The sequence below is a fragment of the Nicotiana tabacum genome, chromosome 7 (assembly GCF_000715075.1).
Source record: "Nicotiana tabacum cultivar K326 chromosome 7, ASM71507v2, whole genome shotgun sequence".
NCBI lineage: Eukaryota > Viridiplantae > Streptophyta > Magnoliopsida > Solanales > Solanaceae > Nicotiana > Nicotiana tabacum.
Genome location: NC_134086.1, coordinates 133,904,952 through 133,977,040, shown reverse-complemented (window position 1 = coordinate 133,977,040; position 72,089 = coordinate 133,904,952). Strand labels below are relative to the sequence as shown.

Below are 72,089 nucleotides of genomic sequence, written 5' to 3'. Positions count from 1 at the left end.
CCCTAATGTATCCTTAATTCAAGTCTGTTTTTGTTGTTTTCAAAAATCTGTTGTCTACCCTTTTGTTCTCTTTTCATATCAAACAATGTTAATAGTGTGGAGTCTTTATTTTGTTTGTCCTTTTTCAAATAAGTAGCTTGTAATAGCATATTTTGGTAATAAAATGCAAAATTGTGTCTTTATTTTTACTTATGGCAGAACTACGCCCGGTCTGATTCATGCGGGGATATGATACGTAGGCAATCTACATAAGATTCGACCACCACTAAAAGATAAAAAAAAGGGGAAAGTGAATAAATAAAGGGCATAAGCCGGAATGACGCATGCAATTGAAGCAAAAACATGTTAGAAATGGTTAAACTGCCTAGGAACATTGCATTCCCCGATGTGAAATTGCACTATATGTTAAGCTCTAACACTAACAAGTTTGTTGTTTATACCAGAGAAAGAGATTTCAAAACAGTTAGCTCGTTAGAACTTTCTGGCAGATTACCATTACCACACAAGATCAAAAGGGCCCATTCCGGAAAGTATGTCTGGTTCGGACAAAAGTGTTGAGGAGGAAAAGAGGAGATGCAAATGATGAAGGAGGAAATGGACAGGTTGAGACAAGAGATTGCTGGGATGCACCTAGCCTGGGCTAAGGGACAAACACCACCAATGCTTCCCCCTACTCCTACCCTTTCACCAGCTCGGACTCCGGAGCACCCTTCCACTTGTCCATCAGCGAGCTTCCTTATTACCCAATACTATCAGGGGTAAACTTCCTATAATCCCCAAGCCTCACCACCCAAACAAAACCCTCCTCCACCAGCTGTTCCTGTTTTCGTGGCACCTCTGCCTGCCACATTGTAAAAATACCTGATGAACCAGTGTTTCAGGTTCAAGACAATCAATAATATCCTCCTAAACTCACCTTCAAAGCACCCGAGCCATACACTTACACCCCTCACCTTCAGTTCCCTACAGAAACTGAGAGGCCAGCTAAGAATCCGGAGCAGGATGAAGTGCTCCATAAAATGAAAAACCTGGAGCAATCCTTCAGGAATATGCATGAATTGGGCAGCCAAGTTAGTGTGGCCTACAAAGATCTGTGTCCCTTCCCCGATGTTCAATTGCCGGCAGGTTTTAAGATGCCAAAGTTTGATCTATATGAGGGGCATGGTGATCCCATGGCGCATCTACGAGGTTTCTGTAGTAAGATGAGAGGGGCAGGTGGAAAGGATGAGTTGCTGATTGCTTATTTCGGTCAAAGTTTAAGCGGGTCCGCATTAGAATGGTACATGAGGCAGGATCCTAGCAGGTGGTATACCTGGGACGATCTAGAACAAGCATTTGCAGGTCATTTCCAGTATAACCTTGAGATCGTCCTCGACCGTCTCACACTGTTAAAACTTGAGAAAAAGCCCGGAGAGAGCTTCAGGGAATTCGGATTCCGTTGGAGAGAACAAGCCGCAAGAGTCGATCCACCAATGAGGGAAGGCGAAATGGTGGACTACTTCTTACAAACTTTGGAGCCAACTTACTTTGGTCACCTGGTGACGTAAGTTGGTAAATCTTTCAATGAAGTAGTAAAAATGGGCGGCATGGTTGAAGAGGGACTCAGGTCCAACAAGATAATGAGTTATTCGGCGATCAAGACCACAACTCAGGCTATCCAAAGCGGCATGGGAGGTGCATTTGGGAAAAAGAAGAGAGAGGAGGTCGCAACAGTTGAAGCAGGTACTTGGTCCAAATCAAGAGGTCCAGCCCCTCGCTATCAAACCAGACCCCATTACCCAAACTATCCACACAATCCATACAACCCTCCACAACTATATTATCCACCACAAGAGCCCCCTTTCTCTGTTCATCACGCCCACACTTACACCCAGCCTCTGGCTCGTACGCAATGGCGTGAGATGGCTCCTCAACATACATATCCACCTCCACAAAACACATATCCATCTCCACAAAACACATATCCACCACCGAGAGCATACAGGAATCCTTCAGGGCCAAGCTTCCGAGGAAATCAGGATTTCAGGAATGAAAGGATGCAGAAGCCGAGAACATTCACTCCATTAGGAGAAACCTATACTACTCTGTTCCACAAGTTGAGACAGATAGGCTTAATAAATCCTGTTGAACCCAAATTACCAAATCCCCTTCCCAGAAATCTGGACCATTCAGTAAGCTGTGAATATTGTTCAGGAGCTCTCGGGCATGATACTGAGAAGTGTTGGAAGTTGAAGACTGCCATACAAGATCTTATTGACACAAATAGGATCGAGGTTCAGGCACCAGAGGCACCCAAAATCAATGAAAACCCGTTACCAGTGCACCATGAGGCCCACATGATCGAACTAGTGTACGAAGGAGGGAAACTTAAAACACCCTCACAAATGGTAATGATGATTCGTGCCAGTCCAAATGAAAATTCGACCAGTGGAAAGGCAGTGGTGCAGTTGGGAAAGGTAGATGACAAGCCATTTGTGGTAGTAGGGAAAGGTTGTCTGTTGCTGCAAAGAAGCCAGAGTCAGCCAAGGCAGTACTGCAGGGAGTATCAAGCACACCAGTGTTGGTGGTAAAGGGGGTCCACATAGAACCAGTTGTTATCAGGCCAGTCATGCAGTTGCCGATAACAAGTGAGAAAGTTGTGCCATGGAGCTATAGTCAAGTGACAGTGATGCATAAGGGGAAGGAGGTAGTGGAAGAAGTATGTGAAACTCAGGGACTAACTCGTTCGGGAAGGTGTTTTGTTCCCGCAAAATTGAGAAGGGTCAATCCTGTAACAATAAAGAAGCCAGTAACGGAGGAAGAAGCAGAGGAGTTTTTAAAGAAGATGAAGGCACAGGACTACTCAATTATAGAGCAGTTGAGGAAGACCCCGGCCCAGATTTTGTTGTTATCTTTGTTAATCTATTCAAGCAATCATTGTCAGGCCTTAATGAAGATTCTGAACGAAGCCTATGTCCCGGACAAGCTCTCAGTGAACCATTTGGAGAAAATAGCGCACAAAATCTTCGAAGTAAACCGAGTAACATTCTCTGATGATGAGTTACCGGTAGAGGGTACTGAACACAACAGAGCACTCTACCTGACGGTAAAATGTAAAGAATCGGTGGTCACTCGAGCCCTAATTGATAATGGGTCAAGTGCCAATATTTGTCCTTTGGCCACTCTGAACAAACTAAAGGTTGCTGATGATAGGATCCATAAGAACAGAATCTGCGTCCGAGGTTTTGATGGGGGCGGTACTGACACAGTGGGTGATATCATACTGGAATTAACCATTGGTCTAGTCGAGTTCACCATGGAATTCAAGTGATAGATGTGGCGGTGTCGTACAATCTTTTGTTGGGATGACCCTGGATCCACGCAGCTAAAACAGTGCCTTCTACACTGCATCAAATGGTAAAATTTGAATGGGATAGACAAGAGATTGTGGTACACAGGGATGACAGCACCCATGCCGTCAGTGATGCTATTGTGCCCTTCATACAAACCGACGATGACAAGGGCCCATGGGTTTATCAGGTTTTCGACACAGTCTCAGTAGACAAAATTCCTGAGGGTGGGGGCCTTCCACTTCCCAGAATCACAGCTGCAACCTTCATGATAGCCTCAGAGATGTTGAACATCGGGTTTGTACCAGGGAAAGGTCTGGGGATTGATCTGCAAGGAATGATCCAACTAGTTTCCTTGCCTAAGAACTTGGATATTTTTGGGTTGGGATTCAAACCTACCGCAGCAGATGTAAAACGAGCCCGCAAATTGAAGAAAAGAGTCTGGGTCCTTCCTAAGCCAATCCCACGCCTGTCTAAATCATTTGTCAAAGCAGGGTGCACAAAGTTGCCAGTCCCGAAAGTTCTTGGACCCTTGATAGGGCCAGATGGAGATTTAAATGAGGGCTTTGAAAGAATGTTCGCAGATGTCAACATGATAGAAGCTGGAGAGGGTTCCAGTAAGGCAGACATACAGTTTGTGGGTCCTAAGGCCAAGGTCAACAATTGGATAGCTACTCCTCTTCCTACTTGGAGGGAGTTCTGCTAGTTGGCTCTGATTTTCCTTCTTGTTTTCTGGATTATTCCAGGGTTGTAATCCAGATTCCTTTTTATTGTGTTCAATAAAGTGTGAAACCTTGTTATCCCATAATTCAATAAAACGAAAAGTTTCTTCTTTATTTCTTATTTTATATGTTATTTTTAATTTTGTTTCCTTCATTTCTTTTTCTGAACAGTTCTTTTCATACTGGTTCTAACGACATGGCATGCACAACGGATCTTCAACCTAGTCTAAAAGATCAATCTAATTCCGAACTAACTATACAAAAGGTCGATTATGATAATGAATCGGAATACGATGAGGATGAAGCCTTCGAGGATATAAACATGGAGTTAAGCCAGTTTGAAGAAAAATCCGAGCCCAACTTAAATGACACAGAAGCCATCAATTTAGGGGATGTCGGCGATATCAGTGAAACTAAAATAAGCATCCACATTGCACCAAATATCAGGGAGGATTTGATCAAAACACTTATTGAGTTCAAAGATGTTTTTGCATGGTCATATGATGACATGCCAGGGTTAAGCACAGATTTAGTGGTTCATAAATTGCCCACTGACCTGGCATGCCCTCCCGTCAAGCAGAAATTGAGGAAGTTCAAAACGGAAATGAGTGTGAAGATTAAAGAGGAAGTAACCAAGCAGCTGCAAGCAAAGGTTATTCGTGTCACTCGATATCTTGATTGGTTAGCTAATGTAGTGCCGGTGCCAAAGAAAGATGGGAAGATCAGGGTGTGTATCGATTACCGCAATCTGAATAGGGCAAGCCCAAATGATAACTTTCCATTACCCAACATCCATATCTTGATCGATAATTGTGCCGGACGTAAAATCGGGTCTTTTTTGGATTGTTATGCTGGGTATCATCAGATTCTGATGGATGAAGAAGATGCGGAAAAGACGGCTTTCATTATGCCGTGGGGGACTTATTGCTACTGGGTAATGCCATTTGGTTTGAAGAATGTTGGGGCAACGTACATGAGAGCAATGACCACTGTGTTTCATGACATGATCCACAAAGAGATTGAGGTGTACGTGGACGATGTGATCATAAAGTCCAAGCATCATGAAGACCACGTAGCAGACTTAAGGAAGTTTTTCCAAAGGCTTCGAAGGTATGATATTAAGCTCAACCCGACCAAATGTGCATTTGGTGTTCCATCTGGAAAGCTGTTGGGATTCATCGTCAATCGGCGAGGTATTGAACTGGACTCGTCAAAGATCAAATCTATCCAAGATTTGCCACCGTCGAAGAACAAGACAGAAGTAATGAGTCTGTTGGGAAGGTTGAATTACATCAGCAGATTTATTGCACAACTCACAGCAACCTGTGAACCCATCTTTTGGCTATTGAAGAAGGATGCCGCGGTAGAATGGACGGCGGAATGCCAGGAGGAATTTGACCAGATCAAAGAATATTTATCAAATCCACCTGTATTGGTTCCACCTGAGCCAGGGAGACCGTTAATTCTTTATCTAACGGTCTTGGAGAATTCGTTTGGCTGCGTGTTGGGGCAACACGACATTAGAGGAAGAAAAGAGCAAGCCATTTATTATCTCAACAAGAAGTTTACAGTATATGAGGTTAAGTACACTCAACTCGAGAAGACATGTTGCGCCCTAACTTGGGTGGCCCAGAAATTGAAGCATTATTTGTCCTCATATACCACTTATCTCATTTCCCGGTTGGATCCACTAAAGTATATTTTCCAGAAGCCTATGCCCACAGGGAGGTTGGCGAAATGGAAAATATTACTCACGGAGTTTGATATCGTCTATGTGACGAGGACAGCCATGAAGGCCCAAGCGTTGGCAGATCACTTGGTTGAGAATCCTGTTGATGAAGAATACGATCCGTTGAGGATGTATTTTCCTGACGAGGAAGTAGTGCATATAGATGAGTTGGAATTACCTGAAGAACTAGGTTGGAAGCTTTTCTTTGATGGAGCCGCAAATGCAAAGGGTGTTGGAATAGGAGCGATACTTATTTCTGAAACAGGACGTCATTATCCTATTACAGCTCAGCTGCGTTTCTATTGTACCAACAACATGGCTGAGTATGAGGCATGCATTTTGGGTCTGCGACTAGCTGCAGACATGGATGTCCAGGACGTTTTGGTCTTGGGAGACTCGGACCTCCTGGTGCATCAGATTCAGGGTGAATGGGAAACACGGGATTTGAAACTCATACCATATCGACAATGTTTGCACGATCTGAGCAAGCGATTTCGATCAGTGGAGTTTAGACACATCCCGAGAGTTCAGAATGAGGTTGCTGATGCATTGGCCACTTTAGCATCGATGTTGTACCACCCAAACAAAATTCATGTTGACCCATTGTACATCCAGGTTCGTGATCAGCATGCTTATTGCAACATGATAGAGGAAGAAGTGGATGGCGAGCCATGGTTTTATGACGTCAAGGAGTACCTCAAGATGGGGATATACCCAGAACAGGCCACCGGAGATCAAAAAAGAGCCATTCGGTGATTGTCAAATGGATTCTTCCTCAGTGGAGGAGTGTTGTACAAAAAAACCCCAGATTTGGGATTGTTGAGATATATAGATGTCAGTCAAGCCACGACAGTTATGACAGAGGTACATGCTGGAGTTCGTGGGCCACATATGAGCGGATATGTATTGGCGAAGAAGATTCTTCGAGAAGGGTATTATTGGCTCACTATGGAGCGTGATTGTATCAGTTTCGTGCGGAAATGTCATCAATGTCAGGTACACGTAGACCTAATTCATTCTCTGCCGACAGAATTGCATACAATGTCAGCGCCATGGCCATTTGTTGCATAGGGCATGGATGTCATTGGACCTATTGAGTCGACAGCTATCAACGGTCATAGGTTCATTCTGGTGACCATCGACTATTTCACTAAGTGGGTTGAAGCTAAAACTTTCAAATCGGTAACCAAGAAGGCAGTGGTAGATTTTGTTCATTCCCATATCATCTGTAGATTTGGGGTCCCAAAAGTGATCATTACGGATAATGGAGCTAATCTTAATAGAAATTTGATGAAAGAGGTATGTCAACAGTTTAAGATTGCACACCGCAATTCCACCCTATATCGTCCCAAGGCGAATGGAGCAGTTGAAGCAGCCAACAAGAACATCAAGAAGATACTAAGGAAGATGGTAGAAGGGTCCAGACAATGGCATGCAAAATTACCATTTGCATTGATGGGCTATCGCACTATGTTCGGACTTCAATAGGTGCAACTCCTTATTTGTTGGTATATGGAACTGAAGCAGTAATACCGGCAGAAGTTGAAATTCCATCCCTTCGGATTGTCGCTGAGGCTGAGATTGATGATGACGAGTGGGTCAAAACCCGTTTGGAACAGTTAAACTTGATTGATGAAAAGAGATTGACAGTTGTGTGTCATGGCTAGTTATATCAAAAGAGGATGGCGAGAGCCTACAATAAGAAGGTGTGCCCCAGAAAATTTGAGGTGGGGCAGCAGGTGTTGAAACGGATCTTGCCACATCAGGCCGAAGCGAAAGGCAAGTTCGCCCCGAAATGGCAAGGACCGTTCATTATAACCAGGGTGTTGTCCAATGGCGCTTTATGTTTAACAAATATCGATGGGAAATGCGTCGACATGGCTATCAATTCTGATGCAGTAAAAAGATATTATGTATGATTTCTTTTGATTGAAATTGTTTGTTTGTAATTGGCATTTATCGGAGAATAAAATGACAGAGACAATTCTTTCTTCTATCCAAACACTTTAACTTTTGCTTCCCCTTTTTTGAGCCTTATTCATTCTTTCATATCCCTCTTTTGGAATCAGTAATTAGAATAATAAAAAAAAAGAGAAAAACAATGATAATAAAGACAAAAGAAAAGTCACAAGAAAAACAAAGGAATTGGGAACTACGTTTGACCTGATTCCTCAAAAAAGGATACGTAGGCACCTCACGGCTCGGTCATAGTGTAACAAAAAATAAAAATCCCCCAAGCAAGAAAACTGGGGCAAAAGTTATGTTTTAAAGTTTCAAAAGAGGTTTGATTCCAAGAGTTGTAATGTTTCATCCATCAAAATTATTTTTGAATTTTTGATAGTTTTTTCCTTTTAGCCAAACACGAAAACCCATATTGATGCCCAAAAAAGACCTCCCGATCAGTATCCGAGAAGTGCAAAGTCAGGCAAACGGAAGTCGGAGATAACCCTCCCGATCCCCAGAAAAGAAGAGGATCATAAACTAGAAATGAATTGATAGCCGAAAGAATCCCCGACAGAGAGAGTCATATCGGCAGCACTCCAATCCCCAGCTGAAAAATAAAATAAAATGAGAGAGTCTTATCGGTGAAAACCTTCACAGGCACCATAAGGCGACGGAAGTTGAGAGAAATAAAATGAGAGAGTCTTATCGGTGAAAACCTTCACATGCACCATAAGGCGACGGGAGTTGAGAGAAATGAGAGAGTCTTATTAGTGAAAACCCCTCGAAGGGCACTATGAGGCGACAAGGCAAGATTGGCGGAAAAGATCCGCGGTTGGCAAAGAGTTGAGTGTTTTATTTATCCCCGGCAGGATGAGGCTATCCGAAAGATTGATTGATACAAATAGATTGGGTTGATTAATCCGGAATGCACGACATGATCGTTGGGATCGTTTATATCTTTCAGATAAGTTATTTTCATTCTTTTTCCCCAGCATTTGTTCAGAAAGACTTCTTCTTTTTTCTATTTTTTGAAATCATCACTTTTTCATTTCTTGGTTTAAAGACTTTACCTCCCCAGCAGTTTGTTTTTGAAAAGGATTTTCAGAGCTTACAATAGGACAAGCCAAAGATAAGGCGACAAAGCAAAAAGAAGTTGGTCGCAATACCAAATGATGAATGAGTCTAGATACCAAGAGGACCAAATTTCCAGGGGACGTTGGAGAAAAAATGGAAAAGCAACAGTTAAGAGGTTATGAGGATCCCCAGCAGATTTGCGAGATACAGGAACAACTCCGACAGATTCTCGACCAAGTTCCACAATGGTCGGACAACACAGAGCGGGGAAGGAAGAGAAAAGAAAAAAACCATCCCCAGCAAATTTTGTAGCAAAGCAGGGAAAAGAAAAAGGGAAAAACCATCCCCAGCAGAAGTGGCACGACCACTCACCACGTTTTAAAGCAGGGAAAGGAAATACTATTGACCACAGGAAGACAGGGTCACAAAGAGGATTATTAAACTGGGGCAGAAAATTTTCTCTCATTACGAAAATTTTCTTGAAATCAGATAGCCATTTGGGAAAGAGAGAAGATAACACAAGTTTTGAAGAAAATAAAATCCCCAGCAGTATACAAGAAGGGAGATACAAGTTTTAAAAGAAGAACAATCTTGGAAGAAGCAAGATAACCCAAAGTTGTAAAAGCAATGACCTTTGAATCAATATCATCCCCACCATTGTTAAAAGGAGGAGGATAATTCCCCAGCAGTGTTATTCCCGGCAGGTTTCAGGGAAGTGGAAGCACTAAGCTTTAAAGGAAATAGTCTTTGAAGAAGGAAAATGACATATTTGTGAAATAAAATATCGGTGTTATTCCCAGCAATTTTCAGAGGAACAAAACACCAGTTTGGAAGGAAGTAGTTGTTGAAGTCAGGAGCCCGCCTGGAGAATGGAGGTGTTACATTTAAGTTGTTGTTGAAGTCAGGAACCCGCCTGGAGAATGGAGGCCAAATTATTTTTGAGAAAATTGAAGAAGTCAGGAGCCCGCCTGGAGAATGGAGGCTGATTTATTTTCAAAGTTGCTATGGAAGTCAGGAGTCCGCCTGAAGAATGGAGGTGTTACAAAGTTGTTGAAGTCAGGAGCCCGCCTGTAGAACGGAGGTTGTTATATTTTTAAGTGGTTGAAGTCAGGAGCCCGCATTTAGAACGGAGGTTGTTTATTTTAAATGGTTGAAGTCAGGAGCCCGCCTGTAGAACGGAGGTTGTTTATTTTAAGTGGTTGAAGTCAGGAGCCCGCCTGTAGAATGGAGGTTGTTAATTCAAGTTGTTGAAGTCAGGAGCCCGCCTGGAGAATGGAGGTGTTAAAATTTAAGAAGTTGTTGAAGTCAGGAGCCCGCCTGTAGAACGGAGGTTGTTATATTTTTAAGTTGAAGAAGTCAGGAGCCTGCCTGGAGAATGGAGGCTGAATTATCTTTGAGAAAATTGAAGAAGTCAGGAGCCCGCCTGGAGAATGGAGGTGTTAAAATTTTGAGGAAGTTGTTGAAGTCAGGAGCCCGCCTGGACAACGGAGGCTAAATTATTTTGAGGAATTTGTTGAAGTCAGGAGCCCTCCTGGAGAATGGAGGCTGAATTACATTTTAAGTTGTTGCTGAAATCAGGAGCCCGCCTGGAGAATGGAGGTGTTACATTTAAGAAGTTGTTGAAGTCAGGAGCCCGCTTGGAGAATGGAAGCTGAATTATTTTGAGGAAGTTGTTGAAGTCAGGAGCCCGCCTGCAGAACAGAGGAATACATTTCAAGATCAAACAGAAGTCAGTAATGAGGAGGGGTACAACAAAAATCCCCAGCATAACAAGCTTTAATGTAGGAAGCAGTGTCCCCAGCAGACAGAACGGAATAATAAAACTTGTGCTCAGAAAGGCAAAAGGCCAGTGTCATCCCCAGCAGTTTTTAAAAGAAAAGCACCAGAGGAAACACAAGCCGACAAGAAAGCAAGGCAACAAGAACGTGGCTGAAGATCTAGATAAGATTTTGTAATTCATAGACTATAGTTTAGTCTAGCTTCTTGTTTTCTTTCAGCATGGTGTAATAAGGAGATCGGTAAGCAGTAGCAACAGCATGCAGCAGCAGTAACAACCAAATTATAGTTCCATGGTAGTCCTAGCTACCCAAAACTTCCCGAACTACATTAACCTGATTCCCTTTTAGCCAGGGATATGTAAGAAACCTTCGAAGCAAAGGTTCAGTTAAACCTTTTCAAAAAAATGCTTCACACGGAGTATTCCAACGGGCAAAAATCGCTCGTATCCGCTCACTTTATCTTTGCACGAAAACTCTTTGTGTTTTCGGACAAAGAGGGGCAGCTGTGAGCACGTGATTTTTTCTTCCCGAAAACTACTCCAAAAGAAATCGGAATAAAAAAAAATTCTCTTGGTGTACAATTTTTAGGATTTGTGTGGCAGTTTTTGATAATTATTTGTGTTTTTGTCCGTAAATGTCTACCTTGTTAAATTGAAAAATACAAAAATACATGTTGCGTGCATATTTAGGATTTAATTATGCATTTAGGAATTAATTAAACCGTCATTTGGCTCTAAAAGGAAAATCACAAAAAATAATATACATGCGTTTTATTCTATTTGTTGTCATTTTGTGATTTTATTTTAAAGTTTTAATTTGTGTGTTAATTATTGTAAGTTTCAATTAATATTTGTGTAGTTTTTTTTTTTTTTGATTTTACAAATTAATTAGGGATTGTGTTCAAATTAGAAAATTAAAGAAGGAAAAGGAAAAGGGTTAAAAAAATGTGAAGAAATTCGGACTGGGCCAGTTTTAAAAGAAAGTCAGGCCCAAAATCACACCCCATGTCCAGGTGCAATCCAACCCGTCTCCAGCCTCTATCAAACGACGCTTTTTCAAGCGTCTCAATCTGGACCGTTGATCTCAGATGATCAAAGGTCCCAAAGCTGTGACCGAACCCGACCCCTGACCCATTACCCGGTTAAGCCCGACCCCCCCTGTTCAAACTAAATGACATCGTGTGGTTTAACCCCCTTGATCTTGGCCGTTGATCTTAATTGATCTAACGGCTAGGATCGAAATAACCCCTCCGTATATAAAGGCCAAATCCTTACCCCACCCCCACCCCCCAAGCCAAAACACCCCATCTCACCTTCGTCTCTAACCTTTAGAGACCAGATGACCCTCCGCCCCTTACCACCGTTGACCACCCACCGGAAATCGCCTCACGGCGGTTCCGGTGGTCCAAACAACCCCAAAATTACACCATAGCTTCCCCACGACATCCCCTTTCCAGATCTGGTGTTAGTTTCCTTCAAATCATCACCAATCTTCTCGAATCTTCAATCGAAGAGTTCGTCTGAAACTCCACTTATTCCGATGACCACCAAATTAACACCACAGCATCCCCTGACCACCCTCATCATGGATCTGTTAACCTTTTACTTCGAATCATCCTACAACTTCTCGAATCTTCAATCGAAGATTCGAGCAAAACCTAAACCTAACCCAACCTACCCCAAAATCATACCAGTTACTCCCTTGACCTTACTCGTAACCAAACCAAGCTTGGTTTGGTTCAAATCTGCCTAGAAATGTTCAAACCCTAAATCCGAAAAAAACGGAACCCTAAAATTCCAAATCATGGAATCTGTCTGATTAAATAAAGGGCTGGGGTCTAATAGACCTTAATCGAGGTATGCTCAATTGAGAATACTTCGATTAAAGTCTGTTCGACCTCAAAGAGGTCAAATCCAGTTCAAGACTGGGACATTTTTGTCTTTAAGATTCAGAGGTATTTTTCCTTTCTTTCTTTTTTGTTCATGTATTCTATGTGTATCTCGTTGCCTGTTTTAGTAATTTGTGTGATTTTTCTACTTTTCTTTTAATTAATTCTGTTTCATCTTCAATAGACCTTTTTATTTGGTCCAATTCTGGCATTGCTTCTGTTTGTTGTAATTGTTGTGATGTTACAATGTGTGTAATCGATTCGACTAAGTTCGTCGATTAGTTGTTTTATTATAAACCCTTGTTCCTGTTAATGCTGATTGAAACTGTCTGATTATCTATTTTCAGATTGATTGTTATCATTTGTTGTAGGTAATTAGTTAATTAGTTTTCGTCGATTAATTCGTTCTTGTTTGTTAAATCAATAAGTTCGTCAAATGTTGTTGTGTATGTTTGATCTGTGGACACTTAGTTTCAGGGCATTGTCATTAGGCTGACAATGAACCTGCATTCATGTTACCTGCATTCATGTGCATATTGATTTAATGTTTCAATTTCAGTTTAAATGATTCTATTAAGTTCTGTAAATTCAGTTCAGTTTGTTTCAATTGGGATTCGACCTTAGTCATTTAGCTATCAATAAGTTTGGTTATAGCTGTTAGTCAGATTTAGTTTTCAAATCTTTGTTAGCTGGAACAAATTGCAGAATTAAAAGTTTTAATACAGTTGCTAGGCAGTAATATTAAGGGGTTTCAGGGATGATTTAGGAATAAAATAGTTAGGATTATATTTTAGTGTTAGTGCTTTGTTATTGGTGTATTAATTAATACACTAATGGGGAACCAAAGGGAGTGGAGGGGCTGATAATAAGGAAAAGTTTTCCTTAGTGGGATTTAAAGTGAAAAATGAGATTTTAGTGGGAAAAAAATCTGATTTGAATAAGGAAAAGGGCTAGGCACTAAGTTTGAAAGGGGGTTTGGCTATATAAAAAGGAGATTGAGGACTGAATTTCAGAGGGAAGGAATTGAGAGCTAAAAGAAAAAAAAAACTTTTTTTTTGAACTTCTGAAAATCAGAATCAGTTTGGCTTAAGTGTTTGATAAAAAGTTCAAAGTGCCTCTTTCTTGGAGGGTTTAAAAAATAGAAATCAAAGTTTGTTGTCCTATTGCACTTTTGGTTCTATTGTTCTATTTGTGATTGTTGGTTTGTTTCTGGGATTTCATTGAGGTTCCAAGTAGTTTTCCGAGTTTGTTATTTCTGGTCTGTACTGTTTAGTTGCTGTTGTTTCTGGTATATCTGTGTTGCTGCCTTGTATTTCTGAAACTACAACTGGATTTCTGAGTTTATTGTTGGGTTTTAAATCTCCTGGTTGTTGGTTGTTGTTGTTGTTGTTGCTGCACTATTACTGCCCTGCTGCTCTCTCACCTTCCTTTTCTTTTATTTCAATACCAGGTACACTTTCGAATCAATACTGATGTGGCTGTGAGATGTGAAAGTAAAAAATGAAATGCTAGGGTGTTTTGATGAATTACTGATGTATTTATAGTTTAATAAGATATGTGTATTTGTATAGTCTAGTTTTATATCTCAGTTGGAATGTATGACGTAGTCTTGTATTTAACAGGAACTGTTTGGTTTTCAAACTATAGTTTATGGTCGCCAGCTACAAATTCCATGTAGTTAAACGTGTAATTTGTAGATTGAACAAAATCAGTTAAGGGATTAATTGCCATATTTCATCTTTAGCTTTCTTGGGTATTTGAGGCAGATTTTAAATAGGCAGTGTTTGATTCCGTTAGGCAGCATATAGGCCAATATTTGAATCAATGTTGATAACATTTATTAACCTTTAATCCCAACAGTTTAAACCAATTCTAGGAATGTTAATTTAAATTAATTTGGAGAATGGTTAGTTTTGAACACCTTGACAATTTTGTACGCATTTCGTAATTTCAGCTTTTGTAGTTGACTTATAAAATAAGACATGAAATAATTTCCTTTTACGCAAGTTTGATTGCATTTTTCCCGTTGCGTTTGCTTTAATCCGATGAATAAGTGATAGCTTTATCAAGCATGTAATTAACTAGGATTATTTTCTTTTATTTTTAGAGACAAACTCAAATAGCGAAATGTAGACCCTTTAGGATTGCTCTTTAAAAATAAATGAGACATCCTCGCCAAATAAAACGCAAGCTGCGAGGCCCTCAATAAATGGTTAATATTTAATTAGACTTCGGATAGGCCATTTCAGCAAGACTTCACGGCCTTCTCAAAAAATATAATGTGCTAGCCGCTTTAGGTGTACCTTTTAATAATTTACTTTCTTAAACACGGGTGTGCATTGATGTGACCCAAATCCAAATCTCAACGAAGTCAAAATGTGTCAACAACCACGGGTGCATTGATTGCGACGTGGTTCGAAACGCATTTTCACGACGTTGCAATTCTATTAAAAATAATAATAAAAGCAGTTTAAAGTTGATAAAAGCACATAAATTATAATATGTATTAAAATCAGATATCTAGCCATTACAATAGTTTAAGCGACCGTGCTAGAACCACGGGATTTGGGGGTGCCTAACACCTTCCCTCGGGTCAACAGAATTTCTTACTTAGAATTTCTGGTACGCAGACTTCATTTGGAAAGTCGAATATTTTCCTCGATTCGGGATTCAATCGGTGACTTGGGATACCATAAATCTCCCAAGTGGCGACTCTGAATTAAATAAATAAATCTCGTTTCGATTGTCCTTTAATTGAAAAAACTCCCTTATACCCTTATGGGGTAGGAAAAAGGAGGTGTGACAGGGAGCATAATAAAAGGGTGTGGGAAGGGTTTTACTTTCTTGCATCAAAAAGGGTAAAAAAAAATCATGCCTTAGGACTTTAATTTTTCTCACTAGATACCATGTCTATAGGTTTAACGTTCAATTCAGCCACCTAGATACCATGTCTATACGCTTAACGCTTAATCATCTTGCAAATCCCTAGAAATCCTGCCTATAGGACTTAATGTTATGTAATCAGTCGCATATAGAAACCATGCCTATAGGAAGTGCATTTGTGTTAGGCAAACCATAGGGTAATCAAACAATCACTCTTTATCGTTCAATAACAGGTCTAAAAAAAATCAAATATGGATATCATGCCTATAGGGGTTCTTCTTAAAACTCGCCTAATTTGTTTTTAGTAGCGATGATATGACAACTGGTCTTCAACGTTTTAATGTCATATTTTCAATGAACTCTTATAAATCTGTACGCTTTTAAACTTTTTCAAATCTGCACCTTTCTTCTAAAACAGTTCTTTTAAATCTTCTGCCTAAATGTTTTTACTCAGTCCCTGAAACTATCTTTCAAAAACGGTCCTGCAACTCGTTCTTCTTTTTAAAGTATTCTCTCTTTGAAACTCTTTCACAACTCTCCTGTGTTTTACTCAAAACAGTCCGCTAATTTCAAATTTGTTTCTGAACTTGCTGCAGTCTTTTTCTTCTTTAACTCTTCTGCATTAGGCCATTCTTTTCTGAAATTAGTACTTTCTGAATAACTCGTTTAGAATGCCTTAATCTCTTACAATTGTATCTGAGTTGACTAATGCAGACTTTCTGTCTAAATGTATGTGTTGAACCAGTCTGCTCGCTGCTTAATTTTTAACTTAAGACCAAATCAGTATATGCTAAGACATGCTAAACTAAGTGTTGTCTGATTTAAGGGGTTTATTTGAGCCTTGTTTGCTTGTTTACTCATCCCTTTATTTGATATTTGTTTTGAATGTCGAAACTAGAATTTTATCCTTTAAACTTCATAAAGGCCCCATACCTTTCTTCCCTCTTAGGATTAGAAGTCCTAATACCCCGGGACTGATAGGTCGGGACGGGTATTAGCATGCAATAAGTAAACGAGACTAAACGCGTTTTAACACCTTAACGGGGTGGGAAGGGTAGAATATGGATATGATGACCGGTGCGCTAATATCTCGTGTGAGAATGATTGCTGGGTATTGCACCAAGGTGATCCATATTGTATTTAAACCTAGGATCTTTTTCTTTATTTATACGATGTGATGTATTCTTAGAAGTAATGTTTTCTTCAATCAATCTTTTCTTTCCAAAATCACTTATGTCTTTTTTCTCTCTTTTCTTTCAAAACTTTCAATTTATTTGTATTCCTTATATGCAAGCATTGTCTGTTACTTCTACTCTTCTTAAAGTCACAACTAAGTACGAATGGGAACCACACTAGTGGATCTTGAGGGGTGTCTAACACCTTCCCCTCGGGATAATTTCTAGCCCTTACCCTAATCTCTGGTCTCTTCATCTCAAAACCCTTCTTAAAGTGTCCTAATGCACTATAATCATTAGGTGACGACTCTTCAAATTTCATAACCCGATTCCTCAAAAGGGAATAAGAGTTGTTTTGCCCATAATGTCGTAAACCCGATTTCGCCTTCTTTTAGGAGGGAAAAAGGGGGCGTCGACACCTTTAATATTTAAAATGTCATGCATATGCATATAAATGCCATACCATGCATGGGTATATGCATTCATAAAAGCATCAAGCCTTTAAGGGCATCCCATCATATCATCTCGGCCACTGTGGGCAAATAATCAACGTATACTAGCTGATCAGGTGGTGACGCGTATATAACGTCATAACCTTTTTCATATTCCATATACATATATACACGTATATAACGTCATCTGGTCATGGGTCGATGTACATGAATGCAATGCATGAGAAGTAAGTCAATAAAATATCTTGGAATGTCATAAAACCATTATGCCTTTGAGTAATATCATAAAGTAAACTTTTTTTTTAACTTACGTATTTTTATGAGACCCATGAATAGATGATTGAATAATATGACACATGGGGAATCAAGAACACAAGCATCTCTAGTATTTCTACGAATAGAGTCATTTATGGAAATTGCGCATTTGCTCATGTTTGTGCCGTGTAGATCATCCCAAAAGAAAGAACGGATAGCCTTAATATACCTGAGCTGATTCTCTTGACAATCCCTTTAATATACATCAATTGCAACAAATCACGTAACGGCGAGATCGGAGTAGGGAAAAATTCGCATGATATTCTTGAGAAAGATTGTACTATGCTTTCTTAGAATTGCTTCTCAGGCATAATTGGATCTTGTACGAAGTTTTCTGAAGCTCACCCATCATTTAACGAATATGACCATCTTCAATCTTGAGGATTCAAAGAAGTCTTTTATTGTGCTAATAACCCAACGTTGCGGGTTAGTAATTAAAGTGGCAAGAATGCCATAACTTCCTTCATTTTCTCCAAGTTATATTATTATCTAAGAGACCAAGCAATGGAAAAAACCAAGAATTCCATACGTGTTTTGTAAGAACTTTGAAAGAAATCACGTTGCTAACTTTTCAAAAGCTCACATCTGATTATATTGAAACTATGAGAAGGGAAGTGTCTTGCAATTAATCATGTTAGGTTGCCACCTATCTAAAATGACTAAGAGTCATTGTCTAAAAAGTGGCTTGCTGCCACATTTTACTTTAGTCTTTATCCAAAGACTTCAGTTAATCCACCACTAATTACTAATTAACTAGGTAATGTCCCATTACCTAATAATTAACCAATTACCCACATAATTAAGAATTATTTTCACTTACTTAAAATACTACTCACTTTTCACATACCTTATATACCTTACTATCATGGTCATGTGGTACCTTATATGGCACTAGTCCATAAATACCAGGTATTTTAGCTCGGGCCGTATTTTATCCAAAATATCAAACTTCGACGAAATTTATTTTCTTCGATTTGCTTACCTCTCACCTTCACGAATTTACTGATCACTTGATTGAAATAGCATAATGTTTATAATCTCAAAATAATCTCATTCCTGAACTTTACGTCGATTAATTTACGACGAAACTTTAACTTACGAAAATGTGGGATATAACACCATTCCCCCCTTTGGAACATTCGTCCCCGAACATTGACTGATGTACTTATCATTTTTATAACCTATGTCTTCCGAATACTTTAGTACTCTCCTTGCCATCTAGGCAACTATTTTGTGAATAAATCCAAAGGCCAGGGCATTCCCCCCTTTAGGCCTCTTTCTTACAACATGACTTGTGGTCTGAATTTCCAATCTCGTAATTGTTGCTACCTTTTGTCATGCAGCCTGTACGACTATGACCTTGTAAGTGTGCCTATGCGAATCTTCTCTCTTTTTTTCATTCAGCTTTTTGCCAATCTGTAGGCCTCACTTTGTAAACATATACAGAGCTTGATAAGATGTCCCTCTGGGCATCTATGAGTATACTAAAGTTGTTCGATGGGTACTTTGTTGAACTTTCGAATATCGTTATACCTTATTTCATAGGTCCGTTTATCTATCCGTATGAATTTATTGTCATAACTCTCACTTTGATTTATCGTTACTGAGGTCTGCCACCAAACTCCAGGTTACTCTCGAGCTTATCCTATATGTATAAATCTAAGTCCTTTAATGCTTCCTCACTACTGTTCATCTTAAGAATGGTGGCCTAATCCCATCTCATACTTTGTGACTTTTGTTCATCTATTGTTGATTCACCTTAATATTGATCTACAATTTACCACTGATAACTTAAAATTTCTTATGTAATATATTGTCACTAGGCTCACGTCTTATTGGGGAAACATCTGAAGTGATTAAACTAATCCACCTAGGGGCGATACTATACTCCAATAACCATATTTCATAGCATTCTAATGTGATTCTTCTTACGAGGGTATATTAATCCTGTACAATCATTAAATCGTTACTCAATCGAAGGCCCAAACGTCATCTTTTATCTATCACAATTACACCATTATTCTATTACCAGGCAACATTCCATCTCTTTTAAATTCTTCTAGTCTTAGACTCCCTAGAGTATTTCAGTCTATACTGAACTTTCTATAATTCTTGTTCTCATGGGCTTAATCCCGAGGACTTATCCCTTCTCGTTACCTTCTCACTTGCCATTTCTTATCCTTACTCCTATCTTCCTAAAACCTTGTCGCTTTACCATACATTAGCTTGCGACCTATACATATCTATTTATACTACTCGCAACCTTCCTTCAACTTGCTTGTACCATATATTTCCTTGTGTTATTCTGGAACATCAAGTGATACATCGCATCGTGTCTAACTCTTCTTTACTCTCTTAACTAGTCCTCTCGATACCTAGAAACCATAGGATGGATCATATGCCATTGACGACGACGCTATCATTCCTGGATACTGAATCCCAGCACTTCAAGTCTTCTATCCGAAGTATGGACTATTCACAATCTTCTGCACTTGAGTATCTCGTACGTTGTTCACCTTTACCTTACTTGCCTTAAAATCTCGCATCACATCTTTTATTTATTTCACGACCTCCCTTCCACATAGGTATAATTTACATCTGCAACTTGAATCTCTATTATAATACTTGCACCTCTAGTACATATACAATCCGGTAGGAGCTTAATACTACTTTTTATGAGCATGGTACTCTTCTAACTGGCTTTCTCGTAGAGCCGTTATAGAATATGGTTGTTGTACCATCTCTCTTTTACCTCTGATATTAAGAGTGATTCTGCTATGTTCTCAATCACAATGTCCATAATTTTTTGGGTCCAATAATCAAACTCCGGATTTACTTAGTTGATGTAACTCTTTAGTTTCCTCTTTCCTCTAATCAACCTTTATGTAGGCTTAAGCTATCTTCTGATCTATGGCTCATGGTATTAGTTATTACTTTAGCCCTTTATGGACGCTATGGAATATCCATGATACAATCTTCTAACAATTTAATCCTTGGTCTATGACCTGGGCTCAATTATGTCTTTTAACTTATATCGAAATCTTCTACGGCTGTATGATTGTCAACACATATGCTGCATAGATAATACTTCGAACTCTTAAGTGTGTTCATAACGTAACTAACTCTGGATCATTGATCGAATAATTCCTTTCATTCCTTCTCAGCTTTCTTTAACATAAGCTATTACTTTTCCTGGTCTTTCTGCCCCTTTGTTGCGTGCATACTTAGCTTATCTTAGTTCCCACACATGTCAGAGTTTTCGTGCAACTCATATGATCTCGAATATTACTTTTGATTTTACTTCCTGTTCATTAGCCACGGTAGGTGTCGCTTTCTTTTGGAGTGCTTACAATGTTATTGTGAGACTGTTGTTACATGACCATTTCCTCTTTAGGTCACTATGCATAGGTTGAAGCCTTCTTCCTTATTTCCTCAACTAGTCTTTCGTTGTAGTACTTAGGGAGGACCACCTGATTCTTGCAAGGCTTTCCTTGAATTAACTACTGACTACTCGTTGGCCCATTCTCGTATCAGTATTCTGCGTAATCCTTCTTGGGTTATTTCTTTTATCCTAACTTACCTCTCACACTAGCTCACTATTTATCAAAAACATCTCGGGCCGGAACCCTTACTTTCTCTCTTTGACGTCTCGTCAACATAATGTTCTAGAATCGTAGCATATTAGTAGGATTTGAATAAGTGCAATCTCATCCCTCTATTATTTTTATCACACTCTTCCTTTACCATTCCATAGTTACTAGAACCACTTAATCCTGACTTAATGCCACATCACTCCATATTCCCCCCTTTATGGGAGTACTAAGAGTTGGAGTCACGGGGATCTACCTATAGATGTTCTACCTTTTCAGCTTTGGCGTCTTTTCATATTATCGATGACCCTTACTTACTTTGCAGTAATCCTTCTGTACCAAGGATAACAAAATTCCGTACTCGCGAAGGTGACACTTAGTATAACTGACACATATAGTCCCTTAAGCTTAACTTTGCTCACATTGTTTGTTTTGGGGAAGCGTTTTCCTAAATTACCATTCTCTGAACTTCTCATGAATCTTCTTCTGTTGTCCATTCTATTATTGCCAGAACAAAATCTGAAATTCTCACGATACCGACTATTATCAAATCACTCAATACCTAATTCATGTTCAGCTTATCTGTTCACTAGTCCATACTGATTTCTATTATTTTGAGGTCTAATTTTTTCTTTTGGTAATCATGTTAGAGTCACGAACTTATTTTTCAAAATGAGAATATGACTTTATGGCCTATGGTCTTTTGTTGTCTCAAGGCTTGTCACCTCTCATCTTTTCCTTCACTTGACTATAGACTCTGTAATACTGTCATCTTTTTTATCTACCGTTGTCATCCATGTATCATATATTGCTCATAATGCTTCATTGAATTTCTTCTTATTTTCCCCTAGCATTTATGTCTATCACTTTATTCTAGAAACTTTAACAAGACATTCTTTTTCTTTTAACTCCTCTTTGCTCCATCCAGTGGCTCTTCGGGTTGCTCAACGTTCTCGCTTTACTAGGGACGGGAGCCACACTAAGGTAATATTCATCCCTTCAAGGCTTCCAGTGCCTATCTTTGTAGTACTCATATCTAGCTATACTATTTTAGAGTGCACCATCTGGGTGTCTCACAAGGAGATATATTAGCACATTTTCTATATCCTTCGGAAATGTTAACTAACGCAAACAATCCATTCACCATTTTGGGTTACTCTAACCCCAGCCGGAACCTGATATCCCGTCCTTCCCGTAAACTACACTTGTTAGCCCCCATAGGGCATAACTGAAATGGGTGTGGCCAATTGTACATACCTCTGTTACTGTTGAAGGTAACTCAAAATGCTCACTTCTCTCTTCCAGAATTGTAGATAATGTTCATCTTTACTAACTGGGTACCTCGTACCCTTTTTCACATTGCTTCTTTTACTTGTTGAAATTTGTATCTATCTTCTAAATCTCTCATTGCCTTAAGGCTCCTTATCAAGAAGCTTGCACGTCTTAGTACCCACATGTTCTGCTGGAGATCTTACATTTACTCATCATAAGCATGATACAAAATCGAGTTCCTCTGACTCAATCCTTTCACAACCATATTCAATACCTTACCAACCATCTTTCTAGATGTCGGTATCGATGTATTACGAATATAATAGAATTTAGGAATTTGAATTTCTACGACTGAGCTCTACCACACGATCTAGAGTAAGAAGAAAGAGTGACAATCCTAAATGCCTTGTATCCTCCTGCTTATAAGTGTGGTGCATGACACACCTATAAACAAGACTCTTCTAGACATGGCTTGTAGACTCCTTAGGACAGAACTGCTCTGATACCACTTTTGTCACGACCCAAATCGATAGGCCGCAACGGCCACCCAGTACCTTACTCAACCGAGTACCTATGTAACGTATCTTTCGTGTCATATTATCATAGGTAAATGAGCCAGAAAGGCTATTGTGGGATAAGTAGAGTAAAACATAGGGAAATACTCGACATTGGACGATCCAACATGTAATCCAAACTTATACATATGACGTATGGGGCAATAAGGCTGGCATGATCCTGTATATACTCAAAATATAGGCCGACAAGGCCATACAGGAATCTGTATACATGACATTTGTCTACAAGCCTCTAAGAATACATAATATCATAAAGGTCGGGACAGAGCCTCGCCATATCAATCAATGCATGTACTAATCATACTGACCAAATAAGCAACTTCATGGCAAATGAAGCGCACCAATATCTTCTGCTGAGCTGATAGCCTACTTGGAGGACTCTCGACCTGTCTATCAGGACCTGCGGGCATGAAACGCAACATCCCCAGGCAAAAGGGACGTTAGTACAAATAATGTACCGAGTATGTAAGGGATAAAAATCATTAAATAATAGACATGAGAGAAACGTGGAGTAAAAGACTCAATATGTATGTCTGAATAGCTCTGTAAATCCTTTAATATTTAAAATGTCATGCATATGCGTATAAATGCCATACCACGCATGGGTATATACGTTCATAACATCATCAAGACTCTGAGGGAATCTCATCATATCATCTCGGCCACTGTGGGCAAATCATCAACATATAGCAGCTGATCAGGTGGTGGTGTGTATATAACGCCGAAATCTTTTTCCATATCCCATATACATATATATACACATATAAGCGTATATAACGCCATCTGGCCATGGGTCGATGTACATGAATGCAATGCATGAGAAGTACGTTAATAAAATCTCTTGAAATATCATAAAACCATTATGCCTTTGAGTAATATCATAAAGTAAACTTTTTTTTCAACTAACGTATTTTTCTGAGACCCATAAACAAATGATTGAATAATATGACATATGGGGAATTAAGAACATAAACATCTCTAGTATTTCTACGAATAGAGTCATTTATGGAAATTGCGCATTTGCTCATTTCGTTTGTGTCATGCAATTATGCCAAAAGAAAGAAGGAATAGCCTTAACATACCTTAGCTGATTCTCTTGACAATCCCTTTTATATATGTCCATTGTAACAAATCACGTAACGACGAGATCGGAGTAGGAAAAAATTCGCATGATATTCTTGAGAAAGATTGTACCGTGCTTTCTTAGAATTACATCTCACGCATAATCGGATCTTGTACAAAGTTTGCTGAAGCTCACCCGTCATTTAACGAATATGACCATCTTCAATCTTGAGATTTTAAAGAAGTCTTTTGTTGTGCTAATCACCAAACATTGCGGGTCAATATTAAAGTGGCAAGAATGCCATAACTTCCTTCATTTTCTCCAAGTTATATTATTATTTAAGAGACCAAACAATGGAAACAACCAAGAATTCCATATGTGTTTTTGTAGGAATTTGGTAAGAACTTTGAAAGAAATCACGTTGCTAACTTTACAAAAGCTCACATCTGATTGTATTGAAACTATGAGAAGGGAAGTGCCTTGTAATTAATCATGTTAGGTTGCCACCTATCTAAAATGACTAAGAGTCATTGTCTAAGAAGTGGCTTGCTGCCATGTTTTACTTTAGTCTTTATCCAAAGACTTCAATTAATTCACTACTAATTATTAATTAACTAGGTAATGCACCATTACCTAATAATTAACCAATTATCCACATAATTAAGAATTATTTTCACTTACTTAAAATACTACTCACTTTTCACATACTTTATACACCTTACTATCATGGTCATGTAGTAATTTGTATGGCACTAGTCCATAAATACCGAGTATTTTAGCTTGGGCCGTATTTTATCAAAAATGTCAAACTTCGACGAAATTCAATTTCTTCGATTTGCTTACCTCTCACCTTCACGAATTTACTGATCACTTGTTTGAAATAGTATAATGCTTGTAATGTCAAAATAATCTCATTCTCGAACTTTACGTCGATTAACTTACGACGAAACTTTAACTTACAAAAATGCGGGCTATAACAAAAGCGATTTGACCCTGTGGATAACTTCTTGGGGCAACTCGGGCTCGATCCTACTCGGTGGGTGATTCTGATTTTGGAGCTGGGCTATCGCTGCCTGTTGAGCTTGCAACATTTCGAAGATCACCCGCAGGCTGATCCCGCCATCTTCGCCACCATGTATGCTTTGAGCGGCTGATCAAACATCCCCACGGACGCTGCCCTTGGGATCGACGGCCAAATTTGCGTTGACGGCTATATGTGAGCTGACGTTCGATTGGATATACAGCTGAAACTCCATCAAGGCCAATTGGGGGTACGTCGTTCCCTAGTGCTATGTTATCATTTTTCACCGTTTTGGCCGAAATCATTGTCAACGTGTAGGGATGTTGATTGCGAGTTCGACATTTTGGTCCTGGAATCAAAGATACTCCAAAGAACAAGTGTAAAATAGTGTGTGTTATGAAAGTTTGTACCAGGTAATCACTATTACCTTTAGCCCCGTGATAGACGCCCAAATTCTTTACCCTTAAAATCGGATAACAATTGAATTTATACGCGGTTTTAAGGATACTTGATATAACTTGATACAAATTATGAAAACAGATTAATATTGAAATTGATGATAAGAGAATAAACGTAAACCACACAAATTGAACAGTCTTGACCTTTGAGTTTGATCACCCTCGAACCAAGAAATGCCTCAACTGATGTAAGAAAAGAATAACAAGATGATAAGAGCTAGAAATAACAGTGTATTGCTTTTTGTTGCGTATTACAATGTCTTTTACAAATGATCAAACCTCCCTTTATATAGTAGGGGAGTCATACTCTTGATACAATTCTATAAAAGGTAATCAATCTCGTGATTTGCTAATTGATCAGCCTTTCCTTGATACGTGCCGAGATTTCCGCTGTGTTCTCCAACCGATCCCGGATATTTCGGCCTTCCGTTATTTGGGTCGACAAAGTTCCCTCGATCTTGTTCTGTCCTGGAGTCACGAGCTCAACGATTTAACTTCGCACCTTGGTGCGATATAACCCGAGCTCGAGCTTTGACCTTCACGTTTTAACCTCGGCTAGTCATATAATGGACGAACCCGATTTCGACAGTGACGTGATAATCTCTCAGCAGCTATTTATTTCTTGATTCGTAATCGGGGTAATGACTTTTTCTTGGGGAAGAACATTAAACTTTTATTCATTAGACATTCACGACTGCTTTAAAGATTTGAGTTACAACGTTTTGGACAAAGTTGTTATCTCGATTCTCGGTTGCCAATTTAAAAACAAAAAGTTCAATTGCCACAGGGAAATTTTGAATCTAGTTGAGAAGTTATCGGACAAAAGAAAACTACATTTAATAGGTGTTGATGACACTGGTTTTAGTTGGAACATCAGCTATATGGACGCTAACCAAACCTGGTCAAAGAATGGTAAGAAGTCTGCCTTTTGGTCACCTGAGATAGGTTCAGAGATGATATAAAAAAACTTGAACAATGGACAATTTATCTTGCAATGCAGTGGTGGAAGGAGGAGGAGGGAGGGGTAAAATGGGTTTGGGGTGAGGTGACATGTCATGTGTCCACCTCACCTACATGTTAGTGTCACATGGTATTGAGCGTCCACCTTGGACAACTTTAATGGAAGAGGGGCATATTTGATCTACTTCTATAATATTAGGGGTATCTTCAAACTGATATTATAACGAAGGGTAAAGTTTATTCTTTTCGCATAGTAAAGGGACAAATTTAACCCTTTCCCCAAAAACAAAAGAAAACATATCCTATAAAATTCTGCAGATTTTGTGAAAAAATGGCTAAATCAAATAAATAAATTTCCCTACAAATAAAAATTACGAAGAAGTTTCCCAAACGGGCACGAAGAGGAAACTAGGAAGTCCCTTTTGGCAAGCCAAGGTCAAAGGAGTCGCGTAGCGAAGACGGACCCCATCACCAATTCCAGTCCACCTTTAGGATATGTCACGTGGAAAATGTAAACAACGCAAAAAACCAAAATCATTTTCCAACCGAGATCAACTACTTAACTATTTATTGGCAAGTTTTTATCACGTAATATATAATTACAAATAAGTAATTTTTTGCAAAATAAATATTTTAATTTAATAAATAAACAGATAATAATTTATTACGACAGGGTAAAATTGTATAACTAGTATAAAATGCATTTATATTGTAAACACATAGGAGCTAAATTTTTTAGTTTTATTATTATTATATATTTTTTAATATGAGCTAAAATCATTTTTAATATATCATGTATTACACATCCCAAGAAGACCCATCCTCGACCCCACACACACCCACCGTGTAATCACACTTTGGGTTAATTCATAGTATTTCATAACGCAGGAAACCAAATTCGCGTACAAAGCCGCCTACTTTTCTCCCTTTAAGACAATGACTTATTAGATGTTGGAATTTCCGCGTTTGTTAAATGATCCGTGCTCAAGTAGTAGTACTATAAAGTTGGGTTTTTGATAATTGTGATGCGGTAAATAGAATTCTTGATTATATAGTTGAAGGAAGAGAGAGAAAGAGAGATGTCAGGTGATCTGGAATCCATATCAGAGGCGACTTCTGGAGCCATAGGAGCTCTAGTTAGCACTACTATCTTGTACCCTCTTGATACCTGTAAAGCTAAGTACCAAGCTGAGGTTCAAGCTCATGGTCTCCGTAAATACAGGTTCTCTTGATTTCTTCACCCGATTACTTCCTATGTCTCTGATCATCTGATCATGGAATTCTCTCTTTTTTCCTTTTTTGGATTCTTTTGTTGTTTGATCACCTTTTTGGTTGTTTTTTCTGAATGGGCAGATTCTTTGTTTTTTTTCCCTCTTTTTCTACAACGCTTTTTTTTGAATTAAAGGAGTATGAATTTTTTTGTGAAGGGGTGGGACTGGATCAATGGGAATCCTTGATTGGTAATCAAAGTTTGGATCTTTAAAAGGGACTTATGAATCAGATTCGTGTTTTAGTTTTAGTTAACGGGTCAATTGAAATTCATGTGGCCAAATCTAGTACTCAAGAGTAAAAGTGAATTTCGATTATGGTAAAGCTGCCATTGCTTAATTACATATTATCCTTTATTAAGAGTTTGTTCTTCAAATTATCTTGTTATATTCTTGCCTTTTGGCTGAAAAAGGCTTTCTTTCTGCAGCATTTCTCTTTCACGAAGAAAAAGAGAGTTTCCAGTATTTGAGTTTTACAGAGAAATAAATGGATGATTCAGGATTTCCTAAGTTATCAGAGTTAATGTAAAAAAATGACTTGTTCCTTTTCTTAAAATTTGTAACATTATTTACTGCATCTCAGAGGGTAGGATAGTGAGAAATCATCTGTAAGAAATGACTTCTTAGAAGAGAAAAAGAGAGAAATTTCTGTAAGAACTGTGTCGTCTCAACTCTCAAGACTAAGGGCTTGAGTAAAAGGACAAGTCCATTGCAAAGCTTCAGTTTACCTGGTTATCTAAGCAAATATTTCAAATACAGATATGAATATTTGTCTGCTTTTTTTTCTTCTGAAGAATTGCATTGATAAGAGTCGGTCTTCATTTTCTCTTGACGAGTAAGAGTCAGTGGTCCGTGTTCATAATGTGAGAGATTGGTTGTGCTGTTGGCACTATTTACATTAACCTTATTAGTCATAATTACATATGTTGCATATCTTTTGTTGATCCCAGGATCCTTAAAAGATTTTACTGTTCTTCTAATGTTGTATTCTCTTGTGAAACTTGTTTGGAATGGTGAGGAATTGTGGTATTGCCTTCATATAGGTTTCTCGACTTTAGAATTTCCAGGCAAGAAGATTTGGTCATTATTGTACAAAAAGCAGTGTGACTATGATGCTTGATCTACAGAAGTCCAATCCAAACCAATCTTTCGTTAGCCAGATTAAGAAAATTTTCCAATATCTGGTAGGCCAAACAATGCAGGAGCTTTCTATTGCATATTCTGCTTATATTAGAAGGATTAACAGGTTGCTATACCTCCTCCTGTTCAGGGTCACTAGAGAGGCTTTTATAGGTTGTAGACCATTACTTTGAACTGTAAAATAAAGGTTAATTTAATTTATTTATTTTTGTGTGTGTGGGGTGGTCGTCATCTCTTTTATTTTACAACCTTTAGTATGAGGATTAAAATATCCTGTATATTTTCGTGCAAATGAAGTGCATGGTATAGACTTGGAGCTTTTGGTCCGGTCCCTTTGCCTCATGTAATAACACTATTCCTCAGGGTATCAGCATTATCACTTTGTCAAAGATAAAACTTTTAACACTATTTCTCAGGGTGTCAGCATTATCACTTTGTCAAAGATAAATATTTTGGGTTAGAGATTATCTACTTGAACAATTTATTTATTAATATGGATGAGAAAATCGCCATTGAGCTTAAAACCTCAGAACTTTTTAATTTTGTTTTTCTCTGATTGATTGATAAGTTAACTTGCGAGTCTAATGTACTGAGTCCTGCCTAAAGGGACACGGTTGAATCCCTGATTACGTACTCAAAATGATGTTGTCAACCAACTGATGTTTCATTCTCTTGGTGGCAAGGAAGAAATCTTTTCCTAATTTTATATGATGGACCACTCCTTTAAAGGCTTGGATTTTATAATGAAGTCTAGTACGAGATGCTCTTAGCTTCTTTAACAGTGTCCCCTTTTTCAATTATTTATCTCATGAAAGTGAGCACATCTGAAATTCGCACACCGCACATCCATTGATATTTGATATATAGTTTCTTCTCCGGTACCTCGTCCATATGTATGTTAGAACTTCGAGTACTATACTTTTTCTGACGTTAAATTTGTCGCTGATTCATTTTCTCCTTCTGCAGGAATCTCTCTGATGTTTTGCTGGAGGCAATATCAAGGGGTAAGGTACTGTCACTGTACCAAGGTCTGGGAACCAAGAACTTGCAATCTTTCATTGCCCAGTTTGTATATTTCTATGGATATAGCTACTTTAAGAGACTCTATTTGGAGAGAAGTGGTGCCAAATCCATTGGAACAAGAGCCAATCTGATAATTGCAGCTGCAGCTGGCGCTTGTACGGCCCTAGCAACTCAGGTAAGCAGTTCGTAAATCGCCTTCAAGTTGATTAGTTTCTTGTTAAAGATTTAATGGAAAAAGAAAAAGAGTAGTGTTGAAGCTCTACCTTTTTTTTCGTCACGTGTATGTTGTGAGGAAGTAGGACCTACAAGTGAGCTTGAGGCTTATTATTATGAACAAGTGCAAATGCTTCTTGAGGGACAAGCAAGCTTGGTGTCTGTTTAATATGGCTAACAGTAATGCTGATCTGTTTTTTTTTCCCAAATGGGAAGGAACTAAGAAGAAATTGTTGGGACATTGAAACTAGTTTTGTGTAGTGCACATTTTACTCCTCCTATTCGTAGTGCTGGCACATAGACCGGTAAAATATTAGTGGAGCAACTTTCCAGGTTGCTTGCTCATTACTGCTGCTGTATGCAAAAGAATTAGTGCAACTCTCTCAATTTTAGATTGTTTCCATCTAAACACTAAATATCTCTGATGTCTAATCCATGGTCATGGTATGATATAAACTCATGACTTATGGTAAGGGTTTTCTGTGCGATAGAATTTAAAAATGGAAGACTGTAGGTGCAAGAGCCAAAAACTCATTGCTCAATGTCGATAGCTCTTTTTCCACTTCTTTATCATCAGAATTGCATGGATATTCGCTAGCCAAAAGCATACTATATAATATAATCTCATGTAACCGAGAATCACGTTGCTCAATTGGATTCTGATGCTAAGTTATTTGATATTCTTCTGTAGCCACTAGATACTGCTTCCTCAAGGATGCAGACAAGTGCCTTTGGTAAATCGAAAGGCCTCTGGAAAACACTTACAGAAGGTAGTTGGAGTGAAGCATTTGATGGCCTTGGAATTTCTTTACTGTTGACATCCAACCCTGCCATTCAGGTATTTAATATTCTTTAGAATTAATTTCTTGTTAATTGAATAAGTAACTATAGTTGAATTAGTTTATACAAATTTGATTGGATTACTTGAAACGCTGTTAATTCAAGTAATGTCAATATATGTGAAGCACAGTTTTTTTTTTCAACTAAGTAATGTTGGGATTTGATAAAATAGATGTTTATGTGATGCAGTATACAGTTTTTGATCAACTTAAACAACACTTGCTGAAAGGTAAGGAGAAGACGACAGAAAAAGATGCATCGCCTGTTGTACTTTCTGCATTCTCAGCTTTTGCATTAGGTGCGCTGTCAAAGAGCATAGCCACAGTTCTAACCTATCCAGCCATCAGGTGAATCTCTTTTGTATTTTATCATGGATTCGCGTCATTTCAAATCCAATGTAAGCCTTTTAACATGAACCTGAAATCAGGTGTAAGGTCATGATTCAAGCAGCGGACGACGAGGATAAGAAGGCTGAACCAAAATCAAGTAAGACAATCAGTGGTGTCATATGCTCTATCTGGAAGAAAGAAGGTATCTTGGGTTTCTTCAAGGGATTACATGCTCAAATCCTCAAAACAGTGTTAAGTTCAGCATTGCTTCTAATGATAAAGGAAAAGATCTCCGCCTCAACTTGGGTCCTCATACTTGCACTTAGGAGAATTCTACTAATCAGGCAGAGAAGGCTAAAAAGTACATAAATCGTTTACTTGTGATCAACTGTGCTGAAGTATCTGCGGATAATGGCTTTGATGAGAAATCAGAAGAAAGATTGTTGCAATCGAAGTATTTAGCTTCAACGGTGGAGAAGATTCATTATTAACCAGTATTCAGGTCCAGAGCATACAACAAATGTGATTACAAGCAGCAAGATCTCGAGCAAATGATTGAATTTAAGACAATATGATGATAGTTTTCAGACTTATTAGAAGAGAATAATCTGACAAGAAACATTTGTTTATTCAATAATGTAGGAGAGAAACAATCAACATTTGATTTTCTTATTCCCTATTTAGTTGGTTTCTCAATATGAACTTGGATCTGTTGTTTAAACTGAATGAACTAATTCCTCAAAGTTCATCGTGGTATACAAGGGGATAATTTTATATTATTTTTTTTTCCTTTTTTAAAACTCGTGGATATATGAGGATGAAAAACTGTAGTTGGTTTTATGGAAAACTAGTCATTTCCGTTTTGAAAAATACAATCACAAGTTTACGAAATTCTATATGCGTGTACTTAATCTTCAAATTAATCAAAGAAAAACTCAAAACATTTTATTTTCCAAACAAAACTGACTTTCAAAGGAGAGTTTGTTTAAGACTCTTTTAATTTGTTAAACAAAAATTTACCCATATACATTTCATCAATAAAACCAGCTCTAGATAATATATTATAGCTTTTGCATGTTTTTCCATCAAAACTCTTACAACATTCTATTTATTTTTGAAACTTCCCAGTTCTCCATATTGTTTTCCACAAAAAAAAAAAAAAAAAAAAAAAAAAAAAAGGGAGTGTTATAAATGAGATGAATGCATGTGAGTGAGATGAATACATTTGTATGTCCATTTAACGTACTTTGTATTCATGTATTCAATTAAGAAGTACATTAACTTATAACTAGTGAATGAATTTGTACCATTATAAATAGGGAACTTTTGACCCTATGAAAGATATACCAAGAAAAGAAATAACAAAATATTCTCCCTCATATTTATTTTATCTCAATTAATATATTATGCTATTTTGCTCTCATTTCTTAATACGTTATTAGCACGAGGTTCTAACCAACTGAGGTTATCTGCTTCATCCGAATTTTATCTTCTTCCTAAAAGAGGTAGTCAGTTTCTTTTCCGATTTAGGTATACATTCCTATGTTTATAATGTTTCTATTAGGATCTTCTTTAACATGCAATTTAATTTCCATATGCATAACTTGTTTTGAATATGATTATAATAATTGCATTGGTATGAAAACAATAAGTTTCAGTTAAATTGTTATTTCATTATATAAACTACTACGAAGAAGTTTAATCATACACATAAATAAATAAGTATTAAAATTGAATTAAAATAATTAGACTAATTAAGGCCACATCCAAATATTCTAACAGAATATGCATTTAGAAGAAATTCTTGTAAAATTTTCAAAAGGTTTAAATGTGCATTCAATAAATTTATCACCTAAGTGTACAAACTAATTAATGACTTTAAAATTAACAACTTAACTATTAGATGTATCGTATTGAATGTTGAAACTTGTCAGAATTGATATCATCTAGTTTTATACCTACTTAGCTTATTGAAACGTATTCTAAGTAGAACAAAATTATAATAGTACATATTACTTCAACTTATTTATTCTATGAAAATATAGTTACATGTCTAAAGTTTTTGTGGATAATATTAAACACTAATTTATCATCGCACTGCACATAATTATTTGTTTGATAAATATACATATAGAATATTAATATACAATTATGTACTGCACTGAATTTTTCATTGATAATAATTCTTGTCATTCTAATTCACTTATTTCTATGATAGTTTTCACTATGTCGAATTTGTCAAAGCTTGAATTTATGGCACTTGACATCTCTGGAAATAACTATTTACCATGAGTACTTGATGCTGAAATTCACCTTGACGCTAAAGGTCATGGTGAGGAAATGAAGCATCAAGTCAGGATAAGGCGAAAGACATAATTTTCCTTCGCCATCATCTCGATGAAGGGTTAAAAAGTGAATATTTAACCTTGAAAGATCCATTTCAATTATGGACTAGTTTAAAGAAACGATATGACCACCTAAAGGCCATGGTATTGCCAAGAGCTCGTCGTGAGTGGATGCACTTAAGGCTACAAGATTATAAGACCATAAGTGAATATAATTCTGTTGTATATAGAATAATTTCCCAACTAAAATGATGTGGGGAACCTATGAATGATGAGGACATGCTGGAAAAGACTCTTTCCAGTTTTCATGCCTCAAATATGGTGTTACAGCAGCAATACCATGAAAAGGGATTTAAGAAATATTCTGAGTTAATTTCATGTCTTTTGGTGGCTGAACAATATAATGCCCTTTTAATGAAAAATCATGAAGCTCGCCCCACTGGATCAGCTCCATTTCCAGAAGCGAATCTGGGAATGATTGATCCAAAGTCTGAAAAAAGATAAAATAATTATCGTGGTCGTATAAATATACGTGAGCGTGGCAAGTGGCGAAATAATAATCGCCATGGTTGTGATCATTATAAACAAGAGAACAATAAGGGTTCTCAGAGTAATCCTTCAAAAGGCAAAGGTAATGTTTGTCACCGAAGTGGTATAAAAAGTTATTGGGCACGAATTTGTCGTACACCTGAACATTTTGTCAAACTTTATCAAGCATCTATAAAAGGGAAACAAAATAAAGTTGAGACTTACTTGACTTTTCAAAATGATGTTGAGGCGGGCCCTATGAATAATCATGATAAAGTTGATGCAAACCTTGCTTATAAAAATGATATTTTTGAAAGTCTTGCAAATATTACTCATTTAGAAGCTAGAGACTTCTTTGAGCATCATAACTGAAGACTTATTATTGGGAAAAATTATAAGAATAAATGTATTTCTTTTTATGAAGTTCATATTTTGAATAAAACTTTTTATGTTGTTGGTATTTAATTTCATAAATATAGTTTCTTTTGTTCTTAAAATTTTCAATATTACTTATGATGTATTTTTTTCTTCTTGAAAAATATGAAAACTTCCCAGTCTTCAGTTGGCTGTATGAATAATAAAGGAGAAATATGTCTTCTAGTAGTGCTACAACGCACACCATATAAAAGATAAGAGATATTTCTCTTATTAATTATGAAAGAAGCCAATATAATTAGAATATTTGGTAGTACAAAATTAATTGAGGGCTCTAGAAGAGTCACTGTATTACTACCAGGAGGAACTATATTGGTTGTTAATGATGCATTATATTGTAGTAGGTCTCAAAGAAACTTGTTGAGTTTCAAAGATATTCGCCAAAATGACTATCATATTGAGACTACCAATAAAGGGAAGGTTGAATACCTTTATATTACTACAATAAAAGCGGAAAAGAAGTATGTGTTTCTCGCATTTTCCTCCGGATTATACTACACTAATAGTGTAGTTGAATCACATGTCATAGTAAACAAGAAATTTACTAATGATTTTATTATTTGGCATGACCGGTTGGGTCATCCCGGTTATAATATGATGCGCAAAATAATTGAGAATTCACATGGTCATTCATTGAAGAACCAGAAGATTCTTCAAACTAAAGAATTCTCTTGTGCTGCATGTTCTCAAGGAAAACTGATTATTAGACCATCAGTAATTAAAGTTGGAGTTGAATCTCCTGCATTTTTGGAACGTATACAGGGTGATATATGTGGGTCCATACACCCTCCATGTGGACCATTTAGATATTATAGTTTTGATAGATGCATCTACAAGATGGTCACATGTGTGCTTGTTATCAACCCGCAATTTGACCTTTGCGAGGTTACTAGCTCAATTAATAAGATTAAGAACACAGTTTCCAGATTATGCAATTAAGACACTTCGTCTTGATAATGCTGGTGAATTTATGTCCTAGGCCTTTAATGATTATTGCATATCAACTAGGATAGCAATTGAGCATCCAGTTGCTCATGTTCATACTCAAAATGGTCTAGCAGAATCACTGATCAAACATCTCCAATTAATTGCTAGACCAATGCTTATGAGAACAAAACTTCCCATTTCAGCGTGGGGCCATGCTATTTTGCATGGAGCAGCTCTTGTGTGGATCAGACCTACAAGTTATCACAAAGTCTCCCCAATACAATTGGCTCTTGGTCAGGAGCCAAATATTTCCCATCTTAGAATATTTGGATGTGCAGTATATGTTCCAATTGCTCCACCACAACGCACAAAGATGGGACTGCAAAGAAGATTGGGGATATATGTTGGGTATGAATCTCCTTCTATTATTGTTTAACCAAAAAATAAATTTCAGTCAAAGCTAGAATTTAGAAGAGCGCGGGTTACTGATAATCAATAGAATATGTAGAAGAGAGTAATTTGGAGTAACCAGAATGTAATCAGGAGAAAAACAAGTGAATCAAAGTATATTTCAATTGTGTCGTTTTCTTACAAGTGACTAGATACCTCCCTTTTATAGGTATCTTGAAGATATGTGTTTCCTTCAAATCATAATGAGGCTATTATGAATAATTAAAGACATTGAATGCTACGTTACACAATCATTGTAATCGATACAAATTCTCTAACGTATCCGGTATTTAATGCCTATCGAATTCCGTATCTGCGCTCTTTATTATGGTCAGATCCGTTTCTTTTGATAAATGATCTAAATAGGTACGGGCGTTGAATCCTTCAAATATCCTCCCGTACCTCTTCCTTTGCCTTTGACTCGTTTCTATTGCTGCCCGTGCCTCTTGACTAATTATAATTCTTTGACTATTTGATCAGTCCACGTGTCTCAACATATATAAATTCAATTTTCCCAATACATATAGTCCCCCCACTTTCCATTTATTCATCAATTGAATATTTGGGAAGTGGATTTCATTAAAACAAGAATTTTTGTCACCATTAATGCTATGACAAAATTGACGCTTCAATTGTCACTTCCATTTAATATTTCATGCACGTGTCAATTTTCCATTGGCCCTGCAATTTTGCAGCCTTTTTCAAGGTTTTTACGGTTCCACTATTTACGAAGTGCCAGTTATCATAATTATGATCTTTCCACCTCTGCACTTTTACCTTTGGCGGTTGCTTATCGGTATAAATATATATTTTTTCCTTTGTCTTTTATCACATAAAGCTTATTGAACACTTATTTCTCCAAATCTTTGTTGATTTCTTCCTTAGATCATTCCTCTTCGATATTTCTTCTCCAAGCCCTAACCCTGAGAGAGTTTCCATTATTGACTCCTTCCCTAATACCCCTGTTAGGAACAGAAGGGGAGGTAGACTTCGTAGTTTAGGATCTACTCGAGGAGGTAGTTCGTCTATGCCTTCTTCTGGTTCTGGTCCTTCCTCTAGAACCAGAGGTTCCCTTTCTCAAAAATCTTCTTCTAGGGGTAAAGATCATTCTGAACCTTTACGCGAACCTTTAGTAGATGAGATAGTCCCTTCAGAATTGTCTTTTTACCATGACAAGGAATCTCTTAGAAACCAAGTTTCCGCATTAGATCTGTCGATGCTTACCCTACTCAAATTACAGAGGTTTTGACTCATGTGGTTCGTAAGGACTGTCATTGGAGTAATGATTTTCCCATTATTATCCTAATCCGAATCAGATAATTACTTCCTAATTAACGGGGTTCTCTTTTGTTTACACTTACCCTTTTACTTTAGGGTTTAGACCAGCAATTGACCCAGTCATTCTTGAATTTTGTCATTTCTTCAATGTCTGCTTGGGTCAAATTGGTCCAATCATATGGAGGGCAGTTGCCTATTTAAGGTATTTAGCCACTAGAGCTGAAGCTCCTTTTACTTTCCCTCACTTGATTCATCTTTACTCACCTAGGCTTTTTCGTAATGGTGTTTTTACACTAGTAGCCAGGAGTAAGAGAGTTTTGGTAAGTCCTGAAGATGACAAGGATTGGGGTTGGTATGCCCGATTTGTTGCTTCCCCCACTGTTGGTTTAGTGGGTGAAGATAATGTTCTCTTCCCTGAGAAGTGGAATTTTGCACGTAGGTCTTTTATCCCTCTCGTACCTTCTTCTTTCAAGTTTATCAGCTTTTCTAATTTTACCCCCCCCCCTTTTTAGCAACCATGGGAGTGGTGGGGGATGTTCCCAATTTTCATGGTTGGGTAGATAAATTGCTGAAGATCGCGTCAATGGATGATAGATCTTGGAAAACACTTTCTAACCGCTTTGGTTGGAAGGTTAAGACTCATGGTAAGAGTTCACATTTTGTTCTTTTCGTGCCTATATTCTCCTTTATTGTTTTAACTTTTATCCTTCTTTTTATCAGGATTTGCTATTCGAGGGGTTACTGTTGAAGCAGTTGCAGCCTCTCGTGTCTCTTCGGGGACTCGTACTCCTCCGGGAACCCGTATCTCTCTAGAGAGAGCCCGAGAAATAGTCTTGGGTTCCTCTTCTGCGAAAAGGAAGGCTGCTGAAGAGGAAAATTCTGAAGAAGAGGAAAATGAGAGTCCGTTGGTAACGAGGCCACGAGTTAGGAGACGCATTGTTTCCGATGACGAAGCTGAAGTCTCGGTTTCTTTTACCGAACTTGTTGAAATCCCAATAATAATTCCTGATGACGACGTCACTCCCTACGATACTCGTGAGTCTATCGACCAACTTTTTGTCAGTGGATTTGGTCGTGAAGATGTCGGGCCTGTTTTAGACGAAGTACCTTTATCATCTTTTTCATTACCCGTGCCTGTGATTCCTTCTTTATCGGCCCCAGCTATTTTTGTTCCTCCTTCTACTGCTCTTACCTCTTCTCCAGCTCCTCCTTTGGCTATTCCCCCCCCCCCTATAGTTCATCATACTGAAACGGGCTCTTTAAGTTGGAGTGCCGCTATAAGGCGGGTAACTATTGAAATTCCTGCTGAGAATAGCCTTTTAAGAAAATCAGGTTAGGTGGATATATGGTTGGAGCCTCTTATTGGCCCAATTGAAAAAGCAAAGCTGGAGAGCCACAGTTCCTTGACTTTAATGAATGATATCGTGCATGCCACTCTGAAGGTATTTTCCTTCTCTCCCTCTTTTACTTTGCAAAATTTTTTCATATTTGAGATTCTTATTTCTTCTCTTTTCTTTTTTAGGCTAATCTCATTGGCACAGAGTTGATGAAAAGAATTGCTCCTTTGGAGAAAATAGCACGTGACTCTCAATTGGAAGCAACCAATTGGAAGGGGTAATTTGAGAGTGCTCAGCTTGATATAGAGAGCTTACAAGAGAACAAGAATACCTTAGAGCAGCGAGTACGGGCTTTAACTTCAGAATTGGCGGTTACAAAAGCTTCTTCACACCAAGCAAAGAAAGACAAAGAGTGTCTCGAGTCCTCCTTATCAGAGCAGCTATCTAAAGCTAGTGAAGAGATCAGAGAATTAAAGGCTCTTTTAAATCAAAAGGAAGTTTACTCTGGGGAGCTTGTGCAAAATTTGACTCAAGCACAAGAAGACCTCAGAATATCTGCTGATAAGGTGCATGCTTTAGAATGCTCCCACGTCTCTCTTCAAGCTTCCCACAGCTCCGCCTTGGCTGAAAATGAAGAGCTAAAAAATGAGATCGCTGCTTGGGAAAAGGATTATGAGATCCTTGAAGAAAAATCTGTTGTTGAGGCAAGTTGGGCTTTTTTGAATTCCCGTCATGATACCCTACTTGAAGCTGGCCAAGAAAACTTCAACCTGGAGTTAGAGTTAGCTAAAATCAATGAAACCATTGAAAAGGCTCAACAGACTCAGGACTTCCCTTTTCATGTGGATGAAATTCCCGTGGCTGAAGCTCTTATGAATGTTGAAGCTGATACGGGTATCATGACTATTTCAAACCCGATCAAGCCCGTTGCTGCAAGTCAAGTTGAAGTCGCGCATGCTGATGCACCTGCCCAAATTGAGCCTGCTGCTATCGACGTTCCTACCTCAATACCACAAACTTCTCACTGACCAATTTTAATCATTCAAATGATTTTATTTTTGTTTTGTTTTTGGAAGATTGTAATCAAACCCTTAACTTCATTTGAGGGTTGATTTTAGGAACGTCAGTCCCCAAGTCTTTTAATGGGGTAATCTAAATAATTTCGTAGTTTTTTAACTATGTTCGAACTTAGTCTTAAATTTTTTTTTACATATTAAGAAGTTTTTTATCTTAAACTTCTGCTTGCTTTATTCTCGCCTTTATTTTTAAGGACTTACAGAATAATTTGCATTTTGTTTTCCAAAAAATGTTTTTGTTAACCTCATGATTAATTTAAACATAAGTTTTATAAAAGAGGGCCCTTTTATATTCCAATACTTAATGAATAAGACGTCTCAACTTCATAATGGTATTATCATACGACAAAAGAAATAGGAATACACATGTTTCTCTGAAATAACTTGGACAAGTTTTTATTTTTGAACCTTGTCTAGTTCCGAATAAAACTTTACATGTATTTGAATTACATCTATAACTTTCTCGTAAATGTTTTTCTTGTAACAGATTTAACAGAAGAATAATAGACACGGGGTTTTTCCTTATAACTCGTTTTAGTACATAGCCTTTATCCTAACTATAGTGAGGTTTTTCTTTGGCCTTAGCTCGTGGCTTTATGAGTTTTACTCTGCACTTGACTCTTCCAGGCTTGATTTTTCCTTAATCTTCTTTTGCCTTCTTTATACACATGTCCGTGTATATTATGTAGTCCCCCAAGTGTTTGAGTGTTGAAGTATGAAGCCTCGGGCACTTGATAGTTACTCTCATTTGGTCCTTTTCCTGAAAAGAAAAAACATACGGGACTCGGAGGGACGATTATAGATGAAGACTGCATAACCCGTTTGCATTTCTATCAGAATAATTGTAACCCTAGGCCAGGAATTTTAGGTTACTCCATGTGCCTTGCAGGTCGTGACTCATCATTTAGTATGGGTTAGCGTTTTGCCTATCATCTAAAATCGTTAGTAAAATTTTAACAATTCAAAAATGAGATTTAAAATGGTTATACCTGACCGTAGATTTTCCTTAGAAATAGTATCTCTTTAAATGAACAGTATTCCAATGCGAAGGTAGTATCTCGCCATCCATTGTCTCCAGTTCATATGCTCATTTTCCTGCAACATCACGCACTCTGTAGGGTCCTTCCCATGTTGGACTTAATTTCCCTGTGTTAGCTACCTTTGTAGACTGAAAAACCTTTTTAACCACGAAGTCCCCAATTTTGAAGAACTTGAGGTGTGCTTTTCTATTGTAGTATCGTTCTATGACTTGCTTTTGTGCTGCCATTCTTATTAAAACAGCTTCTCTCCGCCCCTCGAGTAAATCCAGGTTGACCCGCATCTCCTCGTCATTAGAATCTTGTGTCGCTTGTGTGAACCGTGTACTTGGTTCCCTTATCTCAACTGGAATTAAAGCCTCAGCTCCATAAACCAATGAGAACGGTGTTTCCCCTGTACTTGTTTTTGCAGTTGTGTGATAAGCCCATAAAACTCCAGGTAACACTTCAGGCCAGTTTCCTTTTGATTCCTCTAGTCGTTTCTTTAAATTGTTAATAATGACTTTGTTCGTTGATTCTGCCTGTCCATTACCCACCGGATGATAGGGTGTTGATGTAATCCTTTTAATTTGCCAGCTTTGAAAAAATTCCGTGATCTGAGCTCCAATAAACTGAGGACCATTATCACATACGATCTCCTTTGGTACGCCGAATAGACATATGATATTCCTCCAAATAAAGTCTCTGACCTCCTTTTCTCGCCCCTGTTTGAATGCACCTGCCTCTACCCATTTATTAAAATAATCAGTGAGAACAAGCAAAAATTTTACCTGCCTTTTTGCTTGCGGTAATGGTCCTACGATATCCATTCCTCTTTTCATAAATGGTCATGGCGCAATGACCGGATGTAATAATTCCTCAGGTCTATGCATATTGTTACCGTACCTCTGGCATTTATCACATTTGGCTACGAAACTTTCTGCCTCCTCTTCCATTTTAGGCCAGTAATAACCTGCCCTAATTAAGGTTCTTACTAGTGATCTTCCACCTACGTGATTCCCGCAATGACCCTCGTGTATTTCTCTCATTACATACTCTGTTTGCGAAGGTACAAGGCATCTTGCTAAGGGTCTACCAAACATTTTACGATATAGAATGCCTTGTTTTAAGCAGTACTGAGCGGCCTGCCTTCGAAGCGCATAAGCCTTTTTCTTGTCATCAGGGATGGTTCCATACTGCAAAAAAAAAAAGCAACAATTTCGTTCCTCCAATCCCAGGTTAAATTATTAAAATTTACCTCATTCGCATCAGGATCAAGAACTGAATGAAATAAATGTATCACTGAGGCATTTGCATCGTTTGCCACGTCGGTCGCTGATGCGAGATTTGTCAGGGCGTCTGCTTCAAGATTTTCGTCCCTGGGTATTTGTCTAATCTTCCAATCTTGAAATTGTTTTATCAATTCCCGTACCTTTTCTAAGTACTGTTCCATCCTTGCTTCCCTGGCTGTATAAGTCCCCAGCATTTGATTAACTACGAGTTGTGAATCACTCTTGATTATAATCTGATTTATGCCAAGTTCCCGTGCCAGTTCTAAACCTGCAATTATAGCCTCATATTCTGCCTCATTGTTAGGTATGGAATGACATTTAATAGCTTGCCGAATGGTTTCACCCGTAGGTGGTACCAATACTATCCCCAAACCTGCTCTTCTTACGTTAGATGAGCCATCAGTGAATAAAGTCCAAGTTCCTGGGTTGGCTCCATTGAACACCTGTAATTCTTTTTCTGCTTCTAACTGTATTCCCTGACTAAAATCTGCCACGAAATCAGCTAATACTTGCGATTTTATAGCAGTTCTAGGTTGGTATGCAATTTCGTATTCACTTAACTCTATTGCCCACTTAGCTAACCTACCTGATAACTCATGCTTATGTAATATGTTACGTAAAGGGTAGGTAGTTACCACAATGATAGGATGACATTGAAAGTAAGGTCTTAACTTTCTAGATGTCATGATTAACGCAAGTGCAAGTTTTTCTAACTGATGATACCTCGTTTCTGCATCTAAGAAAGATTTACTTACGTAATAGATAGGTGATTGTTTACTTTGCTCTTCTCAGACCAAAACAACACTTACCGCCACCTCCGAAACAGCAAGGTAGAGGAGTAGCTTTTCCTCAGCCTTTGGTTTTGCCAACAAAGGTGGATTTGATAAGTACGTTTTCAAATTCCTAAGTGCTTGTTGACATTCCTCATTCCATTCAAAATGATCCTGCTTCTTAAGAGCTGAGAAGAATTTAAAACACTTCTCTGATGATTTAGAGATGAATCTTCCCAAGGCCGCAATTCTCCCTGTTAATCTTTGAACTTCTTTCTTGTTTGAAAGTATGTTACGAATTTCCTCAATGGCTTTAATCTGTGCAGGATTTACTTCAATTCCACGGTTAGAAACAAGAAAATCCAAGAACTTGTCTGATGCAACGCCAAATACACATTTTTCGGGATTTAACTTCATATTAAATTTACGCAAAATTGAAAATGTGTTAGATAAGTGTGATATGTGATTTTTGAGTGTAGACGTGTGATTTTTGACCCTCCCCGGGAATTTTCACATTTTTAGCGTGAATATTTAAATTGGGTCTAATATAGCTATTTTGACTATTTTACTTTATTTCGTCGCAAAGAAAAATTACAAAAAATATATATATAAATTTTAGCTTATGTATTTCTCACAAACTTGAAAAAATACAAAAAAATAGTACTTTATTTTTGTACTTTATATAATTTCGAAAATTATAAAAAATATAGTTTTATTAATGTTTTGTAGTCATTTTTAACTTAAAGAATATAAAAATAGTACTTTATGTTTTTATCGTTGTATAATTTCGAAAATTACAAAAAAGAGTTATTAACGTTTTGTAGCCATCTTAATCTTGAAAAATAAAAAAACAATACTTTATATTTTATCTTTATATAAAAAAATGAAAATTACAAAAATAGTTTTATTAATGTTTTGTAGCTATTTTAATCTTGAAAAAATATTAAAAAATAGTTTTGTTTTAAATGTCAATCTTATTTTGGTAGTTATTTTACTTACATAGGATTAATTGAACAACGTCGTGTTCTTATTCTCGGGTCTGGGCAAAGAATAATATTTGAGTTTAAACTACCCGTTTTTAGGCCTAATTTTCGGACCTAGCCCGTAATAATTCGAGCCCACCACACATGGGGGACACGTGTGGGGAACACGGACGGAACACCACACACGAGGAACCCCACCACGCATGGGGGACACATGTCTTGGACCCCTACACACGTGGGGTCCATGTTTCTTTGCACAAGCTACAAAATACACAGAAGGGGAAAAAGGAACGGGGGGGATTTTGAAAATTTTGGAGGGCACTATTCACGTTCTTCTTCTTCTTCATGAAGAAAGAACTGAACAAAGGGAGAACACTTTGACTTGGCTTCTTCTTCCTAAAGAAAACAAAGAAAACCCTAGGAGAAAAACCCTACCCATAAACCACCAGCTCCCCGCCACCCACTCTCTCACGTCCAAACGCCACCACCAAACGACCATTCCAGCAGCCCCCACGCACCAGTCCCGTCGAGCAGCAGCTGTTGATGTAGCTCGTTGCGCCGTTACGCCCCCAAACAACGACCCAGTCATCACCTTCATCTTCCTCGCAGCAACTTCCCTTCGAAAACCCCATAGCTGGCCGGAAAAACCAGTAGCTTCACCATCTCCTTTCGAGCAGCAGCTGTGGCTACGCTGCTGCATCGCGTCGCCAACGACCCTTCATTCCCGTCAAGCAGCAGCTACTGCTACTGCGTCGTCCAGCCTCATCGTCTCACACTGTCACTCACCGGCGACCACCAGCAGTCCACCATTGTTGCTTCACCATCTTGCCCAAACGACCCGCCATAGTTGCTCCTTCCTCACATCCAAACGACCCATCATTCCCCGTCAAGCAGCAGTAACTGCTGCTGCGTCGTCTAACCCCTCACGTCCAAACGATCATTTGGAAATGCCAGTAGCAGCTATGACCCATTCTCCGTCCGTTCGCGTTCGAGCTTATGGCGCGAGCTATTCTGTTTGAGCTTTGATGACTGTTTCTATGGTTTCCCGTGTGAAGTCTGTTCGAGTGCCGATGTGAGGTTCCAGTTCGTTGGTTTCGTTGCTTCATCTTGCCGACTATGGCTCCATTTCGGTTTGACGAATGAGTTGTAAACCCCCAGCAGTGTTTATCATTAGAGGTTCGTTTCTAATCTTTGTTTGAGTTTATATCGATTACTACCATGTCCGAGCTTGAATACATGTTATGTTGAAGATTTTGTTTAAATCTGTCGAGTTTTAGTTTTGCGCTTATGTTACTGCTATCTCAAATTGGCTGGCTAGACGAAACGTTGTGCAAAAGTTTTCATGTTTGTGACTAGCTTGCCGAATTTGTAATCGGATTGATTTAATAAGTTCTATCATAATTTTGTTAGTCATTATTCTGTTGGTTTCCATATGGGTTAGTTCTAATGTAAGTTCGTGTTTAATTGTAATTTGTCAAGCTTGAAACACTCTTTATTAGCCGTACATCCTACTAGCTTCCATCGTTAGATTAATAAATTAGGATTTCTTTTTTAGAGACGAACAAAGTAGAAAATTGTAGTTGGTTTAAGCTTACCCTTTTAAAATAAAAATGAGACGAGCCTCGCTAAATAAAATGCACAAACTGCGGGGCCCTCAATAATTGGTCATAACAAATACTTAGAATTTGGGATGGACTGTTTAGTGAATTTCATTGCCTTCCCCAAAGATAATAACGCGTTATACTCTTTAGACGCGACTTAATAAATCCTACCTTTTTAAACTCGGGTGCACATTTATGTGACCCAAATCCAAATCTCAACGACGTTGAAATATGTCTTTAATCACGGGTGCATTGATTGTGACGTGGTTCGAGATGCATTTCCACGACGTTGCAAATTCTTTAAAAGAATAACGAATGAGATGAGTCTCGCTAAACAAAGCACATAAATTGCGGGGCCCTCGTTAAATGTATATATTAAAGTACTTAGTTTTCGGGACAGGCCGTTTAGCAAATTTCACTGCCTTCCCAGAATAATGACACGATAGTCTCTTTAGGTGCGTGTTTAATAATTTACTCTCTTAAACTTGGGTGTGCATTTCATGAGACCCAAATCCAAATCCCAAAACATTGAACAAAATGTGTTCCGAATTGCGGGTGCATTTCATGTGACGCAATCCGAAGACGTGTTTTAAACAATGTTCACATTCTTGTATAAAATAATAACAGTAAATGATAAAAGCGGTTAAAAGTTAAATTTTGCACATAGGTTCAACATGTATTAAATCAGATAATCAAGCCAAATATGACAGTTGAGCGACCGTGCTAGAACTACGGAACTCGGGAATGCCTAACACCTTCTCCCGGGTTAACAGAATTCCTTATCCGGATTTCTGGTGCGCAGACTGTTAAATAGAGTCATTCTTTTCCTCAATTCGGGATTAAATTGGTGACTTGGGACACCCTAAATCTCCCAAGTGGCGACTCTGAAATAAATAAACAAATCCCAATTCGATTGTCCTTTAATTGGAAAAAACTCCTACGCCCCTCGCGGGGGCGGAAAAAGGAGGTGTGACAGCTCTGGCGACTCTGTTGGGGACTATTAAAACCCAGAACCACTGGTTCAGGGTTAGAAATTCGAGCTTAGATAAATTGTTATATTTGGCTTTATCTGATTTTTACATGTTTGAGCCTAATGTGTTAAATGTCGCTTTTACTGCTTTGATATTATTTGAACTGTACATATAAACTGTGCCGAAACCTTCTCTTCTTACCTCCGGGGATATGCTTACTGGTTAAGACTCCCTATTCTGTTAGTGTCATACCCTAAATAAAAGAGGCTCGGAAAGTTTCTAAGCCGGCTGGCCTTTTGGTTCCCGGAAAGGAGCTTCTTCCTCAGCTCGAGTTGTCCGCTTGGGTACACTGTCTAGAACAAATACCCAGGTTTTGAACCTAGAATAACTCAGCTTCATGCCAGATCCCTAGTAGGAACGTTTATTTGCATCATGTGCATTTGACTTAGGGGACTCAACACAGGGGTTGGGTCCGTCTAGGACAAGCAACCTGAAAATAATAGACTATCTTAAGGCATCCTATGTGCTACATGTTGTATTTATTCAAGGGTAAAAGGGTCATTTGGCGGACCAATGATAGTTGAGGACAAATGGCACTCCTTATCATGCTGATCACGTTAAATAAGAAAGTTGCACGATTTTTTTTAGATAAGCATGATATTATGTTAATTAAGCACATGAGGAACGTTTGTGGAATTCAAGAAGCCTTGGTATTCCATATGTCCCCCACACTTCATTTTTGGGAAAAGCACATGGGGGCCATTTGTGGAATCCAAGAAGTCTTGGAATTCCCTATGTCCCCCACGCTTCATTTTCGGGAAAAGCACATGGGGAACATTTGTGGAATCCAAGAAGTCTTGGAATTCCCTATGTCGCCCCATGCCACATTTTTGGAAATAATAACAAAAATAATAATAAATAAAAAGGGAGCATTGAAAATTTAAAAAGATTTTGTATGTCGTCATCATTTTCCACAAATTAGAAAATCATGAAAAAGAGGAGAAAATAACATTGTAGAGATATAACTACTTATTTTTAGGAAAAAAAAAACCAATGTCCAAGTAGTGTCGAAGCTCTGCCGAAATTTTGAAACAAAAAAAGAAAAAGAAGGAATGTTTTATGTTTTACGTTAGTTTGTTTGTTTGTTATGAATGAAAAATAATAGTTTGTTTGTTTGTTGTGAAAAAATAGAAAATGGAAAAGGGTTTTCTCAAAAATAGTTTATTTGCCCGAACTACGCGGGTTTGATTATCACCGGATGTGAGATTACGTAGGCAACCCTCATCGGGTCCAACCCCACCTTTGCTAAAATAGCCAAAAAAAACATGTCAAAATTTTAATTCGGTCATAAAGAAGTCGGGTGACACTATTTTGTCAAAACATAGCCGAATGTTCCCGAAAGGGACGCTGGAAGGCTGAATTGGCATAAACAGCCACCTTTTGGGTCATGTTTAAGATTTGGTCCAGTTGACCCACACATCCTTAAAAATCTTCGTCCCCGGGACGTTGAAAGGCCGTGTTTGCAATATTGAGTTTTCTAATTTGAAAAACGATAAAAAGAGTCATAAATAAGTCGGGTGATGCTGTTTTTGTCAAAGATAGCCAAATGTTCCCGAAAGGGACACCGGAAGGCTGACTTTGCATAAACAGCCACTTTTTGGGTCATGTTTAGGATTTTGGTCCAGTTGACCCACACAGCCTTAAAAATCTTCGTCCCCGAGGCGCTGAAGGGCCGTGTTTGCAACACCAGGTTTTTATTGTAATTTGAAAGAAAAAAAAACAAAGAGTCAGCGGTCATGTGAATACCGTTTGGATTTTTTGTCAAAAATAAGTCGAGCCAGCTTCGGCCGCGTCTTGAACCGTTCTTGCCGAAATAGCCTTAGAGTATCTTTCAGTTGTCGAAAGGCTATTTTCGTAAAAGAATGGACAAGTTTGTAAAGTGTCATAAAATAATCCTCCCCGGCCTCAAAATTCATGTGAAATTTGGAAGGGGCCACATTTGCAAAAATAACCGTTCGGTTGCATTTGTCAAACGGAGAAAGGAAGCCGGCCATTTGTTTTTGGAGTTTGTAAATCTTTTAATTAGAATATGTGGGTTGTTTGATTTTCAAGTTTGTAGGTCATCTTTAAACCTTTGAAACCCAGTTTGTTTTATTATGAAAACTGATAATTCCAAAAAAAAAATGTTTCATTGTTGTTACCTTTCATATTGGTCCGAACTACGCAAGGTCTGATTCATGCGGAGTCATTATACGTAGGCAATCTCCATAAGATTCGACCACGACAAAAAAGAAAAAAAAATGAAAAAAGAATGAAAAAAATGGAAAAAAAAGAATGAAAAAAAAAGAATGAAAAAAAAGAATGAAAAAAAAGAAGAGAAAAAAAAAGGGAAAAAAGATGTTGTTAATAATGAGGATCGACTGAGTCCATTCTAACCTGTTTTGTTTTGAATCGAAAAGAAAGTTAAGGTGGTTGGTTTGTAATAAGCCGGAAATACAAGACCCAGAAGCACACTTTGCGAGGATCAGGCCTGATAACAGAAGCACTCGAATCCCATTGGGACTTGTTGACTAAGGTTGATGATATTGAAGTTGGCAATGGTCTGGGCAATACTGATGCGAAGCTCAGTGGCTGAGATGCCAGTTTTGATAAAATGGGAGGACGCTCCGTTCCTTGGTTAGCAAGAAAGAAGCTGTTGGTGGCTTATTTTGTTGTCATTTTTGCTGTCCGGATTATTCTTAGGGTTGTAATCCGGATATTGTCTTGTGTCAAACTATCTTATCTTTCCGTTTTGTCATAGCAGTTTGTTTAAGTTTGTCCAGGTTGTTTTAGGATTTTATTTTGGTTTGTTTTTGTTTGTTTCGTTATTCAAACCATTTCACCGGTAGTCTAATGGAAAATCCGATATTTGATTATTTCCAGTCATCTTTTTGTTTAGTCCTTTTATCATTTTGTTCAGCACTGATTCTAGTGACATGACATGCGCACACAGTTTGGGCCTAATCTTAAAAGTTAATCATAAAACCCCGAAAAATAAGGATGGTTTGAGAATATTCGGAGTTCGAGTCATGTGGAACTAGGGCAAGTTAAACACAAAGAAAACCGCTAAAAGCAAGATTCGCCAAATTGGCATGAGGGTCGTTCGTGATAATGAGAGTGAGAGTGTCGCCCAACAGTGCTTTAGAAATGACAAATGAAAAAGCAAATGTTTAACATAATTGTCAAGTCCAGCACCATCGGAAGAGACTATAAATCTATGTTCAATTGTGTTATTTGCACTTGGCATGTTTTGAAGACTGGAATGACGAAGGCATTTTGTTCTGCTACCTAAACACTTTATCCTTCGTTACCCCTTTTGAGCCTTATTTATTTTCTTTCGTACCCCTCGTTCGAAATCAGTAGCAACGACTAGAAAACGCAAGCATGGCAGGTAAACAAAAGAAAAAAAGAAAGAAAAGAAAACAACAACAACAACAAAAAAAAGAGAAAAGTAGAAAAGAAAAAAGAAGAGAAAAATGATAACAAAAAACAAAAGAAAGTCAGAAGAAAACGGAGGAATTGGGAACTACGTTTGACCTGATTCCTCAAAGAGGATACGTAGGCGCTTCGCAGCTCGGTCATAGTGTAACAAAAAATTAAAATATCCCCAAGCAAGAAACCGAGGCAACAGTTGCGCTTGTTGTAAATAAATCTAGTTCCGAAGGTTGTAATTTTGAACCCAAAATTGATGCATTTTTTTAGCCTTAAATACCCTTCCTTTCTAGCCTATCCAAAATCCCAAACTACGGCCCAAAGAAAGACCTTCTGATCAGTCTTCAAAAGATGCCAAGTCAGACAAAGGAGAGAGTTTTATCAGAACATAACATTCTGATCCCCATGCAGAAAAGACTCTGATCTCCATGCAGAAGAGACTCTGATCCCCATGCATAAAAGACATTGATCCCCTACGGAATGAGGATCATGAGTTGAAGGGTTGGATAGCCAAAGGAATCCCTATTAGAGAGAATCTTATCGGTAACACTCCAATCCCGGGCTGAGAAAGAAAATGAGAGAGTCTTATCGGTGAAAACCTTTACAGGCACCATAAGGTGAAGAAAGCTGAGAGAAAAACTGAAATGAGAGAGGCTTGATAGTGAAAACCCTCCGGGGCACTACTAGTCGAATAAGGATTGAGAATCAGATGAAAATCATCAGACAGAAATGGTGAAAGGCGATGTGACGACGGAGGATAGGCCACATGTGCATGTCATGACCTTTAGAGTCGCCATCCGTGTTTGATAGGTTTTACTTATAGTTTCTATTGTTAGAGAGTCATCTTTTTCTTTTTGTCTTTTATTCCGTCCCTTTTTGTCTTTCTCCTTTCATAGAAAATTCCCCAGTAGAGTCTGTTTGGTCAAAGTAAGTGAGAAATGACTTCAAAATTTGCCATCAGATTTCCAATTACGTCAGGAAGGGTATCCCCATCAAGATGAAATTCAAAATTTGGATATGACTAGTACACCCAAGTGGTATAAGTCAGGAAGGAACAGGCGCAAAGCCCGTGTCAAGAAGGGTATCCCCATCAAGATGAGATTGATAAAAGGGATGGGCCAGTGTCAGTAATTAATATCATCCCCAGCAAGTTTTGATAGCATAATGGAACACAAAGTGGGGAAAGGAGAAAGAGGAAACCATCCCCAGCAGGAGTGCATGATCGCTCACCATGTTTTTAAACTAACAAAATTTTCTTTGATTTGAAACAGGGAAAATGAATGTTATTGATGGCGGAAAGACAGTCCATAAAGAAGATCATCAAACCGGGGCAGAAAATTTTCTCATTGTGAAAATTTTCTTGAAGGCAGGTACCCATTTGGGGAGGAAGAAAGATAACACCAGTCTCAAGGAAACTGATCTTTGAACCAGTGTTATCCCCAAGTTTTAATAAAGGAAGCTGTATCCCCAGCGGACAGAACAAAAAGATTGAAACTTGTGTTCGGAAAGGCAAAGGGCCAGTGTCGCTCCCAGCAGGCTTCAGAAGAGTGGAGCACCAATTTTGAAGGAATGAAAATCCCCCAGCAGTGTTATCCTCAATAGAGTTATCTCCAGTTGATAACATTTTTATCTCCCGCAATGTTGAGAGAAAATAAAAGTTTTGAAGGGTAGGAAGGAAAGAAGATTCCCCCAGCAATATCATCCCCAGCAGGTAAGTAAATAATTCCCAGCAGTGTTATCCCCAGCAGTTTCGAGGGAAGACAACACAGGCAAGTAAATAATTCAGGAAGAAGGAAATGGTCCATGCATAGGAGACGCACTTCCTGAGTTAAAACTTTCATTCCTAGGAGACGCGCTTCCTAAGTTCATTTTACCAATAGGAGACGCACTCCCTAAGTTCATTTTACCAATAGGAGACGCACTCCCTAAGTTCATTTTACCAATAGGAGACGCACTCCCTAAGTTCATTTTACCAATAGGAGACGCACTCCCTAAGTTCATTTTACCAATAGGAGACGCACTCCCTAAGTTCATTTTACCAATAGGAGACGCACTCCCTAAGTTCATTTTACCAATAGGAGACGCACTCCCTAAGTTCATTTTACCAATAGGAGACGCACTCCCTAAGTTCATTTTACCAATAGGAGACGCACTCCCTAAGTTCATTTTACCAATAGGAGACGCACTTCCTAAGTTCATTTTACCAATAGGAGACACACTTCCTAAGTTCATTTTACCAATAGGAGATGCACTTCCTAAGTTTAATTTTACCCATAGGAGACGCACTTCCTAAATTTAGTTTTACCCCTAGGAGACGCACTTCCTAAGTTTAGTTTTACCAATAGGAGACGCACTTCCTAAGTTTAATTTTACCCATAGGAGACGCACTTCCTAAGTTTAGTTTTACCATAGGAGACGCACTTCCTAAGTTTAGTTTTACCCCTAGGAGACGCACTTCCTAAGTTTAGTTTTACCAATAGGAGACGCACTTCCTAAGTTTAATTTTACCCATAGGAGACGTACTTCCTAAAGTTTAATTTTACCATAGGAGACGCACTTCCTAAGTTTAGTGTTACCAACAGGAGACGCACTTCCTAAGTTTAGTTTTACCCACAGGAGACGCACTTCCTAAGTTTAGTTTTACCAATAGGAGACGCACTTCCTAAGTTCATTTTACCAATAGGAGACGCACTTCCTAAGTTTAGTTTTACCCTTAGGAGACGCACTTCCTAAGTTTAGTTTTACCAATAGGAGACGCACTTCCTAAGTTTAGTTTTACCAATAGGAGACGCACTTCCTAAATTTAGTTTTACCCCCAGGAGACGCACTTCCTAAGTTTAGTTTACCCACAGGAGACGCACTTCCTAAGTTTAGTTTTACCGATAGGAAACGCACTTCCTAAGTTCATTTTACCCATAGGAGACGCACTTCCTAAGTTTAATTTTACCCATAGGAGACGCACTTCCAAAAGTTTAGTTTTACCCCAGGAGACGCACTTCCTAAGTTTAGTGTTACCAATAGGAGACACACTTCCTAAGTTTATTTTACCCCTAGGAGACGCACTTCCTAAGTTTAATTTCATGCATAGGAAACGCACTTCCTGAATTAAGTTTTCATTATTAGGAGACGCACTTCCTAGTTCGAAATCATTAAAATTCCACCCATAGGAGACGCACTTCCTAAGTTTATTTTACCCCTAGGAGACGCACTTCCTAAGTTTAATTTCATGCATAGGAAATGCACTTCCTGAATTAAGTTTTCATTATTAGGAGACGCACTTCCTAGTTCGAAATCATTAAAATTCCACCCATAGGAGACGCACTTCCTAAGTTTATTTTACCCCTAGGAGACACACTTCGAAGCTGGGTCATTCAGGTTATATTTTTGCTTTAGGAGACGCACTTCCTAGTCTGGTTCATTTAAGATTTCATTCGTAGGATACGCACATCCTAGTTTGGCTTTTTCAGGTTGTATTTTATTTCAGGAGACGCACTTCCGGAATTGAGATTTCACCCTTAGGAGACGCACTTCTTAGTTTTAGTCACTGAAGTTTTCACCCCTAGGAGACGCACTTCCTGGTTTAGCTCATTCCGATTCAACCATAGAAGACGCACTTCCTAGTTTGAGTCATTGAGGTTTCATTTTAGCAGACACATTTGCTAGCAAGAGTTTTTTGGTTTTACTCGTAGGAGATGCACATCCTAGTCTAGTCTTTAGTTCACTCTCATCATTGCATCAGTAGTATAAGTAGGTTACAATTTTGCTAACGACTCACAAATCTTCCCAGTGCAAACTGGGTTAGGAAATTTTGTTTGTTTTGTTTGTTTTGGTTGTAGGATCCCGCCTGGAGAACGGAGGTTGTTAAATTTTAAGTTGGAGAAGTCAGGAGCCCGCTTGTAGAACGGAGGTTGTTATATTTTAAGTTGAAGAAATCAGGAGCCCGCCTGGAGAACGGAGGCTGAATTATTTTTAAGAAGTTGTTGAAGTCAGGAGCCCGCCTGGAGAACGGAGGCTGAATTATTTTAAAGAAGTTGTTGAAGTCAGGAGCCCGTCTAGAGAATGGAGGTGTTAAAATTTAAGAAATTGTTGAAGTCAGGAGCCCGCCTGGAGAATAGAGGTGATAGAATTTAAGAAGTTGAAGAAGTCAGGAGCCCGCCTGGAGAACGGAGGTTGTTAAATTTTAAGTTGAAGAAGTCAGGATCCCGCCTGGAGAACAGAGGTTGTTAAATTTTAAGTTGGAGAAGTCAGGAGCCCGCCTGTAGAACGGAGGTTGTTATATGTCGAAGATTGAAGAAGTCAGGAGCCCGCCTGTAGAACGGAGGTTGTTAAATTCAAGATGATGAAGTCAGGAGTCCGCTTGTAGAACAGAGAAATATCTTTCAAGATCAAGTAGTAACCCACTCGAAGGCAAAAGGTTATAACAAAAATCCCCAGCATTCAATCCAAGTTAGAAATAGCAGAAGCTCGCCTCAAGAATGCGAGTCAACAGTCTGAGATGATCAACATAAGCTAGTCACAAAAACAAAAACAAGAAAAGAAAAAAAGCAAGCAATAAAAAAAAATGAATCCAAAGTACGGAAGTGGAGAACAGATGTGGTCTGCTCAAGAGCTAACACCTACAACAACAAATATCAAGGTTCAAATTCAAAGTCTGTATGAAGCACCATTCAAGACTCAAGATCAAGTTTCAGAAGATTTATAGATAGGAATCCTTGTAACTAGTAGCTGATAGGCTTAGTTAGTCTTCTTCATCTTTCATTTTTTGTAATAGCAGGACCGCGGACCGGAACCTCAACGGAATGGCACCTCGATCGGCTCTTTACCTCGGTACACTCTACCATCTCTCTCATTTCCAAACTACACGTGGCCTGATTCCTTTATAACCAAGGATATGTAGGCAGCTCAGATACGAGGGCTCGGTCACATTCTCTTCCTTTCCTTAGTGTAGTCCCTCCAAATAATGGTCGGGTCAAAAACATGTCTAGTCGTTCTTTGTCGGAAAACTCTTCGTGTTTCCAGTCAAAGAGGGGCAGCTGTAGACGTGTGATTTTTGACCCTCCCCGAGAATTTTCACATTTTTAGCGTGAATATTTAAATTGGGTCTAATATAGCTATTTTGACTATTTTACTTTATTTCATCGCAAAAGAAAAATTACAAAAAATATATATATAAATTTTAGCTTATGTATTTCTCACAAACTTGAAAAAATACAAAAAAATAGTACTTTATTTTTGTACTTTATATAATTTCGAAAATTATAAAAAATATAGTTTTATTAATGTTTTGTAGTCATTTTTAACTTAAAAAATATAAAAATAGTACTTTATGTTTTTATCGTTATATAATTTCGAAAATTACAAAAAAAAAGTTATTAACGTTTTGTAGCCATCTTAATCTTGAAAAATAAAAAAATAATACTTTATATTTTATCTTTATATAAAAAACGAAAATTACAAAAATAGCTTTATTAATGTTTTGTAGCTATTTTAATCTTGAAAAAATATTAAAATATAGTTTTGTTTTAAATGTCAGTCTTATTTTGGTAGTTATTTTACTTACATAGGATTAATTGAACAACGTCGTGTTCTTATTCTCGGGTCTGGGCAAAGAATAATATTTGGGTTTAAACTACCCGTTTTAGGCCTAATTTTCGGACCTAGCCCGTAATAATCCGAGCCCACCATACATGGGGGACACGCGTGGGGAACACGGGCGGAACACCACACACGGGGAACCCCACCACGCATGGGGGACACATGTCTTGGACCCCTACACACGTGGGGTCCATGTTTCTTTGCACAAGCTACAAAATACACAGAAGGGGAAAAAGGAACGGGGGGGATTTGGATTTTGAAAATTTTGGAGGAGGGCACTATTCACGTTCTTCTTCTTCTTCATGAAGAAAGAACTGAACAAAGGGAGAACACTTTGACTTGGCTTCTTCTTCCTAAAGAAAACAAAGAAAACCCTAGGAGAAAAACCCTACCCATAAACCACCAGCTCCCCGCCACCCACTCTCTCACGTCCAAACGCCACCACCAAACGACCATTCCAGCAGCCCCCACGCACCAGTCCCGTCGAGCAGCAGCTGTTGATGTAGCTCGTTGCGCCGTTACGCCCCCAAACAACGACCTAGTCATCTCCTTCATCTTCCTCGCAGCAACTTCCCTTCGAAAACCCCATAACTGGCCGAAAAAAATAGTAGCTTCACCATCTCCTTTCGAGCAGCAGCTGTGGCTACGCTGCTGCATCGCGTTGCCAACGACCCTTCATTCCCGTCAAGCAGCAGCTACTGCTGCTGCGTCGCCCAGCCTCATCGTCTCACACTGTCACTCACCGGCGACCACCAGCAGTCCACCATTGCTGCTTCACCATCTTGCCCAAACGACCCGCCATAGCTGCTCTTTCCTCACATCCAAATGACCCCTCATTCCCCGTCAAGCAGCAGCAACTGCTGCTGCGTCGTCCAACCCCTTACGTCCAAACGATCATTTGGAAATACCAGTAGCAGCCATGACCCATTCTCCGTCCGTTCACGTTCGAGCTTATGGCGCGAGCTATTCCGTTTGAACTTTGATGACTGTTTCTATGGTTTCCCGTTTGAAGTCCGTTCGAGTGCCGATGTGAGGTTCCAGTTTGTTGTTTTCGTTGCTTCATCTCACCGACTATGGCTCCATTTCGGTTTGACGAATGAGTTGTAAACCCCCAGTAGTGTTTATCATTAGAGGTTCGTTTCTAATCTTTGTTTGAGTTGATATCGGTTACTATCATGTCCGAGCTTGAATACATGTTATGTTGAAGATTTTGTTTAAATCTGTCGAGTTTTAGTTTTGCGCTTATGTTACTGCTATCTCAAATTGGCATGCTAGACGAAACGTTGTGCAAAAGTTTTCATGTTTGTGACTAGCTTGCCGAATTTGTAGTCGGATTGATTTAATAAGTTCTATCATAATTTTGTTAGTCATTATTCTGTTGGTTGCCATATGGGTTAGTTCTAATGTAAGTTCGTGTTTAATTGTAATTTGTCAAGCTTGAAACACTCATTATTAGCCGTACATCCTTCTAGCTTCCATCGTTAGATTAATAAATTAGGATTTCTTTTTTAGAGACGAACAAAGTAGAAAATTGTAGTTGGTTTAAGCTTACCCTTTTAAAATAAAAATGAGACGAGCCTCGCTAAATAAAATGCACAAACTGCGGGGCCCTCAATAATTGGTCATAACAAATACTTAGAATTTGGGATGGACTGTTTAGTGAATTTCATTGTCTTCCCCAAAGATAATAACGCGTTAGACTCTTTAGACGCGACTTAATAAATCCTACCTTTTTAAACTCGGGTGCACATTTATGTGACCCAAATCCAAATCTCAACGACATTGAAATATGTCTTTAATCACGGGTGCATTGATTGTGACATGGTTCGAGGTGCATTTCCACGACGTTGCAAATTCTTTAAAAGAATAACGAATGAGATGAGCCTCGCTAAACAAAGCACATAAATTGCGGGGCCCTCGTTAAATGTATATATTAAAGTACTTAGTTTTCGGGACGGACCGTTTAGCAAATTTCACTGCCTTCCCAGAATAATGACACGATAGTCTCTTTAGGTGCATGTTTAATAATTTACTCTCTTAAACTTGGGTGTGCATTTCATGCGACCCAAATCCAAATCCCAAAACATTGAACAAAATATGTTCCGAATTGCGGGTGCATTTCATGTGATGCAATCCGAAGACGTGTTTTAAACAATGTTCACATTCTTGTAAAAAATAATAACAGTAAATGATAAAAGCGGTTAAAAGTTAAATTTTGCACATAGGTTCAACATGTATTAAATCAGATAATCAAGCCAAATATGACAGTTGAGCGACCGTGCTAGAACCACAGAACTCGGGAATGCCTAACACCTTCTCCCGGGTTAACAGAATTCCTTATCCGGATTTCTGGTGCGCAGACTGTTAAATAGAGTCATTCTTTTCCTTGATTCGGGATTAAATTGGTGGCTTGGGACACCCTAAATCTCCCAAGTGGCGACTCTGAAATAAATAAACAAATCCCGATTCGATTGTCCTTTAATTGGAAAAAACTCCTACGCCCCCCGCGGGGGCGGAAAAAGGAGGTGTGACATTGAGTACTGAGTTTTAACAAACATATCATCTATATATACCTCCATTGTCTTTCCTAAATATTCCTGAAACATTTTGGTAACTAACCTCTGATACGTTGCATCTGCATTCTTTAGACCAAAGGGCATTACTTTATAACAATAAGTCCCCCTGTCTGTTATGAATGAAGTTTTTTATTCATCTGCCGGATCCATTTTAATCTGATTATAACCTGAATATGCATCTAAAAAACTTAACAATTCGTGACCTGCAGTTGCATCAATCAATTGATCTATGTGTGGTAGTGGAAAAGAATCTTTAGGGCAGGCTTTGTTAAGATCTGTATAATCTACACAAACCCGCCACTTACCGTTTTTCTTTGGAACCACAACAGTATTGGCTAACCAGTTAGGATATTTTACCTCTCGAATGGAACCAATTTTTAGCAATTTTTGGACTTCTTCTTGAATCACCTCATTCTTGAAAGTTCCCTACTTTCTTTTCTTTTGATTTATAGGAGGATATGACGGATCTTCATTTAGTTTATGAATCATCACCTCCGGTGGTATTCCTGTCATGTCGGAGTGGGACCAAGCAAAGCAGTCCATGTTAGTTTTCAAAAATTCGATTAACTTACCTTTCATTCCTTGGTCAAGATTAGCTCCGATATAGACTTTTTTATCCGGCCACTGAGTGAATAACACGACAGGTTCTAATTCCTCTATCGTTGTTTTGATATCTTCATTCTCTTTTGGTTCTTGAATGGTATCAGGTCTTGAGTCTACATCTGTTCGCGCTTTTTCAGTTGAGGTTTGTGTTGTGGTGTCCTCAACTACCTTTTGTGATTGCTATTTGCCTCCACTTCTCATGCTTATATTTGTAACGGAGTTAATAGCCCTGGACGTATGTTGATCTCCGCGAATTTGACAAATTCCCCATGGCGATGGGAATTTGATAACTTGATGCAAGGTTGAAGGAACAACATCCATTTCATGGATCCATGGTCTCCCCAAAATCATGTTATAAGCCATCTCCATGTCTACTACCTGGAATTTTGTATCTTTGACGACCCCTTCAGCAAAAGTGGTGAGTGTTACTTCTCCTTTTGTGACGACACTGGAATTATCAAATTCAGATAGAGTATGTGCTTTGGTATTACTCCATCTTCAGCTTGCATTTCAAGTAGCACTCTTAGCAAAATAATGTTCACGGAACTACCTGGATCAATTAAAACTAGTTTCACATTAGTATCATGCATAATTAAAGATATTACCAGTACATCGTTATGAGGGATTAATATGCCATCTGTATCTGCATCATTGAATGTAATATTGCCTTCTTCTAGAAGATGCCGCACCCGTTTCCCTTGTGTAATAGTTATTTTGGAAGTTTTGTTAGCTGCAGTATACGACACACCATTAATGTCTTCACCCCCACTTATAACGTTAACAGTTCTTTTGGGAGAACGTGGTTTTGGAGGCTCCTGTCGGTTCTTCATGTAAGCTTGCTTGCCTTTCTCGCTGAACAACTCTATAAGATATCCTTGTTTTAATAAATGATCAACTTCACTTTGTAAAAATCTGCAATCTGCTGTTTTATGCTCGTGATCATTATGGAACTCGCACCAATAGTCAAGGTTGCGTCTGTTTGGATTCGATCTCATTTCCTTTGGCCATCGAACCTTATCTCTCATGCTTTTCAAAACAGCTACAAGCTCAGAGGTGCTGACGTTGAAGTTGTAACCTCCGAATCTCACTTTTAAATTTTTATCATCATCCCGTGACTCATAGTTATTTTGCTCGTTCCTAAATCTTGATGAAGAACCTGATTCTCTGTTTCTTGATTTGTGATCGTGCCTTTGATTATCCTATTTTGACCGTGAGTCTTTCCCCGCAGTTCCCATATAGGGCTCGTACCTGTTTTTACTGGGTCTTTTTTCGTTCTCTGCACGTCTTGAATGTATACTTTCTTCTTTTTGAAATCGGGGAACAGTATCTTTCTCAATCCTCAACTTCGTGCTATACCTGTTATAAACATCGTTCCACGTTGTAGCTGGAAATTCTCGAAGGCTTTCCTTGAGTCCTCGTAGCTTCCAAGCTTTTTCATTCAGATTGCTTGTGAAAGCTATAGCTTCCCAGTTATCAGGTACACGCGACAATGTCATTCTTTCGCGTTGAAATCTATCCACGAATTCTCTAAGCAATTCTGAATCTCCTTGCTTAATTTTGAAGATATCCTCCATTTTTTTCCACTTTTTGGGCTCCCGAGTGTGCTTTGATGAAAGAATCTGCAAGCTCAGCAAAAGAATTTATAGAACTTTTAGGTAAAAGGGAATACCATGTTAGTGCTCCTTTGGTGAGTGTTTCACCAAATTTCTTGACTAATACCGATTCGATCTCCTGCTTAGTCAAATCATTGCCTTTTGCGCTCATTGTGAATGCAGTCACGTGGTCCCATGGGTTTGTTATTCCATCATACTTTGGAATATCAGGCATTTTGAACTGTTTTGGAATTGGGAGTGGGGCAGCTCTCAGCTTCCAGGGTTGTTGCGAATATCTGTCCATGTCTACCCCTTTGATTATGGGCGGCACCCCGGGTATCTGCTCTATGCGTTCACTTTGCTCCTTGAGCTGTAAATCAGAATTCTCTCTCCTGCAATTTACTGGGGGTTCCACGACTGCCTGAGTTAACAAGCCCGGAACGAGGGTTTTCCATAGTGTTATTATTTGGAGAAGGTGTGGGTGTTGCAACAGGTAACTGGTTAACAAGTGCCTCAACAGCTTTGTTGACCTGAGCAGTAATTAATTTCTGCAAAGCTTCATCAACAGCTTCAGCATTTTCAAATTGAGCATACTCATTTATTTGAGATCCATCAGGAGTACCCTCACGAGATTGTCGTGGAGAGTCCTGCGGAGTAGGAACTTGAATGTTAATATTCAGTAGGCCTCCCTGATTTTGTTGGTTCTCTTGGTTTCCTGGGGTGTTGTCATTGTTATTCGACATAATTGATGTAACAAGGAAGGTCAAGTGAAAAGAAAATAGATTATCAGATTCCCGGTAACAGAACAAATTTGTTTAACCAAAAAAATAGAATTTCAGTCAAAGCTAGAATTTAGAAGAACACGGGTTACTGATAATCAATAGAATATGTAGAAGAGAGTAATTTGGAGTAACCAGAATGTAATCAGGAGAAAAACAAGTGAATCAAAGTATATTTCAATTGTGTCTTTTTCTTACAAGTGACTAGATACCTCCCTTTTATAGGTATCTTGAAGATATGCGTTTCCTTCAAATCATAATGAGGCTATTATGAATAATTAAAGACATTGAATGCTACGTTACACAATCATTGTAATCAATACAAATTCTCTAACGTATCTAGTATTTAATGTCTGTCGAATTCCGTATCTGCGCTCTTTATTATGGTCAGATCCGTTCCTTTTGATAAATGATCTAAATAGGTACGGGCGCTGAATCCTTCAAATATCCTCCCGTGCCTCTTTCTTTGCCTTGGCTCGTTTCTATTGTTGTCCGTGCCTCTTGACTAATTATAATTCTTTGACTATTTGACCAGTCCATGTGTCTCAACATATATAAATTCAATTTTTCCCAATACAATTATAAAATATTTGGAACCTGTGATTGGAGATTTATTTACAGCAAGATTTGTTGATTGCCATTTTGATGAATTAGTATACCCAATATTGGGGGGAGAAAATAAAAAATTGCAAAAGGAGATAGATTGGAATGCATTATCACTATCTCATTTAGATCCTCGAACAAAGCAATGTGAACATGAGGTTCAAAAGATAATTTATTTGCAAAATATTGCAAATCAACTAACAGATGCATTCACTAACCTACCAAGGGTGACTAAATCACATATTCCAACTGTTAATGCTCCTATTTGAATTGATGTCCTGGTTGGACAATCTATAAATACAAATGAGTCTAAGCCACGCTTGAAACATGGTAGACTAATTGATTCCAAAGATAAAAATAGCGAAAAGGAGCAAATGATCTAGGAAATTATAATATGGAGGCAATTTCTCAAAAAGAGCCCGTGACATAACAAATGATAAGACCTCAGAGGAGGTCCAGGTACTTGAAAATAATAAGAATGAAGAGATCTCAATAAGTTATGTCTCTACGGCAAAAAGGTGGGACCGAAATAATATTATTGTCGATAATATTTTTGTTTATAATGTTGCTATTGAAATAATGCAACAAGATGAGGATCTTGAACCAAGATTTGTTAATGAATATCGACAGAGAAATGATTGGCCAATGGAAAGATGTTATCCAGGCAGAATTAGCGTCACTTGAAAAACGTAAAGTATTCAGACGTATAGTCCGAACACCTGAAGGAATAAAGCCAGTGGGATATAAATGGGTTTTTGTGCGAAAACGAAATGATAAAAATGAAGTCGTTAGATATAAAGCACGACTTGTGGCACAAGGATTTTCGCAAAGACCTGACATTGATTATATGGAGACATATTCTCCTGTGGTGGATGCAATCATTTTTAGGTATCTTATAAATTTGGCAGCCTATGAAAAATTTGATATGCGTCAAATGAATGTTGTCACAGCCTATTTGTATGACACATTAGATAACGAAATTTATATAAAAATCCCGGAAGGGCTTAAAGTTCCTGAAACTAATAAAAGTTTTCGGGAAACTTGTTCAATAAAGCTTCAAAAATCCTTATACGGATTGAAACAATCAGGGCGAATGTGGTATAATCGCCTGAGTGAGTATTTGCTGAAAGAAGGGTGTAAGAATGATCCAATTTGTCCTTGTGTATTTATAAGAAGGTCTAGATCTGAATTTGTTATAATCGTTGTGTATGTTGATGATCTAAATATCATTGGAACTCCTGGGGAACTTCCAAAAGCAGTAGATTGTTTGAAGAAAGAGTTTGAAATGAAAGATCTTGGAAAGACAAAATTTTGTCTTGGTCTACAAATTGAGCATATGAAAGATGGAATTTTTGTCCATCAATCAACTTATACCGAAAAGATCCTAAAGCGTTTTTATATGGATAAAGCACATCCATTGAGTACCCCGATGGTTGTGAGATCATTTTATATAAATAAAGATCCATTCTGACCTCATGAAAATGATGGAGAGTTTCTTAGTGATGAAACTCCATATCTTAGTGCAATTGGGGTACTAATGTATCTTGCAGATAATACTCGACCGGATATAACTTTTGCAGTAAGTTTATTAGCAAGATTTAGTTCCTTTCCAATAACAAGACACTGAAATATTGTTAAGCATATTTTTAGATACCTCCGAGGGACTATTGATATGGGATTATTTTATTCGTATAAATCTGATTCACAGTTGATTGGTTATGCAGATGCAGGTTATTTGTCTGACCACATAAAGCCCAATCTCAAACAGGCTATCTATTTACTTGTGGGGGTACAACTATTTCATGGCGTTAAATAAAACAAACTTTAGCTGCTACATCTTCCAATCATGCATAGATAATAGTTATTCATGAAGCTAGTCGAGAATGTGTATGGTTGAGATCAGTGACTCAACATATTCAACAATTGTGTGGTCTTTCTTTAAAAATAAAGATTCCAACGATATTGTATGAAGACAATGCTGCTTGCATATCTCAACTTAAAGGAAGATATATCAAAGGAGACAGAACAAAGTACATTTCACTAAAGTTCTTTTTCACACACGATCTTCAGCAAAATGGTGAGATAAATATTCAACAAATCCGTTCAAGTGACAATCTAGCAGATTTATTCACTAAGGCATTGACAACATCAACCTTTGAGAAGCTGAGACATAAGATTGGAATGTGTCATCTCCAAGATATCAAATAAAGCTTTCGTCAAGGAGAGTATAATACGCGATGTACTATTTTTTCCTTAACCAAGGTTTTGTCCCAAGTGGGTTTTCCTAGTAAGGTTTTTAATGAGGCAACACTCAATGCGTATTACAAGATATGTGTACTCTTTTTCCTTCATCTTATCCAGATACGGGAAGAATTATTGGAGTATATGAAACGAGATATCCTTTTATTGGGTGGCATTATGCATACAGCTCAAGCTATCCTAGGCTTTTTTCCACTGAGTTTTCCTAGTAAGGTTTTAACGAGGTACATTATCTTTTATATGGACATCCAAAGGGGAGTGTTATAAATGAGATGAATGCATGTGAGTGAGATGAATGCATTTGTACGTCCATTTAGCGTACTTTGTATTCATGTACTCAATTAAGAAGTACATTAACTTATAACTAGTGAATGAATTTGTACTTTTATAAATAGGGAACTTTTGACATATACCAAGAAAAGAAATAACAAAATATTCTACCTCATATTTATTTTGTCCCAATTAGTATATTATTCTATTTTGCTCTCATTTCTTAATAAAAAAGACTTTTATAGGAGAATTGGTATAAGACGTATCACGAAAAATCTAGACGTAGTCTTCGGTAAGTACTCCTTCATCCTTAACTGGAGATTTCGGGTTCGAGTCCCTGGGTATGGAGTCGCCTTTGTTAGGAAAGATTTCCCCCAGTGTGGAATTTCTCGGCACGAATTCGAATTTAGTCAGGTCCCAATATGAATACAGGACACCGGGTGGGAAACTAAAAAAAATTCTAGACATAGTCCAGCAATAAAACCACATGTTCATTTTGTATTTTAGCTTTTTCTTTTTTTCCTATAAGAACTGTAACAACAATTTACCTTTTCACAAATTTATTTTTTGAACTTCAAATATTTACTTATTGTTTTCTTTTTCTTTCGAAAACATTTTCAATAAAAAAACATAAAAAAATGAAAGATTCTCGTCTAAGCTTCGGAGTTGGGACCCATAACCCAAAGCCCAAATATACAAGATCCATAACCCCTTACCAGAAAAAACCAAAAACCGAAGAAAAAAAAAGGAGAAAAGAAAATTAAAATAACTAAGGAAACAAATAGAAAGAGGAGGATCACAGATCTGTGTCCGAAACTGAGCTGAAAGAATAAATTTGCATATACAGTTTTATACAGAGAAGAAACGAAGATGATGTCCAGCAATTACACCGCAATTGATAATCAGAATGTTTCTGGATCTGTTCCTGTAATTCTTTTCTCATTTTTTTTTGGTTTGATTGAATTATTATTCTGGCCGTCGTTCAGATCTAATTGTGTAATTTCTTATATATTATAGGCAGTCGCAGATCCACCTGGCCAAGTTGCCGTCAAATTCACTGGTAATGTCTTCAGATTTTCGACAAAATCATACAGTAGTATTTTTGTGGATCATTTTGAATTGGTTTGTGAAAATTTTGGGTTTATTTTGTGTTTGCAGATTCGAATTTGCAGACATTTCCACCTTCCAGTTCCCAGGGGAAAATCTCTGGTGCTTCTGGACCTCCACGTGATGCTGACGGTATCTCCTCCTAACTTATTCATATATAGTTACGACGTAAATAGTGTGTTACTATTAACTAACGTGTGGTTTTCAGCTAAATTGGAGTTAGTGCAGCTTTTAAGTTTGTCTTTAGATCTTTGAAGTTCATGATACAACACTTGTCTCTGTAATAGTGATATAAACACACCAATGGTAGTGCTTAAAATTGCGTTATGAAGGGCTGTCCAGCATGTTTCAGCATTTTTTATTTCATCTAAGCTGATGTTAAAATCTTACACACAGCTAATTATGCTATGGCTTCTTTCAATTTGAAATTTTTACTTCAAGGCTACAAACCCTAATCTTGAATTCAAATATACATTCTTCCTACAATGATTTTGAATTCAAATCTGATACTATATGAGGCAGTAGGATCATAAGAAAGAGATTGTTTCTCCAGTACAAAATTGGAAAGATGAATAAAATTTTGTGTAAACATATAAGTCAAAATGAGGTGAGGAAGAAACCATTTTGCCAGGGTAAAATAAATACAAGGAAGTCCCAGGATGGGTTTCGAGGGATTACAATAATGTGGTTATGTTTAGTCTAGGTATACCTAGTTCCGTACAAGTTGTCTCATCCGGTGCGTCTTTTTGATAGGGTAAAGTTTGTTGATGCGAACAGCAAAGTGCTGCTTAGTTGTATATTCAAAAAAGCATGTGCATTACAAGTCATGTAATGAACAGAGGAAGTATTTTCCACAGCCACGTTGCACCAAAAACTAAGCAAAGATATATAATTGTGTTTGAGTTTGATCACAGTATCTTTCTTCTCCTAAAAAATTTGCACGTTTCATCTGGTGCTTCTTCATAGAGTTATTTTGTTATCTCTAAAAAGAGTTAACTCTCAAAGCTTAACTGAAGGAAGTTGTGAGTCGTGCTATTGCGTCCTTTTCATTAAGTTATTAGCAGATCTATTTTTCCCTCTCCACTTTCCACGCTCAGGTTGAATTTACTTCTCTTTTTAGATAATAATTATGACTTCTTGTTGTAGATACATTCTCTAAACCAGTATCTGGTTCTGATGAGCCCCAGCAGAGCGGTTGGTTTCGCGCTTTCACTATTGCTGCGTACAAGCCCTATTTTGATGTTGATACCACTGATGTTCTAGAGAGAATTAAAGATTCACTCTTTCCTTTCACGGGATCCTTTTCGGAGAAGACTGCCAATAAACCAGATTTGTATGCTCCCTGCTCTTTTATTTCTATGTTTATTGAATTAGCATTTATGCTCGTGTCTTAATCCGAAGTATAACTCTAATAAAAACTTATTATGAGTAGTTATTTCCTGGAAGTATAGGCCTTTGGGCTTCTACTGTTATTAATGGCATTTATATAATTCTTATCCCATTCACTTCTATCAATTCTCTGCCCTGTTTTTTCCCGTTTACCACAGATGAATAAAGTTGGCAGTTATAGGAGACCAAGAATATATCTTGCTCCCACTAACACTTTCTTCTTCTTGAATGTTATTGTTCTAATTTTTTGTTATGATTTTGGATGAGATGACCGTTAATTAATATCCCTGTCTATCAATTTCATCCTGCAATATTCTCATCGATCAGCTATTTAGTCCTCGACTAAGAGGCATTTACCTGCTGGGAGCTTGCCAATGAGGCAATGAGCTACCAATGCTTAACTTGTTCGAATTGAATAGTGATTTATTGTGGAAACTTCCATGCATTAAATGCAGGCTGTAATGGGGTTGTGTAAATTCAGGCTAATGGATATGGAACAATTCTTACATTTAACTAGATGGAGTTTGTTTCAAATCTCTGGCGGTATATTTTGAAAATTACCATTAGGCATACAGAAGAACCAATACGAAAAATTTGGGTTGGTATCTTTGTCATTTTCGAGTTGGAATTTGTCCTGCGCATTGTACTGAAGCTAGTGAGTTTTGTGCAAGTCATCAGATTTCCCTTCTAGAATTTATGTGCTTTCATTTTGATTTCTTCTTCTGTCCCTATATCTATCTGCTATTATATAGGATTGTTTAGACATTCCGTTTACACTTCAGAACCTGTTATTTCTTAAGTTTCTGTTCCAAATTTGTATTACTTTTTTTTTGGGGTGGGGGTGGGGGGTGTGAATCATTCAGCTAATCATTCCTCTTGTTTCATCTTCTTTATGCATGTTCCTGTGTTACGTATGACCGTGATATAAAAGCACATGTTTGTTTATTGGCAAGCGGCAGAGCTCATAATGGTGATTATTGGCATATTTGTTTCATGAAAAGTTATTTCAGTTGTTGGGCTTATGATACATTATGACTGCTTTTTAAGTCCTTGCTCTTTTTTAACTTGATTGACACTTGGTTTGGTTTGTGGAGTTGGAACTGCGCATATGAAATTTCAACTGTACCTTCAAGGACAAAAAAGTAATAATCATCAAACAACCTACTAAAAGAATTTGAAAAAGAAAAGAACAGTTAGTAGCAAGTGAAGTTTTGCCACTGCTGCCCCTCTGTACATCTTTAGCCCAGCTTTACATGCTCTCTGAGTAAGAAGAAGCTTGTTCAGAACTTGGCTGCAGGGAAGTTTTGCTTAAGGTTGCAGTGCAGGAACAGATATGATGTCTGCAAACGTTGCATCTAAACTTAAACTATTGCTAGATGCTTATGCAGCCATTATCTGTACTGGATGGTGTCTAGACTTCTTTGTCCCTTAAGATGTCATGAGTGTATGTTTCAATTATTTCCATATTAGCGAACTTCTCTACCGTAATTACTCAATTTTTTCTTTTCAGGTATGGCCCGTTCTGGATATGCAGTACCTTGGTATTTGTTGCAGCTTCCATTGGCACATTTGTTACGTATATAGCACACAAGCTACAGAAAAAGGAGTGGAACTACGACATCAACCTTGTCACTTGGTCTGCGGGTTTATTTTATGGTTATTCCACTATTGTTCCTCTTTGCTTGTTTCTAGTCCTCAAGTACTTCTCTGCACCATCTGGCCTCGTTCAGCTGCTGTGCCTTTACGGCTATTCCCTTTTCGTCTTCATTCCGGCATTGGTAAGTTTATTTAATTGCAGTATACTTTGTTGAACTTTTGGGAAAGCTGTTGCTTGATGAATCCTTTCACTATCATTTTTAAGTTTGCCATTAGGATCCATACTAAGATCTATGATTACCTGCTTACAGTGTCTGTCTCTTGTTCCCTGGGAGATAGTGAGATGGGTAGTTGCTGGTGTAGCTGGCTTCATGTCTGCCACATTTGTGGCTCTTAATCTGAAACACCACATAGCATCGGCTGGTGAAAGGTGGTTCTTCATTGTGGCTGCTATCTTCCTGTTGCAACTTGCACTTGCTTTGGTACTGAGGGTTTACTTGTTCAACGTCACAGTATAACTACAAAATTATTGGAATGTGACTAGGCACATGTCATATAATCACAGAGAAAGGACACTGTTCTTCGTATCAACTTGACTGTAAGTGTGCTTGGTCATTGAAACGGAACTGTATTCATTCATTTTTGACGATATACAATAATATAGTTTCATCAAAAGGTTCTCAGCTTGTGTCTTCTTTTTTAGAATGTCACACTTTTGAGCTTTAATAGTGGTCTGCGAGTTCCAGGGGTCGATGATTTACTCAAACATTTGTGTTTAGTGGGGATTTAATTGTAATGTCAAGATTGGTTAGCAAATTCTTACAAGTCCACTTAGAAGATAATCAAACCATGCGGAAATACTTTTGCTTGCCATGATGACCCTGAATGACCTAATTTTCAACTTGGTATCTACCTATTCTTATTTTGCCTGCTCCGTTGGCGATCAAAATAAAATTGTGATGATTAATTACAATTTTCTCAACCCTTGCGGCTGCACTCCTTTATTCTACTTCTTTTCATACTCAGATCATTCCTTGTGAGTATAAGAGGCAGATGCACAGACCAAAGCAAGAAAATTATAGTGGTGTGGTTCAGTTTTCTACATTGGGTTTTACGACTTTGCTAGTTTCTTTTTATTTGAAATGCAAATTCAATATATTAGTTTTTCATTAGCCAATATATGTTTGAGAAAACCAAATTAGTAGGACGAATTTAAAATATCCTCGTTCTGGAGCTTTGCTATGTAAATTACTAAGTCGGCTAAAACGAAGGAAACGACTGTTGCAAGCAAATTATGAGTTAGCATATACGAAGATCACAACGCAACAACACGTGTAATAATCGTATCTTAGAGTTCAAATAAAGCGTCATTGTTGGAAAATGAAATACTTGTCATTGAAAAAGCAATTGCCATGGCCATGTACTTGCTACAGGTCTAATATATATTTGATGTCTTCATTACATATATAACAGTCAAGGTTCTTTTTTTATTGGGGAATAAAACAACGAGGGTGGAAGGAGAAAGGACATTTTTCTCAAGGTATATTTCAAAAGTATACAGGATTTTCAAAAACCAAGAGGGCGGCTAAGTGCTCATTTTCCAATACTTAATTTAGTGCATTAGAGATATTAGTTTGCTTTTTAAGAAAATTAGACATTAGAAATAGGAAAAAACAAGTTGTGTTTTGCCGCTTATAATTCCGTGACGTATATATTCCTTTTGGTAGAGCTATTTCCTACTTCAAACTTCAAAGAGGAGGTAGCGGTTTGGAACCCAAATGAGAAATTGAGAATCCACAGTTTTCAAGACCACCAAGTAATACAATCGTGAAAGTAGACAAGGGTTTAACAGGAATTTCATATAACGTTTATAACTTTTAAGAGTCCAAATTCATTTAACTATTCAAATTTTAAATTTAGAGGATATCTTTTCTTTATTTCATCTACTACACTCAAATTCATATGTTAAATCAAGAAAGCTTTGTCTGTTAACTTTTAAGTGAAAATGCTATGTACTCATATATAAGTCAGAAATTATCAAGAACTTAGTACTCTGCTAATTAATTGACCTATTGGAGAGCTAAGCTTTTGCAAAGAAAAGCATAATCAACATGATGCAAAAGAAACAGTACTAATAACTCGTTTTATAATTAAACAATGTCACAAGATTTTATAGTGTGTGTGAGAGAGAGAAAGGGATGCCTCAAATTAAGCAAAGACAAATATAATTAAAGTAGAGATCTCTACTTTTAAGAGAGGTGCCACAAGTAAGAACAAAAGAAGAAACAAAGATAGTATTATATCAAGGAAGAAGTCTAACTCAAAATAAAACAAAACAAAATACTAAAGATGCCTTTATGAAAAATGTGCTGTTTCTTCAAAGGGAAGAACCCTTTTGATTATGAAATCAAAGCCATATATATTGTACATAAATTAGGTCACAGTCAACACAAGAGCTAAACCAAGTTGTACGGTACCTAGATATTTGCACAAACATTAGGGTTTTAGTCCTTTTTAGACTTGAGGGAAAGACAGAAAGATTAATAAGGCAGAAACAGCCTAAGCTAGAGTCAAAGGTTAGATCCTGAATTTAAGGTATGTGGCTTTTCACCTAAAAAAGCTTATTGGTAGAAATTTCTAAGAATTTTAGACATCACTGTTTGGCTGACATTACACTTTGTCATCATCCATATTTCCATATATACTTCTCCAAGGTTTTTACTTCTTTAAAATTATTATTAAATCAATTTCCAACCAAATGCCGAACCCACCCCACCCCCACCCCCCACCCCCGCGCGAAAAAAAACCCCACAAAACCGAAAGCCCTTTCTATTGACTAACTTTTCACTTTTCACACACAAATACTCTGGAAGAGAAAGAGAACAGTATTTGTCTGTTCAGCACACACCTTAAAATTAGCTACCATGCAACTTATTTCAGCTCCGTCAAAGCATTTATTCTTCTTCCTCTTGGTTCAGTAGGCATATATATCTTTTTCTCAATACCTCGCACAAAATCAAGCAATCTTTTCTTGGAAAAGATTAGAGAAAAGGCAAGAGAGAATTAAACAGTGAAAAGAAAGGGGCCATGCCTGCCAAAAGAAGTATATTAGTATATATTATATGGTGTCTTTTGTTGATCTTTCTGACATTTTCATCCGTACAACAAGAAGCTTTGGGAGCTCGGGACCTGCAAGATAAAAACATGGAAAATGCACAAAGTCCTACAGCTACAAGTGGAAGTAGAAGAAGCAGCCATGGGGATGAAGGTTTTGTTGCATATGTCAATAGAGAAGTGCCCTCTTCTCCTGATCCCTTGCACAATTAATTGGTGAGCAAGGAAGAACATATATCAGAAGATAGTTGTACATAGATCACTAAAGCTAAAGCTTTTTAATCATAAGGTCTCGTTCGTTTGCATGCACTTCGGCTATTTCACTTATGTTGCCTTCCACCAACAAACATATCGGTTAACTTTGTCCACCAGCAGCTATCCTTACGTTTGTATGTTAGAAAAAAGGAATGGTATGATTAAGATGCTTCACAATCCCTTGCATGAAAGGTAGAAAAAAACCATTGCTCTGGAAGGGGTTGTGAAACATTTGTAATCCTACAACATTGTCATTCTGCTAATAATGGTGAAAACCCTATGTCTATATTTTTTTTCTAATGCTTATTTTACTTTTCTTTTTTCTGATTTTCTGTAATCAACAGCTCTGGAAAACCCTAGATGTTTCAGTTCTCGTTTTTGTAATATTCTTTCATTCGTTGACTAGTGAAACCCACTTCCGTTTCCTTTTAAATTCACATCAACTTCCATTTCTCTGGCACTCATAACTCATAAGAATATATGTTCCATTTGTGCAGTAAAATATACTACTATTATTTTTCTTTGTGGTTTGGTAAAATCAGAGTGTTAATTTTTTCTCCAGTATAGTAAAAACCAGGCCACTGCAAAGAAAATTGGGAAAGAAGAAAGTGAACTGCCAGAAAACAAGTGAAGGTTAACAATAGTGAAAAGTATACAGAATTTCCGAAAATTTTATATTATAGTGAGTACATAATTTTTAATCTGAACTCTACTTTTATGGAGTAGCAACTTCGTTCTTGCTTTTCTTTGCGTTGGAAGTAGTTTATACATGTGTATGGGTTTAAGTTTAGTTGCACTGTTGTTACAAGCGGAGGCGGGGTCAGGATTTG

At 37.9% G+C, this 72,089-nt stretch overlaps 2 protein-coding genes across 2 annotated transcripts; both read left to right on the top strand.

Annotated features, from left to right (window-relative positions):
* The first annotated feature begins 27,123 nt into the window (after positions 1-27,123).
* On the top strand, positions 27,124-31,820 carry LOC107798295 (peroxisomal adenine nucleotide carrier 1-like). Its single transcript, XM_016621264.2, has 5 exons — positions 27,124-27,450; positions 29,603-29,834; positions 30,564-30,710; positions 30,902-31,059; positions 31,140-31,820. The coding sequence occupies exons 1-5, from the start codon at positions 27,308-27,310 to the stop codon at positions 31,408-31,410; spliced, it is 951 nt and encodes a 316-aa protein (XP_016476750.1). The 5' UTR covers positions 27,124-27,307; the 3' UTR covers positions 31,411-31,820.
* A 32,715-nt stretch (positions 31,821-64,535) lies between these two features.
* On the top strand, positions 64,536-68,565 carry LOC107798296 (uncharacterized). Its single transcript, XM_016621265.2, has 6 exons — positions 64,536-64,725; positions 64,816-64,858; positions 64,957-65,037; positions 66,052-66,238; positions 67,805-68,072; positions 68,202-68,565. Exons 1-6 carry the CDS (start codon positions 64,669-64,671, stop codon positions 68,406-68,408), a joined length of 843 nt encoding a protein of 280 aa, XP_016476751.1. The 5' UTR covers positions 64,536-64,668; the 3' UTR covers positions 68,409-68,565.
* The last annotated feature ends 3,524 nt before the right edge of the window (positions 68,566-72,089 follow it).

Excerpts from the sequence above, each read along its gene's own strand:
- LOC107798295 (XM_016621264.2), top strand. The coding sequence starts at position 27,308 with ATGTCAGGTGATCTGGAATCCATATCAGAGGCGACTTCTGGAGCCATA. Across the intron at positions 27,451-29,602 it reads CATGGTCTCCGTAAATACAG|GAATCTCTCTGATGTTTTGC; the intron begins GTTCTCTTGATT and ends CTCCTTCTGCAG. Across the intron at positions 29,835-30,563 it reads GTACGGCCCTAGCAACTCAG|CCACTAGATACTGCTTCCTC; the intron begins GTAAGCAGTTCG and ends ATTCTTCTGTAG.
- LOC107798296 (XM_016621265.2), top strand. The coding sequence starts at position 64,669 with ATGATGTCCAGCAATTACACCGCAATTGATAATCAGAATGTTTCTGGA. Across the intron at positions 64,859-64,956 it reads AGTTGCCGTCAAATTCACTG|ATTCGAATTTGCAGACATTT; the intron begins GTAATGTCTTCA and ends TTGTGTTTGCAG. Across the intron at positions 68,073-68,201 it reads TCGTCTTCATTCCGGCATTG|TGTCTGTCTCTTGTTCCCTG; the intron begins GTAAGTTTATTT and ends ACCTGCTTACAG.